This window comes from Oncorhynchus clarkii, chromosome 31 (assembly GCF_045791955.1).
Source record: "Oncorhynchus clarkii lewisi isolate Uvic-CL-2024 chromosome 31, UVic_Ocla_1.0, whole genome shotgun sequence".
In the NCBI taxonomy this organism is placed as follows: domain Eukaryota; kingdom Metazoa; phylum Chordata; class Actinopteri; order Salmoniformes; family Salmonidae; genus Oncorhynchus; species Oncorhynchus clarkii.
In genome coordinates this window covers 30,277,663-30,348,363 of record NC_092177.1, presented here as the reverse complement: position 1 = coordinate 30,348,363, position 70,701 = coordinate 30,277,663, and the positions used below count along the sequence as shown (strand labels likewise).

The window sequence follows — 70,701 nt, the reverse complement described above, 5'->3', positions numbered from 1 at the left end:
AAGTTTTCTTTTATACTTGCTTTTGGGTTTTCTTTTTTGACTTTACAGTGAGTTTTTTTGGTTGTAAGTTTTGAATTAACAGAGCCTTAAATGATTTCAGTCTTATGTTGGTTTCTGTGTGATCATTCTGTCTCGTACTTTCAACTCTTCAACACAAGTACTGCCATGTAGTACAAATCTGATACTAAGATTGAAGGACACTGACCTGATCATGTGGTCACAAGTTTGGAATGTTGATTCGAATGGTCTTACATTTCTGGTTAAGACTTCATTGCAGACTGAAACACACTATATATAGAATATTGTTTCCTACTTCACATCAAATGTAAATCCCTTTATGCAAAGTGCTGTCTGTCCTTCCATTGCACATCATGAGAACTGGCACTTTTTGAGCTGGCTCAATATTCAAATGACCCGACTTGAGTGGCCTTGAGGTTGGGCCATTCTGAATATGTGGTAGAACATATGCGTTTATGTCATGTAGAAAGAATAGTCTGTTCTATATAGTATATTTATCTCTGCAACGTTTTGTGTTGCATATAGTAAGGCCAAATACTGTTACACAATCAGCCACAAGAGGGCAGCATTCTCTACATTATTTGAAAGCTAATCTAGCTGTGGGGGCTTTTTTAAATGTATTTTTACATGTCAAACAACGTTTCCATCCAGTTTTTATACGACTAAAGTCATATTGTATTAAACCAAATCACAACAGCTGTGATGGAGACAGGAAGTGTCTGCGTAATTGTATAAATGCCGACAGATAATTTGTTCGTTCCACATGTTGGGATCTTTTTGTGTCGGTAAAATCAATTATGCGGGAAATACCAGTGGAAACGCCTTAATGCGCAAACATTGAGTTAATCATCTCGAAGTACATTTGGAGTCGCGATGATATGGCTTGTGGTCCTCCCACTACGACTCGGGAAACCATGTACTTTATTAGGTTACAGATTAAATACATTATGATTAACTTCACAGGGTGGTGAAAGTGCACGGTAATGAGTTTGATGCTGCCTTCCAATATATTGAGGGTCTTATTCTGGTGACATGATGGTCGATGCTTGACTACCGTTTGCCAGATACAATATGATCGTTTTTATCCATAATCTCATCATGTAGTAGACAAAACAACCCGCACAGCCTACTCGCACTGTATATGCTAGCTGTTGGCTAGAAAACACGTGCAAAGACCAGAGTAAGCTACGTTTGCTATTTAACACAACAGGTTTGTTTTGACAAAACTAACCGTGGAGTTGAAAATGCGATGGAATCACATTTATATTTTTATTCGGTACATAGAACTTAAGCGAAAAAGTAAATGTTGTGTGCACTATATCATCAACCAAACGTATTTGTTGCCGATAGAAATCACCGCATGTATGTTTTTTATTTGTTTAACCTTTGCCTAGTTAAAAGGTTAAATAAAACATAATAAATGCACTGACGTTTATCGGCAACAAATCCGTTTGGTGTAAACACCACTAGTGGGAAATGCGCATCATTTATTTATGTGGATGTTAGAATAGTCGCAAGAAAATCTGTCGCCAATTAAATGGAAACCTACCTACTGGAGACATTTTCAAAATGGTCATAGACAAACTACTCTTTCTTCATTAGATCAACACCGCCACACTTATTTTTATGAAAAAAAAAATGTCTAGACTGCAAGTTCATATCCAAACCTGTAGGTGGCAGAGTGATGTATTCTTTAGCGGAAATGCCAAGGCAATGAAAGAAACACGTGACGTGAAACGTACTGAAATTTGTAAACAAACACATGGGACATCTTTAGTACAAGTACTGCAAATTACATTTGATACATGAGCAACCATGAAGAGGGTATTTGTAACTGTAGGAACAACAAGCTTTGATGACCTAATCGAACGTGTTACTTCCCCTGAAGCTGTTCAAGTGAGTATGATATGTGATGGCTACAGAAACTAACGTTAGCTAGCTAGCCAACTGTCCTCAACAATTAGACAATAATAATTTGAGTAGACGTGTCCTACCCTCGCACTAATATATTTTTTAGAAAGTTATGCATCTCTCTCTTGAAGGAGTTGAAAGCCCGCGGCTATCAACATTTGGTCCTGCAGGTTGGACAAGGCACCATTCTCCCAGATTCAGACAGCTGTCACGAACTCACGTTGGAGGCCTTCCGATTCAAGGATTCCATTGCTGAAAATATCAAATGTGCCGACCTGGTTATCAGCCATGCTGGTGTGTATCTATATTTAAAGAAATGAAACAAACTAGGTAAACTACCATACCATTGTGCTGGTCTATGATGTTGATGAATTATAATGACTTGTCTTGTATTTTCAGGGGCAGGTAGTTGTCTGGAGACCCTTGGTGCAGACAAGCCACTGCTAGTGGTGGTCAATGACAAACTAATGGACAATCACCAGCTAGAGCTGGCCAGACAGCTACACCAAGACTCGCACCTACTGTACTGCACCCCCAGGTCAGTGTAAATCCTCATGTGCAACTTGATCATGAGGACTCACTTGGTCAATCTGACATATTGTACATGTACATTTCTGCTAATAAAGTCCTAGAGTTGTCAAACTGTGATTGAAATTCAGTGGGTCAACATACCCTTTTTTCTGAAATGATTTCACAGCACTCTTACTGAGACCCTGAAGACAATGGACCTTGCTGTTCTCTCATCCTTCTTACCTGGACAACCAAAGCATTTTGCCAATTTCCTGGACAGGGCCCTTGGTGTTCAATGATTCCAACAGAGGGCAGTCTCTGAGGTCAGCTCAGTGTTCTGTTATGGACTCTGGAGATGTTTTGCACTCTTCTTCTTCTTCTTCATGTGGCTTTCCAGCAGACTAGACGCTGTGTTGCATACTGCCTTTCACAGGTCAGAGTGGGGATTGCAAATTTTGGTCACAAAAACAAAAAAGGTGAATGAGATAATCTTAAATTGCACCACCATCTAACCCAGCACCTATACACTATCACCAAAAACCAACCACCCCATCCCACTACGTTGGCCCTAAACAATCCTACACCATGCTGTCGGTCTGGGAGGATTGAACCCCTTCTCTCAAAACTTCCTGTAGCTCTTCTGCACAAAAATGTCTCACCCCAAAATATTTCTCTGCTGCTGCAACGACCACATATATCTTCTGTGATTTCCGCTCCATCAGCGCAGTACAGTTGATCACCATGGCTATGATGTTTGCTCTCTGAAACTCCTCATCTTTGCGATGAACTGGAAGTGCGGTTGGCCAGAGGGTAGCCTGGGCCTCGCGTGCCTGGCTTCTAGTTTTTCCTATCAGTATGCAGAGCTAATACCAACTCAGGCAATTGCCTGGGGCCTTACATCATCATCATTTTGTTTAATAATGCACAATTAAGCAATTGTGACCATCTCTGTTTATGACAAACACTGTGGATTCTGTTTTCTTCCTGCAAATTTGGCTCTAGCTTTTGAGCAGTGGGCTCCCGAGTGGTGCAGCGGTCTAAGGCACTGAATCACAGTGCTAGAGGTGTCACAATAGACACTGGTTCAATCCCGGGCTGTATCACAACCGGCCGTGATCAGGAGTCCCATAGGGCGGCGCACAATTGGCCCAGCAGCGTCCGGGTTAGGGTTTGGCCGGTGTAGGCCGTCATTGTAAAAATAATTTGTTCTTAACTGACTTGCCTAGTTAAATAAAGGTCAAATGAAAATACAATAAAAAACCTATTATGACCCCATTCCTGAAGCGAATAAATACTTTGTTTCCCTCTATGACACTCACAAGCTCTTCAGGACACACATTTTTTTCTACATACCTGATGATTTTCCTTTATGTTTTCTCGAACTTTCCAATTTCTGATACAATTCTCACTTTTTGATGCAAATTAAAAATCTTTCCCATATTCAAGTCATTTAACATATTTTCTTATTAGCTTCATGAACATAAACTGCAACCAAGTTTCTATCTGTGCTGTAATGGCCATAAGCCTTTTACATTTTTAATTATATAAATATAAATGCGACATGCAACAATTTCAAATTTTACACTGAGTTACAGTTCACAGAAGGAAATCAGACAATGTAAATTCATTAGACCCTAATTTATGGATTTCACATGACTGGGCAGGGGCACAGCCATTGGTGGGCCTGGGAGGGCATAGGCCCACCCACTGGGGAGCCAGGCCTAGCCTAGCTGAATGAGTTATTCCCCACAAAGGGCTTTATTACAAACAGAAATAGTCCTCAACACCCCTCCCCCTTCAGATGATCCCACAGGTAAAGAAGCCAGATGTGGATGTCCTGGGCTGGCATGGTTACATGTGGTCTACGGTTGTGAGGCCAGTTGGATCTACTGCTGATGGTGAAGAAATTAACATTCAATTATCTGGCAAAAGCTCTTTTGGACATTCTTGCAGTCAGTCAGCATGCCAATTGCACGCTCCCTCAACTTGAGACATCTGTGGCATTGTGTTGTGTGACAAAACGGCACATTTTAAAGTGGCCTTTTATTGTCCCCAGCACAAGGTACACCTATGTGACAATCATGCTGTTTAATCAGCTTCTTGATTTGCCACACCTGTCAGGTGGATGAATTATCTTGGCAAAGGAGAAATGCTAACTAACAGGGATGTAAACACATTTGTACACACAATTTTTGAGAAATAAGCTTTTTGTGCATATGGAACATTTCTGGGATCTTTTTATTTCAGCTCATGAAACTGGACCAACAAGTTATATGTTGCGTTCATATTTTTGTTTAATATAACTACAGTCTGCTGAAACATGAAACGGTTCACCCTTGCCCAGAACGCTATAATGGCTGGCATAATTCAAGCCCCTAGGAAAAGCAAAACAGGCTGAGACAACAATAGACAGGGTAATCTATTTATTGATTGATATTAAATTAATAACATAAAATTCCACCCTTTTATAGCACTGCATTTATATTTTGTTCAGTATAGGTATTGTTTGATAAAGAAAATATCAAATATGTATTGACCCAGAATTTCCACATCGGTGGATCCCTAAACTAAAACCTCGGACTGCCCTGTGCCTGGGGCCTCCAAATCACTGTCTGTTAAAAGGTCTGATCTGGCCATGTTCTATTTTAACCAGTTGGAGACAGGCTGATTAGGTATTGGATGCTGGTGTAAGGGGTATATTTTAAACTCGAAATGAGAAGAAAAACATGGATGTACACTAAGTATACAAACCATTAAGAACACCTGCTCTTTCCATGACATAGACTGACCAGGTGAAAGCTTATTGGTGTCACTTGTTAAATCCACTTCAATCAGTGTAGATGAAGGAGAGGAGACAGGTTAAAGAAGGATGTTTAAGCCTTGAGACAATTGAGATGTGGTTTGTCTATGTATGTGTGCCATTCAGAGTGCGAATTGGCAAGACAAAATGTTCCTAATGTTTGGAATACTCAATGTACTGAGTGTAGATACAGTATATTATAAATCATATGCTGATTATTTGTTATGAACAGAACCAATTGTAAATATCATTTGATGCACTATATATACAAAAGTATGTGGATACACACTCAAATTAGTGGATTCGGTTATTTTAGCCACACACGTTGCTGGTAGGTGTATAAAATCGAGTACACAGCCATGCAATCTCCATAGACAGACATTGGCAGTAAAATGGCATAACTGAAGAGCTCAGTGACTTTCAATGTGGCACCGTCATAGGATGCCACCTTTCCAACAAGTCAGTTCGTCAAATTTCTGCCCTGCTAGAGCTGCCCCGGTCAACTGTGAAGTGGTCGGCCACACAAGCTCACAGAACGGGACCGCCTTTAGCACTCGTTTGCTACACTCACTACCAAGTTCCAAATTGCCTCTGGAACCAAAGTCAGCACAATAACTGTTCATTGGTAGCTTCATGAAATGGGTTTCCATGGCCGAGCAGCCGCACACAAGACTAAGATCACCATGCGCAATGCCAAGCGTCGGCTGGAGTGGTATAAAGCTCGCTGCCATTGGACTCTGGAGCAGTGGAAACGCGTTCTCTGGAGTGATGAGTCACGCTTCACCATCTGGCAGTTTGACGGACAAATCTGGGTTTGGCGGATGCCAGAAGAACGCTACCTGCCGCAAAGCATAGGACCAACTGTAAAGTTTGGTGGAGGAGGAATAATGGTCTGGGGCTGTTTTTAATGATTTGAGTTAGGCCCCTTAGTTCAAGTGAAGGGAAATCAACGCTACAGCATTCTAGACGATTCTGTGCTTTCAACTTTGTGGCAACAGTTTGGGAAGGCCCTTTTCTTATTCAGCATGTTAATGCCCCCATGCACAAAACGATGACCATAAAAAATGGTTTGTTGAGAAGAACTTGACTGGCCTGCACAGAGCCCTGACCTCAACTCAATCAAACACCTTTGGAATGAATTAGAACGCCGACTGCGCGTCAGGCCTAATTGCCCAACATCAGTGCCCAACCTCACTAATGCTCTTGTGGCTGAATGGAAGCAAGTCCCTGCAGCAATGTTCCAACGTCTAGTGGAAAGCCTTCCCAGAAGAGTGGAGGCTGTTATAGCAGCAAAGGGGGGACCAACTCCATATTAATGCCCATGATTTTGGAATGAGATGTTCAACAAGCAAGTGTCCATATACTTTTGGCCATGTAGTGTATATTAAATCTGTTTTATAAGACTTGGTTTATTGTTCATATTTGCTATTGTCTTGATACGGTTGTTATGTTGTCTGTAAGTGTGATTCAGCTTGTCCTTCACGCCTCATGACACTAGTCAGCACACTGTAATAAGGCTGGCATAGGCAGGAGTAGGATTGCTCTCTGGCATCAAAACTAACACCACATCCTGTTCAGACGGAGATTAAGACAGACAGCAAGCAGGCGCCAAAATGAAAGAAGCAAATTGTTGACAAGACCAACAAAAGAAAAAGAGAACAATCTCCTTTAACGTTGCAATTAATATTATGACTTCATAATCATGTATCCAATCTATGGAATGTTTATCAAAAATATTTTGCGACTTAGGCTTCTCATTGGGGTGGGGGGTCAGAGGGGGGGGGTGGAATGAAGGCCTGGGGAATGATGATGACCGTTTCCTGATTGAAATGCTGCTGTGCCAATGGTCCCCAAGGCCATTGCTCTTACAGGCAAGGTGGGGCTTGAGTCTATCCAAAGTTTAGTGCCACAGTTGTAGCTAAAGCAGGGAATGTGGATGGAGAGTGTTGATGTGAGAATCATGGATCTGGTTGGGGGTGCCGAAACGTGTGTGGGGGGGTTCACCAGAGGCTGGCGTTAAATATTTCACACTGCTCAACTCCAATGGTGTCTGCTTACACCTGCTACACTCAACGCTGGGTTAGAGCAAGGCCAAGAGCAAGCCTCCTGCAGTAGTGATGCTAGTACCACTCTCATTAGCACCAACATTAATGGGGCTTGCTGATGAGTGGGTGTGACCATCGCAAGACTATCAGCTGTAAATCACAAACAGCCATCTCTAATGGACACCAAGCATGTTATATTCAACCAGTCTTGGTTCTCTCTGCGACAGATAGATTTGTCTTAAATGTGTCTATGTGTGTTGCAGAGCTGGTGGATCTGTGTGATGACCACAGGGCTCTGAAGCTCTTTCTATCCCAGCAGCCTCAGGAGTGTGCCAGCTGACTACTTCCTCACATTTTGCACTGTTAATCATGAGTTCTATGAAAGTAGAACCATTAGAGTGGACAAGGCCTCTATGAAACTATTTCTAATGGTCAAAAAAGGAGTTTCTATCTATACATGGCTCTTCTTTGTTTTTAAGTATTTCTTTATCTTATCAGGAAACCCAAAGGATGGTGCCTATGTTTCCATCACCCCCTTAGTGGCCAACCCAGACCCTGCACTTCTGAGTAACTATAAACTCTGCTTGTTAATTATGTGTGTGCATTCGCATAAAGTAGTTCATGTGTATCTTCTGTAGGATGGATTTGTTTACCTTCTGTCTTAGTGTGTGTATGTTGAACCTGTTTGTTTGTGTTTTAGAGAGCCTGCAGACTCAGACTGACAGCCTGGAGAGGGCTCGTCTCAGACAGCTCCACCCACTCTCAGGAGGACCGCAGAGCCAAGGAGGTGCCCTCTCAGGCCCAACCCACACAGACTGTGCTCCATCAATTACTTGGGCATATAGAAGTTGAAAAAATATATATACAGTACCAGTCAAAAATTTGGACACACCTACTCATTCAAGGGTTTTTCTTTATTTTTTACCAATTTTCTACATTGTAGAATAATAGTGAAGACATCATAACTATGAAATAACACATGGAATCATGTAGTAACCAAAAAAGTGTTAAACAAATCAAAATATATTTTAGATTCTTCAAAGTAGCCACCCTTTGCCTTGGTGACAGCTTTGCACACCCTTGGCATTCTCTCAACCAGCTTCACCTGGAATGCTCTTCCAACGGTCTTGAAAGAGTTCCCACATATGCTGAGCACTTGTTGGCTTCTTTTCCTTCACTCTGCGGTCCAACTCATCCCAATCCATCTCAATTGGGTTGAGGTCGTGTGATTGTGGAGGCCAGGTCATCTGATGCAGCACTCCATCACTCTCCTTGGTCAAATAGCCCTTACACAGCCTGGAGGTGTGTTGGGTCATTGTCATAGCCTGGAGGTGTGTTGGGTCATTGTCCTATTGAAAAACAACTGATAGTCTCACTAAGCGCAAACCACATGGGATGGCTTATCATTGAAGAATGCTGTGGTAGCCATGCTGATTAAATGTGCCTTGAATTCTAAATAAATCACAGACGGTTTCACCAGAAAAACACCATCACACCTCCCCCATGCTTCACAGTGAGAACCACACATGCAGAGATCATCCGTTCACATACTCTGCGTCTCACAAAGACACAGCGGTTGGAACCAAAAATCTCAAATTTGGACTCATCAGACCAAAGGAGAGATTTCCACTTGTCTAATGTCCATAGCTTGTGTTTCTTGGCCCAAGCAAGTCTCTGGTGTCCTTTAGTAGTGATTTCTTTGCAGCAATTCGACCATGAAGTCCTGATTCACGCAGTCTCCTCTGAACAGTTGATGTTGAAATGTGTCTGTTACTTGAACTCTGTGAAGCATTTATTTGGGCTGCAATTTCTGAGGCTGGTAACTCTAATTAACTTATCCTCTGCAGCAGAGGTAACTCTGGGTCTTCCTTTGCTGTGGTGGTCCTCATGAGAGACAGTTTCATCATAGCGCTTGATGGTTTATGACTGCACTTGAAGAAACTTTCAATGTTCTTGAAATTTTCCTGATTGACTGACCTTCATGTCTTAAAGTAATGATGGACTGTCATTTCTCTTTGCTTTTTTGAGCTTTTCTTGCCATAATATGGACTTGGTCTTTTACCAAACAGGGCTATCTTCTGTATACCACCCCTACCTTGTCACAACACAACTGATTGTCTCAAACACATTAAGAAGGAAAGACATTCCACAAATGAACTTTTAACAAGGCACACCTGTTAATTGAAATGCATTCCAAAGGAATACCTCTGGAAGCTGGTTGAGAGAATGCCAAGAGTGTGCACAGATGACATCAAGGCAAAGGGTGGCTACTTTGAAGAATCTCAAATCTAAAATATATTTTGATTAGTTTAACACTTTTTTGGTTACTGCATGATTGTGTATGTGTTATTTCATCGTTGTGAGGTCTTCACTCTTATTCTACAATGTAGAAAATAGTCAAATTAAAGAAAAACCCTTGAATGAGTAGATGTGTCCAAACTTTTGACTGGTACTGTAAGTCTTAGAAGTGTTTTTTATTTATTTTTGTGCCCAACTTTTGTGCTGTGTCCCAAAGGCTAAGAGCCTGGGCCGTGCACTACATATTGACGCCCCTGACGACGAACGCTCCAATCGCCGGACTTGAGTCAGGAAGAGCAGGAACTTACAATCATTTATGTATAAATGAAGGTGGAAATATGATCTAGTGGACCCTGAGTCATCAAAGTCTAAGCTAGCCAATAGTCATCAGTGTTGAATAATACAGTCGTCGTGAACCCTTCGTGGAACTCTTAATCAAAACAACAATCCTGGGATTCTTGTGTGACCACAATCATACCAAACCAGAACCTGTTATACACTGGATTGTGTAGGGTACATTTTTGGGTTTGATCCTCTTTGTGTATCCCCATTCAGACCAAAGGTAAGTCCTGGGTCTGTATTGCATTGTGGAAAATGCAATGATCATTGTCAATGATTCACAGTGAACAAAGTTGTTGTACCAAATATGACCGGAGGGGAGAGATAAGATTCAACAGGTCCAGTGAAGTCGTTTTTGTTTGTTTACGCAAGTTTTGTGAGTGCCTATGATGGTGCTGCTAATGTGAATAATTATTCACATTTTCAGTGGAATAACTTGCTTGTCTTGACAGACTTGTCTGGATAAAACAATGTTTTTGATCTGTAATGGGTGCTATAAAAAGCCATATTATTCATATATACATATATTCTAGAAATCTTATGACTATAGATAGAAATATAAGTCTCTTATCCAATTGTTAAGCTCCCACTCCCATGTCCAATACGCTTTAAGTTCTGTTTTAAGATGGTCCCTTGAAATGAAGTGCCAGGTGATGTCTCTTTCTGTTTCTGTGATTGGTGGGTATGAATACCTGTTTGTTACCAAACTTTAATCAGTTGGCAAAATTGGATGAAAATAACTGAATTGGGATAAATATATTTAGAAATGGAGCTCTGACATCACTGTTTATTTTCCAAGAGTGAGAGTTTTGTTTTGTGTCTCTTAATCTGTCTTTTCATCTAGGTGTTATTGTAATAATTATGTCTTGCAATATGATCAACATACGTATTTAGCTTTTTGAGGCTTTTCCCAAGATTTTTTTTCTTGAAATTAATTTATCTTGACCAGTGAGTGAACTTTAAATTAAGGGTGGTATGTTCAGGCTAACTGACTGAGGGACTGACTGAGTGATGTGACAGTGTGCCAGTCTCTCTGCTAAAGGTTTATTAAGCCACCTCTGGTGGGTGGCTTGGCACTGTGAAACAGGAAGTCATGGGTGAAATGCCAGCAGGTGGTTCCTCCCAGTGTTTGTGGTTTACCATATCTTCTAAGTTATGTACAGGCCTGGATCAGATGGTTTCAATGGCTCCATAGTGTACGTGCCTGGTAACATTTGGCACATTGTTGTTGGTGGTGTGACTGCCTGGGGGGTTTTGAGGACGAGTAGCATTTCGGCAGAATATTGTGAAGTAACTTGTTCTCTTGCCGCTGGTAGATGGCTATGAGCCAGAGTTTGATTCGTAAAAGATTACTACCTTCCCTCCTTAAAATCACTGGATTCATTGGTTCATGTATGTCTGTGAAAAGCCCATTAACAGCAATGAACAAAGTCCTTGATTTTTCTTCACCACAGCAACCATTGTGTTGAAGTGCCACTTGAAGTGTATTTTTTACAACCATTTATTCCTAAACTGGAACAAACACCTCAAGAAAGGGAAGAAGGATGCATTTTAGAAGTGCTTGTATAGGGCCACTGTGTCAAGCCATACTGTGTAGGCCGTTACAGCTGTGTCTTGCAGATGCCCTAACTAACCACTTGCTAAAATAAGGAAGTGAGTCAGCTGTTGTTCAAGGTTATACTGAGAGTCTAGACGTCATATTGAAAGATGGAGAGTTGTGACATAGGAAACTCAGAAAGGATGCTCTTTGAGCAACTAATCATCAGTGGTGAAAGAAGTACCCAATTGTCATACTTGAGTAAAAGTAAAGATACCTCAAGTAAAAGTGAAAGTCACCCAGTAAATACTACTTGAGTAAAAGTCCAGTATTTGGTTTTAAATATACTTAAGTATCAAAAGTAAAAATATAAATCATTTCAAATTCCTTACGGATAGCCAGGGGCACACTCCAATACTCAGACATCATTCAGAGACAAAGCATTTGTGTTTAGTGAATTGCCAGATCAGAGTCAGTAGAGATGACCAGGGAGGTTCTCTTGATAAGTGTGTGAATTAGACCATTTCTGTCCTGCTAAGTATTCAAAATGTAACGAGTACTTTTGGGTGTCAGGGAAAATGTATAGAGTAAAAATTTTCTTTAGTAATGTAGTAAAGTAAAAGTAGCCCCAAAAAAATTATAGTAATGTACAGATACCCCAAAAAACTCTTTAAGTAGTACTTTAAAGTAGTTTTACTTCAGTACTTTACACCACTGCTAATCACTTAATATTTTCATTAGCCTACTTAGTAAATTAGAACATTTTGTATGAAAACATGATTTAGTGTGCCATTCTAACATCATCATGAGAGATGGATTAACTATTCCAATAAGTGTAATCACTCTTTGCTCTTTGCTGCAAAATTGCTTGCTTTGGTTGCTATCAGTCACTTTATACAACCCTTGTTTCAAATTGTACCTTGAGAGACATCCCGTGGAATGTTCTAACATGAAAAACGACACTTATGAAATGACCTCTCCAGTTCAATTGTGGAGACGTTGCTCTCTATTCTGATCATTTAGATTCGAGTTAGCTGGTTCAGACTGGCTTTGTGTGTCTGCCTAAATGGGTAGCACATTATATTTTTGTGGACATAAACATGTGTTAATCTAATATGTATTCAGGAGTTAGAATCTAGTGGCTAAGATTTTCTCCTCTCTAGAGTTAGCAGTTACAACGATTACATCGAGCACATTCTAAGGTTATTCAAACAGTTAAAAGTAAAGTCTAATGAAATATGTAATGGTATTTCAAAAGTTATTATGACATGTGCAAGGGGAAATGTTTCAGGCTGATGCAATTTCTGTGACCAGCAGTCTAGAGCTCTAAGCGGTGTGCTAACAAGGCTGACTTGTCATTGCTCTGAGCTTGTTTTGTGTGCCTGGATGTGTTTTTACCAGCTGCTGCATGAGAATGCTGGTACAGCAGTCCCCTCTCCCAGTGGAACTGGGGCAACTATGACTGTGAGCTGTCATCATTAATCGAGGTGAATCTTGGGTAACTATCCCCCTCACCATTCACTGGTAGTTGATTGAATTCCCTTCACAGATCTTTCAGCCAATGGCATTAACTCCTGATATTATAGACCCATATAAGGCCCAAGATCTGAATCAACTCCTTGTTCTATAAAAACAGCTAATGCTGATGAGATTGATATCTCTTCCCTAAATAAATATTCAGCTACTTCACCCTCACAGGGGAATGAGATAATTAATATAGGCCTTAGTTTAGCTAATGAACAAATTAATACAGTTAAACAAAGGTCCAGTGAAATGCGGTAGCCACATCTTTCCAGAACATAAACCAAACAAACTGACAGGGAGGACTCTCCACTTCTTTCAACAGAAAGTTGTTGACTTGTGTGACTTTAAGAACTAAGTGCACTAAAACAATATCACACAGGATGTGACTGTCTAGGTGGCAGCAGCTGTTTCAATTTTAGCAACAAATGTACATTAATAATAAGTAGGATTGTGTTGAGATACAATATGTACAGTGCATTCGGAAAGTATTCAGACCCTTTGACTTTTTCCAAATTTTGTTATGTTATAGCCTTATTCTAAAATTGATGAAATTGTATTTTTTCCTCAGCGATCTACACACTACCACATAATGACATGGTTTTTAGACATTTTTGCACATTTATAAAACTTTAAAACAGAAATAACTTATTTACATTAGTATTCAGACCCTTTGTTATGAGACTCGAAATTGAGCTCAGGTGCATCCTGTTTCCAATGATCATCTTTGACATGTTTCTACAACTTGATTGGAGTCCACCTGTGGTAAATTCAATTGATTGGACATGATTTGGAAAGGCACACATCTGTCTATATAATGTCCCACAGTTTATTTATTTTATCTAACCTTTATTTAACTAGGCAAGTCAGTTAAGAACAAATTCTTATTTACAATGATGGCCTACCAAAAGGCAAAAGGCCTTCTGCGGGGACGGGGGCCTGGGATTAAAAATTTAAAATAAATACAATATAAATATAGGACAAAGCACACATCACAACAAGAGAGACAACACAATCCTAAATAAAGAGAGACCTAAGACAACAACATAGCAAGGCAGCAACACATGACAACACAGCATGGTAACAACACAACATAACAACAACATGGTAGCAACACAAAACATGGGTACAAACATTGGGCACAGACAACAGCACAAAGGGCAAGGAGGTAGAGACAATACATCACACAAAGCAGCCACAACTGTCAGTAAGAGTGTCCATGATTGAGTCTTTGAATGAAGAGATTGCTGTCCAGTTTAAAACTGTCCAGTTTGAGTGTTTGTTGCAGCTCGTTCCAGTCACTAGCTGCAGCAAACTGAAAAAAGGAGCGGACCAGGGAGGAGTGTGCTTTGGGGACATTTAACAGAATGTGACTGGCAGAACGGGTGTTGTATGTGGAGGATGAGGGCTGCAGTAGATATCTCAGATAGGGGGGAGTGAGGCCTAAGAGGGTTTTATAAATATGCATCAACCAGTGGGTCTTGCAACGGGTATACAGAGATGACCAGTTTACAGAGGAGTATAGAGTGCAGTGATATGTCCAATAAGGAGCATTGGTGAAAAATCTGATGGCCGAATGGTAAATAACATCTAGCCCCTCGAGAGCACCCTTACCTGCCGATCTATAAATGATGTCTCTGTAATCTAGCATGGTTAGGATGGTCATCTGAATCAGGTTTAGTTTGGCAGCAGGGGTGAAAGAGGAGGGATTACGATAGAGGAAACCAAGTCTAGATTTAACTTTAGCCTGCAGCTTTGATATGTGCTGAGAGAATGACAGTGCACCGTCTAGCCATACTCCCAAGTACTTGTATGAGGTGACTACCTCAAGCTCTAAACCCTCAGAGGTAGTAATAACACATGTGGGAAGAGGGGCATTCTTCTTACCAAACCACATGACCTTTGTTTTGGAGGTGTTCAGAACAAGGTAAGGGGAGAGAAAGCTTGTTGGACACTAAGAAAGCTTTGTTAAAGAGCATTTAACACAAAGTCCGGGGAGCGGCCAGCTGAGTATAAGACTGTATCATCTGCATATAAATGGATGAGAGAGCTTCCTACTGCCTGAGCTATGTTGTTGGTGTAAATTGAGAAGAGCGTGGGGCCTAGGATTGAGCCTTGGGGTACTCCCTTGGTGACAGGCAATGGCTGAGACTGCAGATTTTCTGACTTTATACACTGCACTCTTTGAGAGAGGTAGATAGCTAACCATGCCAAAGACCCCTCAGAGACACCAATACTCTTTAGCCAGCCCACACAAATGGAATGGTCTACCGTATCAAAAGCTTTGGCCAAGTCAATAAAAATAGCAGCACAATATTGCTTAGACTCAAGGGCAATGGTGACATCATTGAGGACCTTTAAGGTTGCAGTGACACATCCATAACCTGAGTGGAAACCAGATTGCATACCCAAGATAATACTATAGAGTAACTAACTTTGGCCTTCCGGATAGCCTGAGTCCACTTATTTCTCATTTGCCTGAATGAGAGCCAGTCAGCTTGAGTATGTGTGTGCAGAGACTTTCACCAAATGCAATTCTTGATGTGGAGTAACTCCACAAGATCACGGTCGAACCAGGGGCTGAACCTGTTTATAATTCTAATTTTCTTTATGGGGGCGTGTTTGTTAACAATGCCACTGAAAATATCAAAAAAGAAGGTCCAAGCATCTTCGACAGAGGGGATCAAACTGATTTTATACAATTTTACAAAGGCCAGTTCATGATGGAAGGCTTGCTCATTAAAGTTTTTTAGAAAGCGTCTATGACAAATCAGGACAAGTCGTTTCACTGAGCAGCCATTACGAACACAGGCTGTAAAACAGTGATCACTAAGGTAATTACGGTAAACACCAGACTGATACCTATCAGGATTATTTATGTTCTGATTGTTGATTTATGATAAGGTTTATTGCTCTAATGCTTTGCTAAATAGTTCTAGTCCTCTCCTGTGTTTTTTCTTGCTTTTTAAAGTGTTACCCAGTTTCCAATGTTTTAAAAGCTACATGCTAATGTATTGTACTGTCAAGGGGTTAAGAGTACAGACTGGTTGAGGAGGATATTTGAAGGGGGGGGGGGGGGGGGTCAAGGCCTTTGAACTCAGCAGGCTTGTTGCAATGACAGACATGGAAAATATTTAGACCTCACATGTTCCCATGAAGTAAACAGACGCTTTTCACACTCACACTCCCTGTAGGTCTCTCACTTCACCTCTCTTCTCTACCTCAATCTTGTTGCTTAGGAGGCCAATAGTGTAAAAAGCTACTTTTGGCAATAAAACAAACTACTTTTAAAATCTTTAGATAGAATTACATTTACATAAATCTAAGTTGATTCGTAATATGCACAGGATACAGTGGGGTGTACACGGTACAAGGAGAAAATGCTTATTCCTCTCAACAGTGCAGTAACAATAAAACAATTTTAAAAAACTTTAGAATAACATATACAGAAATCTGAGTTTATTCGTCATATGCACAGGATACAGTGGGGAGTAAATGCTTAACAGTGCAGTGCAATGACAATACAAATAAAATAAAAACAACTCAATAACAGTCTTGTTTGTGTCTCAAAGACCCTTTTTCTTTAAAGGTCCAATGCAGCCATTTTTATCTCAAAATTAAATCATTTCTGGGAATCACCTTACTGTGATTGTTTTTTATTAAAATGGTCAAAAAGAAACAAAGCTAGCTTCTTAGCAAAGAGCAGTTTCTTAAGCAAGAATTTTGATAGGGCTGTCTGGGAGTGGTCTGAGTGGGGAGGGGAACACGGAAAACTACCTGTTATTGCCAGAGAGGTTTGGAACTCTATTTTTTTTATTTGTCTATTAACTAACAGGCCAAAACTGTACCCCCACCAAAACGGGCCAAAATGTCATGCAGTGTTTCCAAACAGCTCCTACACTAAAGGCTTCAATTTTCTCTTAAAGTAACACCCAAATCTAACTGCCTGTAGCTCAGGACCTGAAGCAAGGATATGCATATTCTTGATACCATTTAAAAGGAAACACTTTGAAGTTTGTGGAAATGTTAAATTAATGTAGGAGAATATTACCCATTAGATCTGGTAAAAGATAATACAAAGAAAAAACATGTTTGTTTTTTTGTACCATCATATTTGAAATGCAAGAGAAAGGCCATAATGTATTATTCCAGCCCAGGCGCAATTTAGATTTTGGCAACTAGATGGAAGGAGTGTATGTGGAACATTTAGACTGATCCAATGAACCATTGCATTTCTGTTCAAACTTTTGTATCAAGACTGCCCAAATGTGCCTAATTGGTTTATTAATAAATGTTCAAGTTCATAACTTTGCACTCTCCTCAAACAATAGCATGGTATTATTTCACTGTAATAGCTACTGTAAATTGGACAGTGTAGTTAGATTAACAAGAATTTAAGCGTTCTGCCAATATCAGATATGTCTATGTCCTGGGAAATGTACTTGTTTACTTACAACCTCATGCTAATCACATTAGCTTACATTAGCTCAACCGTCCAATCGAGGGGACCCACCAATCCTGTAGAAGTTAAAAGACCTTCGCTAGAACTGTTTGTCCATCTTGAGATGCCGTAGCCAGTATACGCTTCCTCAAAATAGTCAGAATTTATTTACTTTTATTTAACTAGGCAAGTAAGTTAAGAACAAATTCTTATTTACAATGATGGCCTAAGATAACTAAAGAAATCTGTCATCATTTTTATTATTTATTTTGCCGTGGAGATCTTAGCAACTAAGATGTTTGGTGCAGTATTTCTCAAGTGAAAAATGTACATGAAATCAAGTCCCTTAACGTTGAATGACAACAAACATTCAATTGAAGAATCCCTACTGTTGACCAATCACAGCCTCGATAAAAATTTTTGTGTGGATAAAAACCCTTGCCGGAGGCCAAAATGAACAAACATTTCACAAAATGTCATCATAATATATGCACAAACTGTTCCGAACTGTTTCGGATGGGAAGCATAGGGATGCATTAAAATTGTGTTATCATAATTTTCACAATTTCACAGTCATTCCAACCTCATATTGTGGAAATATCTATAAAACACAGGGAAATCAGGTTTTTGACTGCACTGGACAGTTGATAATCTCTTGCTTAGGAAGAGTATTTTATAAACGGCAAAAGCTACAGAAGTTAGGGAATTAGGAGGGAATGTGCATGTCTCTGACAAATGTCTTGTGGATCCCAGAATCCAGAAAGAACAAAAACATTCTAATTTAGCAGGACATAATTGAATGATGCCCAGATTACAGTTTTTGAACAAAAGCACTATTCAGTCAAGACCCGTGTGGGGGCTGAGTTAGTCCAAGCAGAAAGCAACAACTGGGCAGAAGGTCAATAAACATAATAATTATATCCGAAGGCAGTAGCCATTGGTGGATGTGACATTTGGGGAGAGAGCAATGATAATTGTTTATCTCCAGACAACAGTAGCAGGGAACCATGAATGGCTGTGATCTAACCTGGCATTTACAGACAGGGCCCACCCACTTTTTGGCCATGTTGAAGAGGCAGGGAAAAGGGGGTCTATTTTTCACAAATCTGTATTAGCTCTGTGGCTCTGATGACATATGCCAGAATCTTGGTCCACCCTCTCTCAAATGTGTTTACTTGAACAGGAAATATTTGAAATGGTTGACTTGTTTTTTTGTTTTTTTTTACACAACAACAATCATACTACGCCTCATATTCATTCATATGGATTGGGGACATTGCTGCAGTAGCAACTTAATCTAGTTTGACAAAGATTTGATTCTTTAAGGAATTTATATAATTTATTGTCCAACCAACATAGTATAATCCCAGTGGTGCACTGAGATATTGTTTTCTCCTGAGTGGTGCAGTGGTCAAAGGCACTGCATCTCAGTGCTAGAGGCGTCACTACAGACCTTGGTATGATTCCAGGCTGTGTCACAACCGGCTGTGATCAGGGGTCCCATAGGGCAGCGCACCATTGGCCCAGCAGCGTCCGGGTTAGGGTTTGGCCGGTGTAGGCTGTCATTGTAAGTAAGAATTTGTTCTTAACTGACTTGCCTAGTTAAATAAAGGGTAAATAAATAAACACATTTCTCCAGGTTGGAGAGCACATCAGACTCTGAAACAAACTTACTAAATACAGACAGGCAAGAGTACTCCTCGGCTAGAGTCTCCCCTGGGGCCCTGCTAACAGTGCTATGAAAGGGCAGGATTTAATGTAATCATTTAATATCAAGCAATAAATGGATTACCCTGTTTATTGTTGTCTCAGCCTGTTTTGCTTTTCCTAAGGGTTTGAATTATGCCAGCCATTATAGAGTTCTGGGCTCGGGTGAACCGTTTCATGTTTCAGTTTCTGTAGACTAGTTATACTGAACCAAAATATAAATGCAACATGTAAAGTGTTGGTCCCATGTTTCATGAGCTGAAATAAAAGATCCCAGAAATGTTCCATACGCACAAAAGCTTATTTCTCAAAAATGTTGTGCACAAATGTGTTTACATCCCTGTTAGTGAGCATTTCTCCTTTGCCAAGATAATTCATCCACCTGACAGGTGTGGCAAATCAAGAAGCTGATTGAACAGCATGATCGTAACATAGGTGCACCTTGTGCTGGGAAAATAAAAGGCCACTCTAAAATGTGCAATGGGCACGTTCCCTCAAAACATTTCCAGAGCTGAACATTTCCAGAGCTGAAATTGTCCCAGTTCCATGGCCTGCATTCTCACCAGGCATGTCACCCATTGAGATGTGTCACACTGCATGAGGAAAAGGATGGCCACACCAGATACTGACTGGTTTTCTGATCCACGCCTCTACCTTTTTTTTAAGGTATCTGTGACCAACAGATGCATATCGGTATTCCCAGTCAGGGGAAATCCATAGATTAGGGCTTAATGAATTTCAGTTGACTGATTTCCTTATATGAACTGTAAGTCAGGAAATCTTAGAACATGTGAAATAAGGTAAGGAGGATAAATTATGATATTCTTGGCGAACATTTGTATTGAGTCAGTGTGTATGAATCAACTTCTACAGAGAACATTATTACAGATTCCCAGCCAAGCAAAACCAGTTTGGTGTCAGATTCCACACAAGGTTAATATTGTTCCCTATTCCTTAATCCAAATCAAACAAGCTAACATATTACCACCAATGAACCTATTGGCATTGAAAAAACATAATATTGTGTTTTTCTAGATCATGTTGTCTTGTTACTATACTGTATATCAACTACTTTTCTGTTGTTATTGTCTGCGTTTGTGATGTTAGGGGTCACATTTTGAACTGTATGGATTAATTAGTTAGGGACAGGTCGAAAATGCACTGTGGGGAGGGGGTCCCAACTCAAGGTGTCATAAAATAAATTGCACCCTCCTCACAATATTACAAATATTTCCACATGACCCTCCCCTTGTACTGTCAAATAAATTGCACACCCTCCCCCCTCATAGAGCCAACAAAAAATCATGTTTAGGAACACAAATAACTGTAACGACCTTGTGTTTATAAACGTGGATATCGACTTTGCCACTTCAGCATCATGATTTGTACAGTCAGTGTATGTTATTTCCATTCAGTACAAAGATTTGTATAAGTGACCGGGGGTGCACAATAAAGTCTGGGATTTACAGCTCGCAGATACAGTATAGCCTCCAAGATGAGACTATTATGGGCAAAAGTGATAGATTATTTGTATTTGTCAAACGGCAGCCAACCATCGACCATCATGTCATCAGAATAAGACCTTCGATGTGTATTGAAAGGAGCATCAAGGTCATCACCGTGCACTTTCACCACTCTGTGAAGTTCATTATTATTTATTTCATATATCACCTAATAAACTTAATGCTTTCCCATGATGTCGTGACTTTTTTTGGTACGGTTTTTGTACTTTACTCACATTAAAAGGTTGGATGGAAACCTGGTTAATGTGAAGCCATTTTGAGGATGCTGAAATTATATTTTGAACGAATGTCCACATGACTACAGGATGTGGTGATTGACAGAGTCGAAAGCCTTGGCCAGACCAATCAATACGGCTGCACAGTAATGTTTCTTATCGATGGCGGTTAAGATATCGTTTAGGACCTTGAGCGTGGCTGAGGTGCAGACCAGCTCTGAAACCAGATTGCATAGCAGAGAGGGTATGGTGAGATTCGAAATGGTCTGTAATCTGTTTGTTGACTTGTCTTTCGAAGACAGAAAGGCAGGGTAGGATAGATATAGGTCTGTAGCAGTTCAAGAGTGTCCGCCCCTTTGAAGAGGGGGATGACCGCAGCAGGGAGGTGCAGTGCTGTTGACCGGGGTAGGGGTAGCCAGGTTGAAAGCATGGCCAGCCGTAGAAAAATGCTTATTGAAATTCTCAATTATGGTGGATTTATCAGTGGTGACAGTGTTTCCTATCTTCAGTGCAGTGGGCAGCTGGGAGGAGGTGTTTTTATTCTCCATGGTGTCCCAGAACTCTTTTGAGTTAGTGTTGCAGGAAGCAAATTTCTGCTTGATAAAGCTAGCCTTGGCTTTTCTAACTGCCTGTGTATAATGGTTTCTAGCTTCCCAGAAAAGCTGCATATCACGGGGGCTGTTCGATGCTAATGCAGAACGCCATAGGATGTTTTTGTGTTGGTTAAGGGCAGTCAGGTCTGGGGAGAACCAAGGGCTATATCTGTTCCTGGTTCTACATTTCTTGAATGGGGCATGCTTATTTAAGATGGTTAGGAAGGCATTTAAAAAAAATAACCAGGCATCCTCTACTGACGGGATGAGATCAATATCCTTCCAGGATACCCCGGCCAGGTCGTTTAGAAAGGCCTGCTCGCTGAAGTGTTTCAGGGAGCGTTTGACAGTTGTTGCGTTAGGAATAGCCGCGTAGATTTGAGAGGAGGCAGCACACACGTTAAACTTTTCTGAATAACTAGGCCTGCCTGGAGCGTATGTGGCCACATTATTATAGGACGATCTGGGAGAAGGATGATCTACAAAAGACATCTCAGTATCGGAAGTTAAAACAATACACAGACGTGTCTACTACAGTGCCTTTCTAGACTGTATAAACTGTCGAGAGTAGATCCACAACTGATCCAAATTGAATTAAACATTCAAATCACAGGGAATTTGCGCCGTTATTCAAAGGACAGTTTCACTGCAGCCTAGAGTAGAATTTTGTACTCGCTTGAAAATAATAATGCAATTATTCATTGCATTGTGGTGTTGTAGGCTAGTCTAGGTAATTGTATTTTCACTAAACAATATCAATAGGGGAGTTTGTTGAGCAGCGTGTCTCATGTCTTCACTGTTCTTTCATGCACAATGATGCACCTGGCCTCTCCGCTCCCTATCAGCTATTCCTATGTGTTCTTGTGGATTCATATTTAAAAATGATGCAGCTTTGAATTATTTTATGTGTGGTATGATTGTTAGTTAGAATATTGCAGACCTGGACAAACGATCCACCTACCACTATTGTCACTATGAATGGTGGATAGTGGACAGTTAGACTGGTAGACTATATCGACCTGTGATATAGTAAAAGTTAGCTCTCAGAAAAGCATAGTGCAACTGGCTGGTAAAACATGCCTGGACATGTCTTACCAAAGTAAAATATATGAATAAGTATAGAGAGAAGAAAAGTGTTTTAGCTCAAATTTCTTTGAGCCCATTCAATTTTAACATAGTAATAGTCTAAGAAGACAAGTTAACATGTAACAGAAAGTAGTGGAGAAATTGATAATGCCTGTCATTGTACTTTTCTTACGGAATTTCAGGTTAATTGAACTTTTGTATGATATCTGATGCATGCAAATGTTCCTTTTTTATGACAATCTTCTGTTCCCTCTATTTTGTGCCCCATATCCACTGAGTGGAGGCTGCTGAGGCGAGGACGGCTCATATTAATGGCTGTAATAGAGCAAATGGAATGGCATGAAACACATATAAACCATGTGTTTCATACCATTCCATTAATTCCGGTCCAGCCATTACTAGGAGCCCGTCCTTCCCAATTAAGGTGCCACCAACCTCCTGTGATACTACTAGGAATCGTGTATCTGGAGTGAAATATAGGGAATGTTATCTAGTGGAGGCTGCTGAGGCGAGGACGGCTGATAATAATGGCTGTAATAGAGCAAATGGAATGGCATGAAACACATATAAACCATATGTTTGATACCATTCCATGAACTCCAGTTCAGTCATTACCACGAGCCCATCCTTTCCAAATAAGGTGCCACCAACCTCCTGAGATACTAGTGCATATAGGGAATGTGTATCTGGAGTGACATATAAGGAATGTTATCTAGTTCCTCAACACTATCACCTGCACACATACACAATCTATTGTTCTCTATTGCATGCTTTTTCTCTCTCATATACCAACCTATAAACACACCTGCTGATGCCCTGCTGGGTATGCATATATGGATTGTGTAATAAAGAAAAATCCACTGCAAATTGACCTAAAAGTTTAATAGATCAACAATAACAAAATCCACCATATCATAGCAGTGACTGACTTTCATATCAACCTTTCAGTCAAAGCATTGAAGCCTAAAATGCCATCTCTGTAAGTTGATTGGCCTTTAGAATTTGCACAGCCTCTTCTTTACTCCGCCCCTATATTCTTTGATTGGGCACACTGTTACTGGAGCAGTTGGCAATGTACTGCAAGTTTTTTTTTTTTTTACCACTAGCTAAATGCCCAGACATGTAGCTTGATTTTTGTAGCGGATCCGCATTGTTAACTGGGTAGGTGAACATCAAGAGAGATAGAGCCGTATCCATGCACTAACTTGTTGGAAAATGATCATCTGTACGAAAAAAATGGATTACCCCCTCGGAACCCAATGTCAGCGCGTCCAGAACCAGGTATTTTTCTTGCTACTAAAAAGCCAGTCAACATTCAAATGTACGATTAGCTAGCTGGCTAGTAATGAAGTTAAGTCGACTGTGTCGTTCATTCATTTGCCCAGAAGAAAACTCGAGGCAGATATTGTCTCCTTTCACGAAACTAATGTACAACTAACGTTAACTACAGTAGTACGTTAGATGGCTGCAGTCAGAACCACTTCATATGATGTTGGTTTTAGGCTCGAGCTAAACTTTGACTTTATCTAGCTGGCTAGCGGTAATTATTTAAATTTCCTAGATAACTGTCTTGCTAACCCAGAAAACTGAATTGATAACTAACGATAGATGACAGTTGACCAGGGGCAGGTGAGCAGCTAACTATCTAGTGGCTCGTAGTTTAGCTAGTCTGCCAATTAACATGAGCGAGGTATTAAGTTTGCTCTAGTTTACTACTAACGTTACCTAGTGACTTATTGTTTCTCGTCTCTGAAATAACATAGCTACGGTAGTTAACTAGTTTAACTAACGTTAGCCAATGTGCCAACGGCAACAATGGCCATACATTGTCAGTCTGGCTAGGTAACTAGCTACTTGAGGGAAATATACAATTTTAAGAATGTTATCAGTCAATGAATGGGAAGTTGCTGTTGCAAAATGGTTTAGTCAAAAAGCTTGCTAATCAGTTAAGCGAAATATCAAAATTATGTGGACAGGACATACCCATTAAACTAAATTTAATGGGATTGAGTGGTTAACTAGAATGTAGCTAGCCAAAATGGATTGGCAACTAACATCTGTTAATATGCTAACTATAATACCCTTCATCCTGATGTCTTTGCATTATAATCGTATTTTTCCAGGCCAGGTTTGATATGCAGTGCTATCAGCCGCCTTCTCTTTTTGTGGAAGAACGTGATAATGACATTATCTCTAGAGATTTGCTCGTGCAGAAAAGTGTCTGCTAATACAATGTCATTCTATAATTATGGCGTCAGTCTCTTATGACGGTTTACAAAGAATCTCGCTAGCTAACGAACAAAGGTTGTCGTTGACAATCAGAATTCGAGGAGCTGATTTTTCTGTTGTTTCAATCGGACTAATGCATTGTCCTCTGCCGTAATGTAACACGTTTGGTAAATATATTTGTTTGGTGTGTCTTTTTTTTCACTAAGATGTTGACTTCTTTGTGCTCTGTGATGCTGGGTGCACTGCCAATCAAATTTGTTTTTCTCTTTTCCATGCTGTTTTTCCCATGTTCAGCCGAAAGGGGGCAGTGCGGATAGGATAACTTGTTTACTGCAATTCAACATTCAGAAGTTGCTAGAACAATAGAGGAATGTGATCAGTGACATGAATTCCTTAATATTTGATATGAAGATAAACTTGACCAATACCTATGCTTTGTCTACAAGTGCACTTGCAAGTAGGGGTTTAGAGACCTATGTTCAATGCAATTCATGTACATGTCAGGTGCATCTTTTATGTCCTGCAGCAAACCTGTCTTAAATTTGAAAAATTATGATAAATACCTTAAGAGATTTGCACAAGGCGTTTGCAGATTTGACTAGACAGGAGCAATATGCTGATCATGTTTATGTGAGGTGTATATATCTCATTTGAATAAATAAGATGTTTACAGTTTGGACATTTGTTGCCGCACTGGTGGCATATTGTTGCACCATGTATTTGGGTGTTCTCTCTTTGCGCAGATTCAAAAACATCACATCATAAATAAGCTTGCTGCAAAGTGCGCACACTGGCCCAAAGTAGGGTCCCCTTCTAGACTATTGCTCCCCTTATCTCCTCTCAATTAAAGTGCCACAGATAAATGTCAGGTGGCGAAAACGGTCTTATCTACTGCCATGCATATGCATTGGCCATTCTTAGGCATGGTTTTAGTTTGAAAAAGAAGCAAGTCGGAGAGGGTTGAAAGGGGGGGATTATGAATGTGTACCTAACCAGGTTACAACAGATAAAGTAAGTAAAGTAACCTGATATTCTCAAATACCTTGTGTGCATTAGGACTTGTGTTTCTAGTCTTTATTTTCAGCTCTATGTAGGCTGGAAAGAGTACAGGTTTGTTTGTGTTTGTTATCCTGTCTTTTTATGTAGGCACCATATAATCTGGCTTTACCTGTCTGTCGCCTTTTTCGGAAGTTTTGTTTTGTTATACAAGTTTGCCTGTGTCTCCATATGAATTCTGGCATGTTTGTGTTGGTGGTCTATGGCTGCTGTCCTGCCCAGCTCCCCCCTCCTCTCCCCCTACGGGCTGCAGCTGGCTGTTTTGCACTCCTCCCTGGGTTCAGGTTGCAGAGCCAAAAACAGGTCTCGCCGTTTGTGTTTCTGGTGAAGAGGGACGAGTCTGTTAAAGGCAGGCAGCTGGGACACTAGCAGAGCAGCACATGACAAGGACGGACCCCTTCAGCCTCACTCAGAATGCAGATTGAATATCCACTCTCTCCTCCTCCATCTGCAGCTGACCCCCTCCCCTACAGCCCCCTGCACTACCTCATCCGCTCCCTCACTCCCTCCCTCTGTCACATTTACCCTTGGAACTACTACTGACATAATTTTTCTACTCGTCTTTGTTCTCATCTCTGCATACCTCTCATTTCCTCTTTCGTACTCAACAATTTATAGGCCATTGTTGTCTGTTTCCTTAACCCCTTTTCCCATCTTTGTTTGTTTCTTCTACATCTTTCCCTCCCACCCCCTCACCACTGACACTTTCTTTTGCATCTTGTTTATACCCTGTGATGTTCTCTGATCAGTAAACAAATGTATGGATGTATGTAGAACTGACGTAAATTGTAATTTCCTGTCTGGGACTGATGCCGTTTCAATTTGACTAGGCAACTTTTTATATTGGAACATGTCCAAACATGTTGGAGATTGATATCCCTATTAGAGCATACCAAAATGTTCAATGAATCTACCCAGCCGTTATAGAAAATGTAGGCCAAATGTATGCCGGTGTGATAGTTTGAAGTGTCTGGGATTTTTCTGGTCTGGTTTGATTCATTAGTGACCCATTTTTTAAAATAATGCCGACAACAATGAACAGAAAGACTAGTTCCATGTCTTCAGAATCAGACCACTCATCGTGCCTTTTAAATGGTGACTGACCTGTTGAGCGTGCCTAACGTATTTGTCTTGACTGCGGCTCTGGGAGCCTGTTTTTCTGGGTCAGCCGCGAGGTGGGGTGTCGTCAGGCTTGGTTATCAGGCCCTGCTGAAATGGGATATATTTACAGGGGGAGTGGGTCATGGAGTCTCAAGCTCAGTGCGTCTTGGTTGGGAATGGGGTTCTATCTGGGACACTGACTGGTCTGGAGCGTTGTCATTCCAGCTTTAACGCAACGATTAGACATACAATATTAATAAAACACATTAATATGGTGTCATGGCCACAGCACCATGGCAGGCTTTATAAAGCCTGGGGAGAGCCCTGCCACGATTCCCCACCCACTGAAATTCAACTCGGAAGTGTTTTATTCGCTTGTATGGAACTTGATTCTCAGAAAGTTCCTCGAAATCTCCTTGGAGGCTTGGTTGGACAGAGTTCTTAGTGGGAGTTTCTTGAGGCTTGTTTATTGATGCCTGTTGAAGCCAGAGAAACCCCCATCAAGGAGTGTGGGGCCACAAATCAGTTGTGTGCGCGTGTGCAGACGCATGTCTGTAGGGTTGTGAGTAACAAACACCTGTGCCAGAGATATTGGTATTAGACAGGCAAGGCCACAGTCAGAGTTGAGTTCCCATTTTACTTGAAAGTGTGTCGGGTCCAAGTCAGCGTGTCAGAGCTTTCAGTCCTGTTTGCTATGCTCTCTGTCACTGAACCTCCTCATCTTCTCGCTCTCCAAACGCCTCCACACATCCATACCGTGCATGCTCTATATAGGCCTACCATCAGATTGACAGGCAATAGCTGTTGCGTTGTGAACGAGGACTCATACTTGAAGGACATAGACATGGAATGCAACATTTTAATCATTGAGGCAATGAATTCCATGGACTGTCAGCAGAGTGATTAAACCCCCTATGCCTGTCCTGTTCCCCCTCTTGACATCCACCAGCATGTTGTATTCAGTTTATATTGGAAGGCTTTGTACCTAATGCTGGAGGAAGAGCAGCGCCACCTGCTGGTTAAGGCGCAAAGTGTTTTTTTTATATGAAACTGCGAAGCCAGGGAGATATGTTAACATGATGGTCAAATGCCAAGGAGTTATTCCATAAGGCAGTGGAACTAAATAACGACTACTGATATAGCTTTGGTATGACGGGGGTCATAACTCTCCACAGTGGTGGGTTACTGAAAACACTAGGCTCTGCCAGCAGAGGTTGCTGAGCCACTTGGCCCCTAGGTAAGCTGGCCTGGCTTCTCACATTTCACACACTGGGGAACAGACTCAAGACCTGTTCTCAGCCTCTCTCTCTTGCTCACTCGCTCCTCCCCCCCCAGTGCTAACAACTTTTCCTAGAAGCCGTTGTGTGAGAGAGGTAATAGATGTCTTTAGCCTTTACAAAACCAGGCCCTATCAGTCCATATTTCTCTTGGCCGATGTCTCTCCTCCCCAGCCAGTCTCTCGCTCTTTATTCCTCCTTCATTGCTGTGGTTCTTCCCTCATTGAGGCCTCATCCAGTTCCAGTCTGGTAATTTCCCCATCCACCCGAGTTCCTCTGCTCTTCTCTACTCGGGTTATCATCTCCTCTCATTTTAAAATGGAGGGTTTTGAGCACTTTTGGCATTATTCAGGGTACCACTTTTAATTCACTGTCGTCTCTTTGCATCCTCCTATGACTATTGATCTGTTTGTCTTTTGGTATATCCTCCCTGGTACTGTGAATGTGTGGGATGCCGGGCTCTTTTTTCCTTTACCGGCAGGTCTTTCTCTGCCTGAAAAGTGTGCAGAGCGGCCTTGTTTGTGTATTGTGAGGAATGTCTAGTGGAACAAAATCTCTGCTGCTGTTACAAGAAGGCTCCTGTTGATGGATTGATTCAAAGTTCATAACCCACAGCTCAGTCCTGACGTGCCTGAGATGCACAGACTGAGTGTAGGTTGACACCACAGGGACCTTCAAAACAGAGGCTGTCAGCCTGCTTGTGAAAAATCCTGCAATTTTTTTATTTTCCATCTTGTTATCAACATTGATTTTCACCTGGCAAGGAGGAAGATACATAGACCTTGTTGGCACTTGCTGTGTGCGTTCAGTCGGTGACATATTGTCTCTGCCACCTGTCTCACCGTCCTCTTCCTCTGGTCCTGTCCAGGTGATGAAGGTGAACGCCGAGAAGGAGCGGGCGTCGCTGCGGTGCATGAAGGCTCTGGTCAGCAGGGGGTGTGTGGACGCCGTGTCCCAGCAGATGGCCTCTCACCCCCAGTACCTGGAGAGCTTCCTCCGTACCCAGCACTACATCCTCCACATGGACGGCCCCCTGCCCCTGCAGTACCGCCACTACATCGCCATCATGGTGAGGCCACTGGAACCACGCATGATGCACAGCAATGCATCTTGTATCTGCACCAATCATGCACACCCACACATAGTTGCATACACTTGCACAGACATGTAAACACCTCATTCCACCCACACTCAAGGACACCAAAGCACTTTCATATACATAAACAGTCACCCGTACTCGGCTTGGCCCACCCCCGCACAATGACAGAAACACGGTCAACATGCTGGAGACAAGCCTGTTACTGTTCTAGATGTACTTGTATTTAAGTCCTCTCCCCATCTCTCCCAGGCTGCAGCACGGCATCACTGTGGCTATCTGGTGTCTCTGCACTCTGCCCATTTCCTCAGGGTGGGGGGCGACCCGCTGTGGCTACAGGGGCTGGAGGCCGTCCCTCCTCGCCTACAACACCTTGACCAACTCAATAAGGTTCTTGCCCACCAACCCTGGCTCACCGCCCACTCACACATACAGGTACCACAGGAACCAGCTCTTATAAAGAATATGTAACATTCCTACAGATCAGATATTTGGATGTCAGCTTTGTGCTTTTAGTGTTATATCCCTGATCAGTACACTTACATTCTAGTCATTTAGCAGACACTCTTATCCAGAGCAACTTACATCAGTAATTTAGGGTTAAGTGCCTTGCTCAAGGGCACATCAGCAGATTTTCATCTAGTCTGCTTTGGGATTCGAACCAGCAACCTTACGGTTACTGGACCAACACTGTCTACTCTCCACCATGAGGCCTACTCTCTGCTGTGTCCTTCCCCCACCAGGCGTTGCTGAAGACAGGAGAGCAGTGCTGGTCTCTGGCTGAGCTGGTTCAGGCTGTAGTGCTCCTGGCCCACTGCCACTCCCTCTGTAGCTTTGTTTTTGGCTCGGGCACTGACACCGACCCCGTCCCCCTTCCCAGAGCCCCCAACGGCACCCCCCCGGGCTACTGCCTCTGTGACGCTGCCAACGGCAACGTTAGCGTGCCGCAGCCTCTCACCTCACCCTCAGAACACACAACACGACGACGGGTAAGTGTTGTGTGCCGTATCAGACTGAATATGACGTCCGAGCTATTCCACAACAGATCGTTGCCTGAAACCACAGTCGCATGTCTCTTCACTCTATTGTCTCTCTCCTTCTCTTGGCAGTCTCTGGACTCCAGTTGTGAGATGGTGTGTTTGAAAGAGAGGATCCAGAAATCCCAGGAGGAGAAAGAGAGGAGGGGGGAGCATCTTTTACACACCCAGACACTGCAGCACACAGGTACACTGTTCCCCCTCACTTTCACACCCGATGCTGTGAGAGCTAAACTCATGGGTGAACATTGAATGATGGATCCCTCCTCAACTATGTTTATTGACCCTCTCACTGTCACCTCCCAGATGTGGAAGATGAGGAGGAGATGACCTACTCTGCAGACCCCTCTCGTTTCATAACAGACCCTGAGTTTGGCTACCAGGAGTTTGCCCGTAGAGAGGAAGACCACTTCCAAGTGTTCCGGGTGCAGGTAAGTACACAGCTGATATTATATACGGCTTATATTCTATGTTGGAATATGTGACACCCTTCTGGGAGGCGACAGGTGTCCATGTCAGTAAAGTAGCGAATCAGCCCTCAAAGATTGAGTACAATATACTGTCTCATATGTCTATGGGTCTATAGTTAGCTGAGGTGTAACAGGAACCATGTGAGTATTTTAGGTTTGTTTGACTGTGTGTGTTTTCTGTCTGGAAAGGACTACTCCTGGGAGGACCACGGCTTCTCCCTGGTCAACCGGCTGTACTCGGACATCGGGCACCTGCTGGACGACCGTTTCCGCAGCGTCACGGCCCTCCCCTCGTCCCACGGGCCTGACCTGAAGAGAGCCACCTGGAACTACATCCATTGCATGTTGGGGATTAGGTGAGATCACGCTACCAGTCTGCACACACACACCGGCACAAGCGCACGTCAGACATACACACACGGCCTTCACAGAGAGTTATTGTAAAGTGAGATGCTATCATAATCATATGCATTGCAGGCAGGTTGGTCCTAGGATTCAATGTTTGTGATTCGCTGCAAAGGACCCGCTTGATTCTCATTCACGTTTGTGTTTGTGTGTGCGCGCAGGTACGACGATTATGACTATGGGGAGGTAAACCAGTTGTTGGAGAAGGAGCTGAAGCTTTATATCAAGTCTGTGGCCTGCTACCCTGATGCCACCAAGACCCCGCTGTGTCCCCTGCCCTGGGCACCACTCAAACCTTCTGAGAGGGTACGCACCCCAACTCATACCAATACACCCTGCGTCCATATACAGCTGAACTATATACTGGAAGTAAATCTACCGCATCAAATGCAAAGCGGTAGTTTGTGTTCTCTGTTTCACCCTCCACCACATTCCATCTTTTCCAGCTCTCTAATGATATGATCCTCTTTTTTTTTCTCTCTCTTAGATCCATGTGAACTTGCTTATAATGGAGGCTCGGTTACAGGCTGAGCTTCTGTATGCTCTGAGAGCCATCACCCAGTATATGATAGCTTAGGTCAGTTGGTGAGAGGGAGAGGCACAAAGTTACAATCGCCAACGGTACAGAAAGACCCAGTAAGGAGGCCTCAGGGTTGGGAACCTCTTTACAGCAGGCAGGGATATGGGGAAGAGACTGGCAATTATGAGGGAGAAAGAGCAGCATGCAATGCAGCCATATCCTGCAAATGTGCGACTCTGTCCTATTTCGCAGTTAAAAACTAGGGAAATATATATAATGCAATCATTTAAGCTCTATTTGCGTGATATGCACACTGCAGTGGAAAGCTCTTTGCCAAAGTCGACACAATCCCTCTCTTCCCCTCTCTCTGCCTTCTCATTTTCCATTCTGCGAGGTTGGTCTGTCCACTTCAGTTGATGTATTTTCCTCTTATCAAACATATCTGCTCTTGATGGTTAATGTGCAATTATATTACTATCATAATAGATATTCATTATTTTCATTTTTAGTAATGTATTGTTTAGCTATGTCTCGATTCTGATGACTGTGATGATGAAAGCAGATGGTTGGTTCTGCAGTGTAGCAAGGAGATGTGTACCCATGGCCAACACAATACCCTCTTTCTTGGTTTGGGATTATTTTTGTCTTTTCAACATTGCATTTGTTCAAAACCAATTGTTTATCCTTTTTTTATTGGATTGAGTGAATGTTTTGGTGAGATATTGCCATAGTTTGTCTTGTTACAGTCCTTGTTGGTGTAGGTAGGTGGTAAAGGTGATGGACAATTGTTCATCGTAGCTCCCTTAACGTTTCACATTTTTACTGAAGGTTCAAGAACAAAACCCAAACACTGCAAGATGATATCAAACAACTATAGTTCCTTTTTTTAAAAGCACTTTTTAGATATATAGATATATATTGTAGGTAGCGCAGAGATGGAGATCCATGTTGGTCTGTCTTTTCTTTCCACTGTATGGTGTCTAATAGAAATTATAAACTGGGCGGTTCGAGCCCTAAAATGCTGATTGGCTGACAGCCGTGGTATATCAGGCCATCTACCACAGGTATGACAAAACATTTATTTTCACTGCTCTAATCACATTGGTAACCAGCTTATAATAGCAATAACAACAGCCCTTAGCCATGGTATATTGGCCATATACCACATCCCCTTGGGCCTCATTGCTTAATGATCCTGAGGCTGCTTCTTGGGTCCCTCTGTGTTCCGATCAGCTGATCTCCACTCCTAGTCACCCTGTAACCCTAGTCGTCTTGTGTATGTGGAGTAGTGCTGGGACTCACGTGGTCCTGACAGTCCATGGACCCAGATCTGAAGGAGATCAGAACTCACTTCAGTATCTTCGATAAATCTGCAATCACTACGGTTATTTAAAAAATATATTTTAACTTTAAGAAACGCAAAGAGTTGGCCAAAGTAATGTTTTGTAGAGTGAAAAATAAGCTCAGCCATATGAATGTCATTTTTTTATATTGATGTGCTCTGGCATAGATCAAATGAAGGAATCTCCATTTCAAAGAACCATCCCTAAAACTGCATTGATGCATTTAAGTGGTTGTTGAAGGTCTGTAGAACTCTGAACTGGAATATTGCAACATAAAAGTCCCTGCAAGTGACCTGCATTGAGTTAAAATTGATGTTAAGCATACTCTATCTACTATGCTACAGAAGATGTAGACTAAGGATAAAATGTCATCAATGGTCTGTGTACGATCTTATGCATGTGAAAAGTAGGTCTGTCTTTTTCAATTATTTATTTGGCAAGCTTTATGATCTAAAAGAAAAATGCTGATTCATGGTACAATTTGCAGAACAGCGTGGGTAGGTACTGCAAACTAGATTTTTTAAATGCAATTATATCATTTTTTTGTTTTACACTTTTTTTTGTCAACTTTGCATTACAGTACTATAATTGTTGAGTTCTTGATGTTGCTTCTGGGTTCGCTGCTATATCCTGCCTGTTGCGCTGCATCCTGAATATTTTAGAGGCAGCAGGGTGGAAGACCCTTTTTCAATAGGCTCGACCGTTTTGAAACGACAGGAGAGAAGAAGAAAAAAGTGCATATCAACAGAAGTGCTTTTTAGTGCAGGTGCCTTTAGGCCAAACTGGACTGGTGCTTGAGTGGGCAGACATGACTACTCTGGGCTAAGTGAGGGCCTTGCTAGAGCAGACTGCCCCGATGGCTCCTCAGGAACAGTGTTCTGTGGCCCATATAGAACGGCCAGTGCCATAACCACTGGACACAAGTATGCACAGTGGCTCGTCTGCTACCCACCTTTTTGCGGGAAAATGCATTGAAATGAGTTGACGTAGATGTACTGTAGCGCAAAAGAGCACTACAGTCCTCATTGGCTGCTCGTCAACACCTCTATGACATCGTTATGGCTCCAAATGCAGGAGCGAAAGAGTCTGTTCCTGTCTGAAGCTTCCGACCACCAGGCCAAGGAACCAAAACGATAAGAGCCACTGACACAGAGATGGATGTTACAGTTGTTCAATATTTACCACGTAAATGAATGGACAATAAAATAAACAAAAAAAAGTGAAACATAAGTTAAAAACACAAAAAAAACTGTTTTTGGAAATGTGAAGACTTATTTTTTCTATAAAGATGTTCTATCAAGCGAGTGTGTTTCCACTTCTTTTCTTTTTACTGGGGTTACCTAATTGTGCTTTCACATTTGCCATATGCTGCACTCCTCTCATATTCAAATCTAAATCAACAGTGTGTACAACTGAAGGACTCGACTACAGTAGTACCTCAAGGAAACCAGTTTAGTCATACCATTCACAGTACTATTGTAATAAGATACATTCAGAAATGTAAATAGCACATATTTCCCGAAAAATATAATACAAAGCTGGTGTCACAGTTAAAAGGATGGTTGTCTTAGATCATTGAGGAGGAGTAAGGATGAGGCTAGCCTGGATCCATAACAGAATCTGAGACAGACGGCATCGTGATTTGAGCATGCCTGAAATCAACTCAACACGCATCTCCAATCAATGGCCGAGTTCCCTTCTGATCCCTCACCCCTGTGATCATCTTACTGAGAAATCCACATTTAACCTATCATGCTGTTGTGCAATAAGGAACAACCACACAGTTGTGCTCATATTGCTAACAGTTGATATGTCTGTCACTAACATCGGCAAAGTCAGTATGACATCTGCACATTGATCTGATACTAGTACTCCCTGTATATAGCTTCATTCTTGTTACCATTTGTATTTTTTTAACGGCTTTGTTGATTTGATTGCTTTTGAGGGACTAACTGATGCCGGTTATAAGTGACAGGATGAAAGACGAATGAACTTGGTTCAGCTCTTTTCTTATTCTATTCTCCATTCCACTCACACCAGTGTCCTCACATGCTCCTATTTTCTGATTCTCGGAAACAAAGGCCAACAGGTTGCCACAGAGGCCTGAATTAATTCATATGGTAATTTCCTACATATATTTGAAAGGCCTCCATCCCTTGTGACAACATGATTAAACCATGGCAGTTTATTGGATAACGTCAGAACATGTTAATGCGTTAGTAGTTCCTCAGAAATGTGGGGATGGAGGTGCACCGGAGAAACCTTTTCTATACACTTAGACCCTCTAGTGGAAGATATTAAGCATTGTGCATTAATGTTAAAGGCCCAGTGCAGTCAAAAACGCGATTGCCTTTGTTTTATAAATCAAATTCAAGTTTATTGGTTGCGTACACAGTTTAGCAGATGTTATAGGGGGTGCAGTGAAATGCTTGCATTACTAGCGCCTAACAGTGCAGTAAAATGCTAATCTGGGTGTAGACCAATAAGAGCATTCCAATAACAGTTTTCAGTTTTCCCCTCCCCACTCAAACCACTCCCAGACAGTCCAAGCAACATTCTTTCTTGAGAAATTGCTCTTTGCTAAGAAGCTATTTTTGTTTCTTTGTAACCATTTTCAAACAGTCACAGGAACCTTAATTGTCACCCAGAAAATATTTGATATTGAGATAAAAATGGTTGTATTGGACCTTTAAAACATGAAAAACATCCCACTGTTATATTTATTGATATCATGAAGTTCATGAACAATATAAATGTGAATACTGGTGAACCAATAAAATAATAAAGAACGATTCGGCTAATATGGTTAAACAGATTACGTTTATTTCCACTTTCCAGAACTGTTTCCAATGCCGTCTTTGGCTGACTTTACAATATGTAAAGTAAGATTGAGAGAGAAATAAGACAAAAACTATCAAAATAAAGTAATTAACACATATTGGCTAGGCACAACTCATCAACCCCTCTGATAACCCCCACCCCTTCTAAAAACCAAACAAAAAGATTTACTGTCCACATACTAAAATACTGTATTATCAAAGTGGGGCCATTTAAAAAAAGGAGATTACTAACTAGCTACTTTTATCATGAGAAAATTAGTATTAAAGAAATTGAAGAAAAATATTAAGAAAGGAAATGTTACTGGGACTAGGGAATAAAAAGTCAAAAGACCACAATTGTAGTTGACAGTGGGGGAAAATTCCAGCAGATTATTCAAGGTCAAGGACCCAGCAAATACAGCCTATGGGAAGGATGTCCCCTATACACTGTGCTTTTAAACACGGCCATCACACTTTCAGTCAACACTTAAAACAGTTACACCACTGTCCAACAATGACACATTCCCTTTCATTCAGTCACTCCTATCAAACACTCACACCCACCCTACAATGCATAAGGAGAGGACATCTCTCAAAGACCCAGCCAATAATGTTAATAGTATGACCATAGAAATAGAATGGGCTTGGAACCTCTAACCCTGGCAATTTGACATTGGTACACTCGCAACGGCTGCCTGGTATTGTGACGCAATATTTTCCATGGTAATGTAGAATGTTCATTCAAATGATTTTCACTGATGTGGCTCATGCAATGGAATGTATTTTTTCTAATGTCAGTTAAATTGAATCAACAAATTACAGCATATATTGATTTACTTCCTGCATGGCTCCTATGTGTACACTCACAATGGCTGCCAGTCCACCCATTATGCCATCATTGACTTGAGTATCACTGCGGAATCCATCACAGCAACCAAAATTATTTGCTGTTTATCAATGGGACTATCATACATGCTTATTAAAATACCTCAAACTACACGGTATTCACTTTCAAGGTTTGTTTCTTTAAAGGCCCAGTGCAGTAAATAACTTGATTTCCTGTGTTTTTAAAATGTATTTAACCTTTATTTAACTAGGCAAGTCAGTTAAGAACAAATTCTTATTTTCAATTACGGCCTAGGAACAGTGGGTTAACTGCCTGTTCAGGGGCAGAACGACAGATTTGTACCTTGTCAGCTCGGGTGGTTTGAACTTGCAACCTTCCGGTTACTAGTCCAATGTTTTATAAATATTTCTACACTATGAGGTTGTGATATACGCTTTCAGTGTAAAAGCTGTTTGAAAAGATTTGAATGACTGCCTCTTGGTGGGATGGGGTTTTGGCCTGCCTGGTGACATTAGTGTACACCAATAAGAAAGAGAGTTCCAAACTCAAACTCTGCCAATAACAGCTAGTTTTCCTTTCCCCACCACTCACAGCAAAATTCTTGTTTGAGAAATTGCTCTTTGCTAAGAAGCTATTTTTGTTTATTTTTTTGTAATTTTTTTACTGTTTTAATTGGAGAAAAAAAATAATCACAGTAGGGTACTTAATTGTAAATGGCTGCATTGGACCTTTAACTAATCAATTACTTTATACTCACTCAAGATCTGTGTGATGCATACAAATGATTCAAGGCCCTAAAGTGATCTAAATATGCACCCATTACATTATGGCCCTCTTAATGTATGTCATAAATGACAACTAGCACTGATCAATAGGAAAATCTTTGTGAGAAAAGGGTGCTTTATAAAAATTCAAAGCTAATGTATTCACATGGTTACAGTGACATTATTAACAATCATGTAAAACTCCATCTGGGATGCATTTCAGATGAAAAACTGGTCAACACAAAAAAAAACAACAAAAACCTTTTATCTGACATTAACAAAGAGTTAAATACAAACTTCCGCCTAACACACAACACATCTTCAAAGGGAAAGAAAAACACGTGGAAAATGACATGGTGCATCTTGCTGTTGAGTAACATGTTCTAGTGTTCAATATTGGCAGTTTAACAACCTCGAACGAGACTATTATTATGATATACGACCAAAGATATCTTGTGTACTTTCGTCTTACAGTAAAATTAGAATTTCTATTTCAAAGTGTTAAATTGAAAGTGGCTTGAATCCAAGACACTTGTGTCAAGGATGCCATACTCAAGAAAACAGCAGAACATGAGGGGCTGTTGGTTTCCAGTCTTCTATTTTAACAAAGAAATTCACCTTAAATGTTGTTATTCTGATGATTATCCGATTACCCCCTTAACGAAGATGTTTCCATTGTTATTCTTTTTGAATGACCCTGAGAGATCACTGCTGAAAGCAAAATGTCCTCCATTGTGTAAATTCCATGTGAGGTTTTTATTTGGATTTAAATTTCACAATAGTCAAGTCAAATGAACTAAATAAGTGGCAAGTCAATTTGAAAAATCAAGTTATACTGGTCCACGGATGCACTTTGCCTCACCTCACCTGCCTTGTCATTTGTTAAAATGACAGGTCTTTGAACAGGCTCCACTTGCAAAGCTTATCTGCACTGAAATACATTGTCCCAAGCACCCCCTTATCTGCTATGCAATTCTTAGTGTTCCTTTGGTTATGTATAAAAACTACATGCATCTCATCTTTTACAAAAATAAAAGAATATATAGAAAATGACTGTTAAAAATTATCTTTGAAATAGTTTTTCCAATTATTTTTTTTTCCTTCTGATTAGTAATATATTAATATCTGTTAATATTTCACTTATAACCTCCATCTAAATTGTATATTAAACTAGTCAAATATATGTTGTTTTTTTAAACTTCCCACATTGTATTAATTTAATTTAAAAAACGGTTAGTAATGTATAACAAAGTGTAATTAGTGAGAAATGATTCCCACATGAAGCCCCGGTTTCCCTTACTTAAAGCGATATAACATTTCAGGAAAACATTAAATATCAAAACCCTTCAAAAGGAGATCTTAATTTCCTTCAAGACTTATTTTTAGTTCTCCTGATTGATCTGCATAGCATGTCATGTCTATGTGCATAGCACGTATACAATCTTCCTCCTCTGATGAAATGATTCAACCTAACTTGGATTTCGGCTCTTCTTTTGCCATTTGAGTATACTTGCCACCTGACAGGAATACTCCCAAGTGCCTTGAAACACAACATGTAAAACCTTCAAGTGGCCCATACAGCAGTGGAGGAATACTGCTTTTAATGATATAACACTTGGCCTACCAAATCAATTGTTGGCAAATAAAATTACCTTTGAATGCCCCCTGTAAAAAGTTTACAATTCACATTTCTTCATATTGTTGGTGAAATTGCACATCAGGAGAGAAAAAAAATACTCCCCCAAAGTTATTTCCACCCTGCTCTTTAGCACACACTGAGCAGAGTCACAAATGCCAAACTGTGAATGCATATCACAAATGTGGCCGGGACGATAGCAGTATCGCAATATTTTTTCTATGGCAAAAATAAAAACACGAAGCAGACCAACTTGTTGGTCCTTTAAAAACCTGCTGTATGTAAAATATTGTGTGCTTTAGCTTGGAAAATAAATACATGTGACCCTGGATGACAACATAATGATAGTTTTGATAAAGAAGTTCAATCTGCTTTGTGTTTTATTTCCTTGCCACGATACTAAGGAGTATTGCGATACTGGTGTCGTCCCGGCCCTAATCACATACCCCGCACTGTTCAATTACTACTGAAATAACTCCTGGTTACCTTGTAGCTCCAGTCTCTTCAATGAAAAAGAAACCAAAAGCACATGTTTCGTACCATCAAGCGACCAAACGCTCAACTAAGTTTGGTCAACCTGCAGAGTCCAATGTCAAATCGTGCATCCTTAACTCAGTCTCATCCAATGACCTTTAACATCTTCACACTTTGCCCGCGTCATACAGGTTGGCTGACGTCACGAAAATGACGCACAATGGGGCCAGAAGCTGAGCTTTGTTATGATTCTGAATGGTCAGATGGCTAGTAACAATGACAAGAAGTTGTCATGTGGGGAATCGTAGGTGGCTCATTTCAGCTAGTTTTATCTTGTTCTTGATACCGTGTCCTGTTTTAATGTGTTTTGACTGATTTCACGTCAATGCTAATATGGCTAAAATGAGCTAGCTAATCAACAACTTTAACGATCTATGAGACAAATGTGCAAATGTATTTATGTTTTCAATAAACATTTGGAGATTAAATATAGTTTACATGTTGTCAACAATCTAAGCCAACCATGCAGTAGTGCAGCCAGAAATGAATTGGTTCCCCACTAATTTACGGCAATTCTATTGATTTTGTCATGAGGCAGAGAGAAAAATTAGCATTTTTAAAACTTATATACATGTATTGACTGTGATAAAGGCACTGAATTATGAGCGGTCTTGTTTGCTAAATGAACAAAGTAGGCAGTGGTATGGTGCATTTATATAGTGCACATAGTCATAGAAGCAGTGACATATGCCTCAATGCGGTCATATTCATGGCTTATTGGGAGTGTGGCTTTCAGTTAGTTATTTTTGGCCACCCATCCCATGAGAGTGAATGTCATTCCAGTTCATCTGAATGTTATTCCAGTGCACTTCTTGTAGGGATGTTAACGGTTAATAGGTTAGCCGCCGAAAATACATTTGACCAGTCATGCTTATCGGTCTATAGGTTAATTTGCATAATTTTGTGAGATTAAATTGGTGTGTGTATTCTTGTTAGTCCTCGTGCATCTTAGTTATCACAAGCACAGCATACAGAGTCTAGTTTGAGGAGCAGAATAGCCTACCACCTGTCAGACAGCGCGAGAGTAGCTCCTCAAAAAGCTGGTACTGGAGTGAAATATAATTTTATAAGCCCAGTCATTGCATGTTAACTATTTTGATGGCCACGGCTAAAAATATCAATTTTTTGTTCTCAAATTCAACTCATAATTCAAGTGCACCTCCCATTCGCCATTTGAATGCATATGCTATAGTGAACGGTAGGCAGGCTATCAGCGTGTCACCCACCACTTTACAATGTGAGCTTGAGGCAGCATAATTGTTTGAAACCTGATCGTTTTACTTTACTTTAAATAATGAGGCATGTCTTACCTTGCTTCAAAGCAGCCTTTTTTTATAAAGATTTCCTCATGCCATTAACCATCATTTTCTACTGCTCTATTGGTTTTCATATCTTTCTTTCGTTGTCCAGAACCTAAAGACACAATCGTAGTCATACTAGCAAACCATCTTAGTTGTTGCTATTATATTCCCCATCATTCTAAGTTTCATATCTGTCACATATGGAACCGTTTGCATTGGGTGTGCTGTTTAGAATGGTGTTTTCCCGCGAATTGTATTTTGGCAAATGTTTGGAATGGAGGTTTTATTAACTGCTTCATTACAGGAGTTGAACGTTCAATAATAGACATTATAGACTGTAAGACGATAGGCTTGCTGTTGTTGCATGTTTCCATTAAGTTCACAATGAAACATGTCCGTTCCTTGTATGCATGCATAGTAGGATATTTTCTGTTGGTCATGTCATTTTACTGTTTGGGAAAAATGTAACCATTTGTTGACCGGTTAATGAGGGTTAGTTAGTCGGCAACAAAACTGACCGAAAATCGCTTGCTATGAATTCTATCTAATGGTGTTTGCATGTTTAGGTAAAAAGACGATTACTATCATTTATTTTTTCGCTCAATCTGATTGGATGGGCCTGGGCCCACGCAGCTGCAGCCCTTTCTGTTTTGCCCGTTGGTTTTGTTGCCACACAACCAACCCGTCCATAGTCCAGCTGCAACTTCTCAATATTTTCATTGGGGAAGGTACAGAGGAGTGTTTTTGTGTTTGAACCACATTCCCTCCATATATACAGATGCAGCAGCTTCATTTTATGTCTAAGTTGGTGGTGGTCGGTAATCGTTTACCACCTACAATTTATACGAAAACTGGCCATGTTTTCCTGTGTGCCCCGTCCATTTTACCTTCAATATCAAAGACATCAATGAGGTGTACCATATCAATCCTTAAACTACTTTGGTATAGTAATAATATTCATTGTTATATTAACTCCAAGTAGTTTAGAGTTGTTTGTTGTGTTTTGTCTTTTTACTCTAAATAAATTCTGTCATACTTCTCTCAAAAACACTCCAAGAAAATACATACGGCAAACTCCCCAAAAGTTGCAAGTGTTACTAGGGTGTCTGTGTCTCATGTATGGTGGATCTCCTGACCATCCACTTGTATTGGCACGTGACATGGATGTCTGAGGTCTTGTTTCGTCCTTAAATCCAAAGAAAACTCAAAAGTACAAACGCAAAGGTAAAAAAAATTGCTTCGGATCTTCAGCCAATAGGGAGACGAGGAATGGGAATGCACCAGGTGTGATCTTTGTTGTGAGTGTCGTTGAGTTTTTGTGTGATTGGGATCCTTACCCGCAACAAAGAGTCAAAGACAAATGTTGACTTCGTGATGTTCTTGATTAATCTCCTGCACAAACCAAAAGATACAGGTAGTGAGTGAAGGTGAGAGGGAAACAAGGGTATAGTTAGAACCTGAAAGTATAATTTCAACATACCTGGCTAACACTGCAAGGGTTGCTGGGAAGTTAGCTGGGTACCCAGTTGTGGGCGGAGCTCTGCGTGGTCGCAGGGCCGGAGTAGCTTTGGCCTCCCTGGATTATGGGGTCAAAGTTGAAATCGATGCCCTCTCCATCCATGAGGTCGCTGTTGATGATGTAGTCAACGTCACAGTCCAAGTTCTCTGTGAACATCTCGATATCCAAGTCGGTGGGCAAGCGGTCTTGACTGGGCAGGAAGCAGCTCGGTGTTCCGAACTGGCCCATCCCTGGCAGACCTCCTCCTGCATTGGCGGAGAGCCCCCCCCCGTGGTGAAGCCCCATACCTGGCAGCTGTGCATGCTGGGCTTTGAGGCCGGAGAACTGTGGAGAGTCCTGGGCCATGCCTGACAGGCTCATGCCCAGCTGAGAGTGCTGCTGCTGGAGCTGGGACTGGAGTTGAGATTGCATCCCCATGGGTGCCACAGTGTTGGGCTCAAGCCCCTTCCCCAGCAACAGTTGGTTGGGCTTGGCCCGCCCTCCCCCCATGCCCATCATCCCCACTCCACCCGGACTGGGCATCAGCGGATCCACCTGGGTCATCATGACATCACTGGGAGGCGGGGAGTCCGAAGTGAGCAATGCCTCCAAGCTGGAGCCTACATGGGTGCCATAGTGACCAGTCCCATGGGAGCCGGGGGTAGGCATAGGGTTGAAGAGGGAGTTGCCATAGTTTGAGGGTTTGGAGTTGTTATTGTTGCCAGATTGTGTGCCTGAGGACTGTCCCCCAATCTGGTTGGTGGCCTGGGAGAGGTTGGGTGGCTGCAGCTGACGGAATGTGGGGAACCCGGACCCCCGGGGAAGCAAGGTGGAAGCGGAGGGCAGAGGGGTGGGGGGCACCATGGGGGCCGTGCTGGGACTAGCCCTTCCTTGCTGCTCTGTAATCAGCGTCAGGCCATCGATCAGGTCCAGCTCCTCCATGAGTGTCTCGGTGAGGGTTGGCGGCAGGTTGCCCGTGGAGTAGCCCAGTAGACCTTCCTCAGGCAGGTCATCCTCATCCTCCTGGCCGGGACCAATGGGGGACAGCCGGCCACTCAGGGTGCTGGCGTTGGAGCTGGTGCGTGGACGGAAGCTGGTCCACATGTCAGGGTCGTCTAGGCTACCGCGGGATGAGGGGCTGCCGCTGTTCACCCCCCATTTGGGGAACTGCTGGGAGGAGTTGGGACTGTCTGCGACGCCATCACCGTCTCCCCCGGTGGTCCCGCCCAAGCCTGCTGCTGCCTTCTTGGTCTGCTTGGCCCGCATCCGGCTCTTTAGCAGTTTGCTGCTGTTGTCCATGGAGGCAGCACGACGCCGGGGGGCTTTCCCAGTCTTGCCCCCCTCTGGGTTGAGCATCCACCAGGAACTTTTGCCTGTGGACTCATTGTGAACTCTCAGGAACTTGTTGTGGAGTGATAAATTGTGGCGAATTGAATTCTGAGGTATCGGGAAGGGAAAAGAAAAAGGGTTTTGTTTAACATTGGCGCCTTGTAACTTAGGAAATTATTCAACTTAATTTGATCAAAAAAATAATAATATATATATATATATATTTGTCACATACACATGGTTAGCAGATGTTAATGCGAGTGTAGCGAAATGCTTGTACTTCTAGTTCCGACAATGCAGTAATATCCAACGAGTAATCTAACCTAACAATTTCACAACAACTACCTTATACACACAAGTGTAAAGAAATGAATAAGTATATTTACATAAAAAAAATATATGAATGAGTGATGGTATAAAACGGCATAGGCAAGATGCAGTGGATGGTATAGAGTGCAGTATATACATTTGAGATGAGTAATGTAGGGTATGTAAACATTATATGAAGTGGCATTGTTTAAAGTGGCTAGTGATACATCTATTAAATCAATTTATCCATTATGATGACCATAGATTTCAAGCAATTACTTATATTATTCACTAACTAATGCAGTGTAATAATGTATCATGTGATCACATCAAACGGGTCTATATAACATAGTTATAACAATGTGTATAACAATAATGAAGTGCATTAAGGTAAACATCATTTTATTTTTACCTTCCACCCTGCTGAGCTGTTGCTATCTCCTTTATCTTTGAAGTAAGGCACGGTTTTCACCATCCAGTCATATATCTGTGCCAAGGTTAAGCGCTTCTCTGGAGCGTTCTCAATAGCCTGGCTAATCAGGTCCGCGTAGGAATGGTTCCCCCATGCATTGCGCCGGGATGATCCCTTTCGGGGCGTGGCTCCACCCACTCCGGCTACAACTCCTCCCTCTGAGACCACAACTTTCTCAGGCTCACATACGATTTGCTGTTGCTCTTGCTTATCCTCGTCGGCGGGTGGGGTTCCCGCAGCGGATTCAGGTCCGTCTGCCCCGTCCGGTTTAACAGCTGAGATGTCGGGTCTGGGGAGCGGCCATGTGCACGACCTAGGTCTGCTTTGCGGCTCAAAATCTGGGTCAATCTTGGGTACCTTTGAATCCTCCATTGTAAGATATTTTCCACAAAAGATTTGCTTCACTTCTGAACTATTCTAAATGTTGACTACTAAGAAATAATACTTAAAATATAAAACGTCAAAATAAATAAGTCAGACTGAAAAATCTCTACTAAATAAAAATAAAACAAATATATAATCTGGGGAGGTTTGTCAACACGTGTTTGTAACAGGCACACCAAAATCTAGACCTATTAAATCAAATGTCATTGGTCACAAACACATATTTAGCAGGTGTTATTGCCGGTGTAGCGAAATGCTTGTTATTATTATTATTATCTGATGAGTCTATGTTCAAACTAGATTGTCTAATAAAATTATTGTATAACCAAAAGTTCAATATAAACTTAAACTATCATACAAAAAAAAAATCAATTTTCCATCCTCTATTAAGGGGACTCGTAGAAGAAAGACACAATCTGGATACACCAATATAGCGTCTGTTAATCCTGAGATTGGAGATTAGGGGACCCAAATAATCTCCTTAATAGTAACTATTATAAACCTTCCTATTTACATAGAGCAAAGAAAGGCTGTGATGAGGGTTCCTTTGTTTGTATAAAAGAACAAAGGGAACTCAGGGAGGAACGCACACCAAAACATCTGGATTGCAATCAGAATACAATGCAATTTATGGCCCACATAACGTGTTATGGTAAAACGTTGCTGTGGGGTATATATATATATATCAAATTAAAAAACTTCTCAGTTTTGTTTTGGTAGTTTTTTGGAGACAATGTAAATCTATGCGAAGTTTGTAAAAAGGTGAGCTAATTAAAGGGAAAGTAGCTATAAAATTATAACTATCACAACACCACTATAAATTGAAATGTTTATTTATTGTGTCTTCCTTTAAAAAAAAAAAATTGCCCTTTGAGTTAAAATAAAATTAAAATAGAGTCGCCCTCAAGAACATATATTTGAAAAGAACTCACAAATTAGGATTACACAGTGGGTCACTGTCACAAAAGAGCGTTCGTTACAAATGGTCAACTAGCTAAATTTAACGATGCCTCGGTCTGCCCTTGTAAACAACGTGCCGTCTCGCTCCTTCGCACGTAGAAATAACCTCGCGCTCCAATAAAATACTAGAGCCGATAAAAAGTTACAATATTTATATCACAATTATAATTGTGATATATATATATATATATATGTGTGTGTGTGTAAACAACAACTAATTGATAACAAAATGCACAATACATCTAGCCGTCACTCATACCTGTGAAACAATGTCACTTTGTGGATTCATGGAGCTATAGCAATAAGATGATCAATATTTCAAGTAAAAACTATGCTATATTTGATTATCTAACCAATGCCACGTTTACTGCTGAAAATAAGTCAAAACAGTAATGTTATGCTGGATGTCGTTTCTTTCCACTACAGCATTATTACTTGGCTAGTTTAGTAATTTAAGTCGACCGACAAAAATAAATGTTGAGAGCAAAACCTTTACTGAACAGTTTGATCATGATGGTCTGTAACAAGAATTTGAGGAAAACAATCGATCAGAAAGTCCGTGGTTTTCTGATTCAGGTTTGCACTCTCCTCCACATTGTGGGCAAGCGCGTGTCGCCATCTGCCATGTTTCTCTACACCGAGGAGCGGCAGCACACGATGCTCACGCGGGCACAAACCTTCAGAATGTGCCTAACTTGAGTCAGTCCTCGTCCCCTGGATACGTTAAAGCACGGTTCGGAATACACTGTTTCTTGAAGTTTACTCTCTTACACATCGGCTGCACTCTCAACACACCAAACGTAGTTGTGGAAATAGCGTAATAGCCACCTAGCTAGCTGGCTAACTCCAGTTATTTCGGAGTTTAAAATCCTTTCAAAAGTCGGAAAAATGCCTTCAGTACCTTCCTTTGGAATTTGCCCCTTTCAGTAGATAGTTTTGCTCGACTTGTGTCCATTATGGATGTCAAAATATTCAGTCATCGTATCTATTTTTTTGTTTTGTTTTGACTTGAGGCGAAGACTCCCTTCTGACGTCTGTTTACCACTGCCAGACAACGTGTACTGCGCTTGCGTATTGTGGATTGCTGGGAAATGCAGTCAGTCATGTGACGATTCAAAGCACAAGAATAAACAACGAACGACTGGCGAGCTAAAAGAGGTACTTCGGCGCTGAAAATCATGATTATGCATCACTTCATAAAGTGTAAGCACCACCTAAACCAAAACTGGAAAGTTACCCGTGAATTATCGTAAATCAGATTTCAGTTGACCAAGTAGTAGCGCAGACTTCTAGGTTAGGCTACAGATCTATTCAGCTCCAATCTCGTGTTGAAGCACATGCATCCCTCTTTCATTTGACATGCAAACTTTCAGCAATAGTCCCGGCGTGTCGGTGTACAGTGCATGGTCTTTAAAAAGTCGGTTGTCGACAGGTTACTTTAAGGTTGCCATTGTTGTACAGTTACATTCAAAAACAATTATTTGTGTGCCTAGGAGGATCTGTGAAGAAGATTAATTTCAGTATGATAACATTTTTTAAGAATATCAGTGCCAACATAACATAGAAAAGCATAGAAATACAATATTCGTTAATTTAACGACATTTTGAAGATCAGCCTAAATCTCATGGTGTGTTTGTTTATTTTAACAATAATCTGAGTGTGCACAAGAACTACAATTCCCAGTGTATTTTACAGTAGAACTTTGTTTGGTGAGTGGTTGGCCGAATAACCCTTTGGCGAATGCAGCGCGTGATGTAAACAGAATAAAGGGCTATACAGTAGAGATAGATCTATCTACAGCAAACATATACATCTGGTCTGATTTACTTTAAATCTTTATTCTGGAAACGTATACTTTTTTTGCAATAGTATAAGCCGTTCTGTAGATTTGTAAAACTTTCAAATCCCATTTTGTCAGCATGATTATTGTTTCACACTGGTTTAATTTTGGCACAATTGTTTCATTCTCTGCTATTGGTCAAAATAAACCACGATAAATGAGTTTGCTCTGCTTCGATTGGCTGCGGAACAAGAACCTTCACCACCAGTTTGCCTTTCCACTAGCTTCTATAGCCACAAAGTCCAATTCCAAAGCCACACAGTCAGATTCCACAGCCAAAACTAGGTGAAAATTCTGTCAATGTACTCTTCAGCAAGGCACTTAACCCGAATTCCCCCTGCAAATCGCTCTTGACAAGAGCGTCTGATAAGTGACTAAAATGTTAGGTTTAAAATCAAATTTTAAGATCAATTGTATAAATAGGCGGGGTTTATGACTGTCTTTCCACTACATAACCCAGCTACAAAGTCAGATTCCAAAGAGACCGTCTAAATTGGCTACAAACAAATTAGCATTTTGGTCTTAATTTAAGGTTAGGCATAATGTTAACAGTGTGCTTGAAAATCAGATTTTAAGAAGATCAATTTTAGAAATGGGCGGAGTTTATCCATAATTATGACTTTGTGGTTGTGTTAACTAGTGACGATCCCAGTTTATCGACTCGAGATTAGCAGCAGAAACTGAAAATGTCGGATCCCACGGTTGCAGACACTCGCCGATTAAACTCTAAACCGCAGGATCTTACAGATGCGTATGGCCCCCCAAGCAATTTTCTTGAAATCGACGTTTATGACCCACAAACTATTGGAGTCGGCCGGAACCGATTTACCACTTATGAAGTGAGAATGCAGGTGAGGAGCGCCAGTAATGAAATCGAGGCCGGTGATTTTGGCGGGGCCTAGTGTAGGTGACGCTAGTATGGTGTGGGAACATGGGTTGGGACGTGTTTTTGGAGAGACTCGACTTTTTGCTTTTCAAATGCTTAGCCTTTCACTTTGTCATGTTAAATAATAATTTCATCCAAATTCCTCATGCAGTCGTTACTAATATGGCTACCACAAACATTACATAGCCAGCATGTGAAAGGTTGTCAGGTTAGGTAGTGTTTCTGCAGGTAGCCTTTGCTAGTCAGTATGTTAGGCTATAGCTAGCTCGTTTATTCAATTATGTAGGATGTGCAGGCTTTTTCTCCAACCCAGAAGAAAACCCTGCACACCCTTGGAATCCCCAGGCTCGATATTAAAGAATATTGGGACAGTTAGTACTGTGGTTATCAATCACATGTATTTATAAAGCACTTCTTACATCAGCTGATGTCACAACGTGAAACCCAGCCTAAAACCCCAAACAGCAAGCAATGCAGGTTTCGAAGCAGTGGCTAGGAAAAACTCCCTAGAAAGGCCAGCACCTAGGAAGAAACCAGGCTATGAGGGGTGCTATGAGATGAGCAGACCGCCACTGGGGTGTTAAACCTTCATTGTATAGAAAGAAAGGTGTTTGAACATGAGCTAGTCTCTCAAATCCTAGGGCATGCTTCAACATTGGTACATTGTGGGAGACAACCTGTCTGTCTAGCAGGGTTGTCAAACTCATTCCATGGAGGGCCTAGTGTCTGGGTTTTAAACTTCATTTAAGACCTATACAACCAGGCGATGGGAGTTCCTTCCTAATTAGTGACCTTAAGTCATCAAGTACAAGGGAGAAGTGAAAACCCACAGACACTAGGCCAGCATTTCCTCAAACTGTTCACCTTTTAGTTTTTTGCCCTAACACTGCACAGCTGATTCAAATGATAAACATGTCATGATTATTTGAATCAGCTGTGTAGTGCTAGGGCAAAAACAAAAACATGCGCAGAGTTTAGGAAACCCTGCACTAGGCCCTCCATGGAATGAGTTTGATACCTGTGGTCTAGAGACTATATGGGCTGAGGGATAGACATAAGTTGGCCAGTGTATACCCATACTACTACAGACCTCACCTAATTACCTGGCTGTCACACTGCATGGGGAGGCAAGTAGCCTAGTGGTTAGAGTGTTGGACTAGTAACCAAAAGGTTACACAAATCCCTGAGCCGACAGGGTAAAAATGACTTGCCTAGTTAAATAAAGGTCAAATTAAAAAAATATGTTTTAATGCAACAATCTCATGGACACTCCTCTGGGTTTCCCTACTCCCAAAAGATGGGGTTGTATTATGAACCATCCGCTATCACTAAATACACCACGCCAGTTTCATAATTGAACAGTGGTGTTCACAGAGTGAGACAAGATGCTGATGAAGTTATTCATTTATGAAGGGTGTAAGTACTGAAGTTTCACCATGTCACTGGACATGCTGTACTGGAAATGCCCCCAATCTGTATTTCTGTCATTTTAATGTAGTGATTAATATAATTGTTATCACGTGCAGACAAACCTTCCCATCTTCAAACTTAAGGACTCTGTTGTGCGAAGAAGGTACAGTGATTTTGAGTGGCTGAAGAATGAGCTGGAGAGAGACAGTAAGGTAGGCTCTCACACTGCATAACTAATTACCTGTATGTCTCACCAGTATAATGGCAATTTATTTTGTTGGAATTCCTGTGTTTGTTTCTGTGTTTGTAACTAATTTACTGATAAGGGGTGCCCTTTCTACAGATTGTGGTGCCCCCTCTCCCTGGCAAAGCTTTGAAGAGACAGCTGCCCTTCCGAGGAGATGAGGGCATCTTTGAGGACTCCTTCATTGAGGAGCGGAGGGTAGGCTTGGAACAGTTTATCAACAGGTGTGTAATGTTTCTGCCAATGGTATTTCTCTCTCTCTCTCTGTATGGCTGTCTCCATTTCAATGCATTGTCAAATTAACTCTCAGCCATCTGCCTTTTGACTCCACTAATAAGCAATTATGATTGCTAATTATCTGAAACCTACTTCTTTCTCCACTATCACCAGACTCGCAGGTCATCCCCTGGCCCAGAATGAGCGCTGTCTTCACATGTTCCTTCAGGATGAGTCCATTGACCGGAACTACATTCCTGGAAAAGTACGCCAGTAGGATGGGCAGGGTTGAGTTGCCATCTAGGGAAGAGAATTGCCAGGGACCTCACGATATAATATCACGATTCTTAGGTGCTGATATTTATTGCGATTTAATGTTCCAAACATAGTGCTTATTATACACTGAGTATATAAAACATTAAGAACACCTGCTCTTTCCATTACATAAACTGACCAGGTGAATCCAGGTGAAAGCTATGACCCCTTATTGATGTCACTTATTAAATCCACTTCAATCAGTGTAGATGAAGGGGAGGAGATGGGTAAAGAATGATTTTTAAGCCTAGAGACAATTGAGTTATGGATTGTGTATGTGTGCCATTCAGAGGGTGAATGGGCAAGACAAAATATTTCAGTGCCTTTTTGAATGGGGTGTAGTGTTAGGTGCCAGGCGCAACACTGTTGGATATTTCCGTGCTCAACAGTTTCCCGTGTGTATCAAGAATGGTCCACCACCCAAAGGACTTCCAGCCATCTTGACTGTGGAAAGCATTGGAGTCAACATGGGCCAGCATCCCTGTGGAACGCTTTCGACACCTTGTAGAGTCCATTCTCCGACGAATTTAGGCTGTTCTGAAAGCAGGTGGGGGGGGGGGGGGGTGGAAAACTCAATATTAGGAAGGTGTTCCTAATTTTGGATATACTCTATACAGAGAGACAAGATGCAGCATGAGAGAACGAGTTTTGATCAGTCAGGGAAATAAAAGTGCTGACAAAAAAGGAGAACAAGCTAAAGGAGGAAAGATACCTGCGTTTTGGCACAGATACAGCCAACGTGCGCTAGCCGACAGGGTGGCTGTGTTGGAGAGGGGTGTGGCAGTAGGTGGGGTGTGCTGGCTGTTCCTTAGCGGTTTCCATCTATCTCTCCCAGCAAGGGAATAGCGTTTTATTTGTACACTAAATTATATATAACACACACGCACACAATATGACCTCCGCTATCAAGTCTTGACTTACCTAGTACCCTAATTTTGTGCTTACAAGAAGCATAATCGGGTGAAATTATATAAGATAACTTTGTATAACTTAAATGCATATTTATTGTGTAAATGTGTCTAACAGATTTCCATCCAACAATTTTACGTGAGTGAAGTACATGTCGGATGAAAATATCAGGGCTGATGGAAACGGCAAATTTGTCTGGAAAATGTCAAAATATCTACAAAACAAATGACACTAGACGAGGTGGGCTCTTTTTATATTGGTAAAATTAACGATGTGAGAAATGGCGGTGGAAACGCCTTTGTAATAACCATCTTGAGTCACCCGATGCAATGTTGTGTGGTCCTCCCACTACGGCTCGGGGAAAGCTTGCAGTTCATTAGGCTACAGATGAAATAAGTTATGATGCACTTCACCTGGAGCTGAAAGTGCACGGTGATGAGCTTGATGCTCCTTTCAGATAAATACAGAGTCTTATTCTGGTGACGTGATGATCAATGCTTGGCTGCTGTTTGACAAATACAAATCTCAGTCTTATCCATAATAATATAAGTAGCCTACCCGCGCTGTATCTGCAAGGTGTTGGTTAGAGCACACGTGCCAAGACCAGAGTCGGCACATTTGCTGTAAAATGCAACTTTTTATTTTACAAAACCACCAGTAGAGTTGAAAAAGCGATGGAAACCCATTCAACTTCTATTTTTTTTTTTTTTACATGGGAATTTAACAGTAAGTCATCTTTATGTGCACTCCTTCATCACGCACAGCTTTTTATCCGCAACAGGTCAATATAATAAACGCATCTCTGGTGGGATGTGTATTGTTTTTATGCAGATTTTAGAATATTCGCATGAGAATCTGTCGCCAATTGGATGGAAACCTGGCTGGTGATGACTGTTTCTCATCATTTTAAATGTGAAAATTAAGAAGCTATAGCTTAGCAAGGGGACAAAAGGATTATGTTCTGTAATGTCAGATTACATTTTACAGTGGTTTAAGGAACCTGAACATACAGAGAACCGTATCAGAGGTTTTTGTGTCTTACAATGTCTCCCCCCCCCCCCCCCCCCCCCTTTTCTTTTTTTTTAGGTGTGAATAAAGTAAGTTTGGTTATGCTTTTTATTCATATTAATACAATTGTGATCATTTTCCAACCGCTTTTGTGTGTGTCAATTCAGATTTGGTTTAGCGGGTTACCAATACATTAATGCATTTATGCTCATATCTCTTCGTTTCCCTCTTTTTCAATCAACCACTTATTCCTTTTTAAATTTTCCTTGAGTAAGTGTAACTGTTGCCATGATATGGTTGCATGCATGCATGGGGTAATATTTACAGTTCATCTTTAGTAAAATACATTACTTCCCCTTTTGGCTTAAAGGGAAATGTCACTGTTTTTCAACTTTATATATCTACAGCACCGCAACATATTTGAAAATGATACTTTTTTTGTTTAGTTAAAAAAAACAGTAAGTGTTTCTGATGACATCATCGGTATGCGTCATGTGATATTAATCAATTTATGAGTAGGAATATGAAGTTGAACATTTTTGGAATGTCCCTTTAAACCAGTCATGCAGGCTTTCATGGCGGCAGTAACTGAGACCTAGAGAGCAGTATCTAACATACATTATATGAATGTATGGCTAGACCTTGCTATTGTTTTTTTAATGACAGATTACATGCAGTTAAGATTTGAATTACCAGTTTACATCAAAATGCTCTCATCTCCAGCACCCTAAAATCTGTCGGATGCTGTATGCTGACACTGGTAACACAATGGAACATACCCTTGAGATCATATAAAAACATTTTTTTTTAAAGGAAGATTCCATTAACCTAGCCATTGTATCAGAGCCTAGAACTAACCTATACACTCTTACCCTTTTTTTGATAGTAGTAACTATGTTATAGACATTGTAGAACAGTAAAGGTCTATATGCCTTTTGTTTAGACTTTAAAGTCTTGGTCTACATAAGTGTAGTGAGACTGGCAACACTAATCCTCAGATGCTAATAAGTCCATGAATACCTGTGATTTGTTTTCCTTTCTATAGCAGCCCCAGAGATGAAAATGATGTCTACTCAGCCCATCTTCTCAACCCTACACCCCCTGGCTGTTTGGCTTTATCACTAGAGCCTACGCTGTCTCTTCCATAGGTGGCCCATCCTCCAAGACAACTGCATCTGCTGGAACTCTCTGTAAATACTGTGTACATATATACATATCTTATTTGTAGTTGGCCTGGGGAAGCTCTGGGGGTATTCACATGCAGAGCATTTAACTTGTAGCAGAAGCCTGAGGGTGGGGAAGGTGAATTTATAAAACGATTGAGTTAGTAAGTTACCTTTATGAAACAACATGGTTTTTCGGGAGTTAAACTTGAGGCTTATTAAGTAAGTAGGCGTTGGTAATAATTATAACACTTAATTTTTGGAATGAGAAAATATTGTTTTAGTAACACAAGTTGGCTTCCTAACTCATGAATTCTGCTTGGTGAAATATAATTGTGTACATTTCTCATGTGAAAATGACAGTCTGCCAAAAATAATTTCCCCATAGCAACCAGTTTCTCAGTTAGAGATCGATCTCCGAAGGGAAACCTGGCCAACCTGACTCACCAACACAAAGCATTCTATTACTTTCATTAAGATTATTTTTACATTACTTGACAACTTATTTACGAATTTGATAGAGGAATGATTCCATAGTGTAATAGAAAAAATTGCCAAGTATCAGGATCAAGTCTTGAGGACAAATATTCATTCGTACCACCTCAATGGTCATAAAAGACATTGCACTTGATGTAATAGTAGGGATCTTAACCCCAATGTGTTGGGAAAACTCCCAACCTAGATTCTCGCCACCGTGGTCACAATCATTTCCAACCTTTCTCCTCTACTGCAACACTATTGTAGGTTGTTGTAAATGAGAATATTTGATATCAACTTACCTGGTAAAATAAAGCTCAATCTTATAACAAGAATGTCCAGCAGGATACTTATTTTGCTTACACTCGCAGATACAGGGTTGTCTTAGAAGGAAATATTATTCGGTATTTAGGTGCTTCTGTTTAATGTGTGGGTTGAGGCTCATGCAGCCGGAAATGTCTGTAATCAAGCACCAAAGACAGTTTCTGCTTCATTGTGATATGTTTCCTGAAACATCCTCGGCCTCACTTCAACTAAACTGATGGCTAGTTGCCAACCATTTCATTGGTGTTTTATGTTCATGTGTTTTTGACCATTCAAATACATAAAGGCTGTTTTTTTCTGATTTAAATTTGTTGACCACAATGTACTGTTAGTTTATTAAACCACTGAAAATCTATCAAAGGTGGTTGTCTCCTCATTTAAAAAATATTATGTTATTATGGCCCAATAATCTCTCACCAATTTAGTGGAAATTGCTTTCCTCAGTTATCTTTCAAACCAGTGGTCAAGAAGAGGACAAGGCAAGAAAGCGACCAGACCAGATGGAAATAGCCATACCTGGTGTAATAGTGACTTTAAAAAAGGAACTGAATGTACTACTACACTGTAGTAGATAAATAGACGTCCGTTCTATTAAAATATAATTAGTTCCATGTCGACATTTTTACCTTTGTACCTTTAAAAGGTATTGACGTTGCTTACGTTCCAATGACGTCTGACAAATGACATTAATCTGTCTATTTCCCCGGATGACAACCAATGAGAGTTGAGTAGAGGCGGGATGTTTACACTGTTAGCCAAACAAAATACATTGGTTGTGCCACTTAGAGTAGTAATATTCTAGTCACACCTTTTACAGACTGTAAAAACAGATGTTCCATCTGATCGCAGAATTTATTTCTGTGCCCATCAATTCCTCAGGTATGTAGCTATAAGTTATTTACCAAAGGCATCGAATGTAAATTGAATTAGCTAGCTATGTGAACCAAATGCGACTGCTCACCGATAGGAATCAATGAACTCAAAGTCATTCAAGATAGGGAGATGTATAGTGAATAGCAGTAGCTGGAACGAATGTGGCAGTTGTTGGTTGGTCTGCTGGACATTTTCGCGATGCCCAGCATGGCTACCACAATCCACGCACTACTACGTTTTGTGCCAGGCTACAAGACTCGCGTGCTCTGACTCGCATCGTCAGCAATAGCTAGCTGAACCCAAACGTAAATCAGACTGTCGTTGTTTTATGTAGTTAGCTAGATTAATATTTGAGTGTCGACCATTATCTATTTGACCTTTCTAGCCATCTGTACCCCTGGAATCAGGTGGGTGGCTGTTTACTTTGTTCCTTGTAAAAACACTGACCTCTGCATTACTCTGTGCAAGTCTGTAGTCCGTTCACTCTTGAATGTATTAATCTTGCCTAGCTAGGTAATAATGTCCCTCCAACTACAATATATTTCAACCAAATATAGCCTTGGATATCCTATTGCTGCTTAATCTGCAAACGCAGTACTGACCGTTTCTATTGTGGAATGCTTGGCTCTATGTTAATGGTTTGCATAACTATGTTCATATTTACCTGCTGAGGCATGTCTTTTCCCCGTGTCAAAAATTTCTGTAGGGTATTTATTTTTTTTTTTTTTCAGCCAAGAAACCTAACCACCACACCTACCTTCTGTTGGGATTCCAAGTAATGTTTGCGTGTTTTAGTAAGAACTGTGACTGGAAAGACTAGTGTGAAAGAGCCCTGCTGAGAGATTCCCAGGCTGAGTAAGTTTCATCTGCTTGAGACCTGTGAGTGCTCCCGGGCTGAGAGGATGGTGTGGTGTTGGTAGGGTGATGAGGTAAACAGTTCTCTTGGAAGTGATCAAATGAATGGTTTAAGCCTACTATAAGAGTTAACCATGTATAGAATGGGCACTCCGGAAGATCTTTCAGCCTTTTGGTGAATTGCATTATTGTGGAGACATGGGCACGTAATAAAAAGAAAGCTGGCTGCTGTGGCTGCTGATGCTCTGTTGTCATCATGGCCCATAATTAGATTGCCCTTTTGGAGGAAAGGATCTGATGAATAGCAAATGCAGTGTGCACCAACTGGTGTCATTTCAGATGAAGTGAAGCGAGGTAACCATGGAAACACCCGTCCTGGATTCCAGGACCTGCAAATTGAACATTATGCCCTGCCTCATTCCTTAGCAAACATAGGAAAGGATTCCATTGTCATATGATGCTTGGTCTTCTGAAAGTGGCCTGTTTAAATTTAATCATGAACTGTAGAACTTATTTTTCTTTATTTACTAAAACTCTTTGTGAGCATGGAACAACTTGTTGTAGTCATGGCAAGACAACAATGTAGTGTTGTTGAACTCGGAAATGTCCTGGCACCTAGGCCAGATTTTCTGTCATAAATTCGGTTTACAATGGTTGTTCTATCTTTTACAATTGTATTGAGAATAAACCTGCTTATACATGACCAGAACGACTCATTATTTCAGCTCCCACAACCTATTTCTAAGACTTCGGTTAGTGTAGCCCACACACTACGCCATACTCTTTCTAGGCTACACAAACAGTGCTCTCTCTATTCAATCCACATCGTTTAAATTCAGTTTTACAGCGTGATTGAGATTTAAAAGCAATGTTCCCGCTTTAGCAGAGACCTCATTCACGGTAAACGCTGCATATGTCGGCTCAAAGGGAAATTATCTTTACATTTCTATCGCAGAATCTGTAACGCTTTACAGCTTGAAAAGAGCTAATAGTCATGGCAAATTTATTTCCGAGAAGGTTAGGTTTACGTAACGTTGCCGATTATCCTCTTAATGAAGGAGAAAGGCCAACTCTATGCTTGATTTAGGCCTAGTTGTGATCGCAGAGTCTGGCTGGCTCAACTTCTCCTGGCTAGTATGTCAGCCTACTGATTCTAGTAGATTGAATTGAAACAAGCAGACCTTGCAATCCCATTGACTGTATCCCTATTGTCAGCCTAAAGTCAGCCATATGTTACTGTTCAAATGGTTAGCAAATGGTAAGTGCCGTGTGTGTAGTAACTGGTGACTGAGTTATGCATATTCGTTGCATTCATAGTCTATAGTCTGTACACTACAGATTGAGAACAACGACCTGAGATATGAATGTGTGTATGCTATGCAGTCACCTGTGTAGTCTGTGTTCCCTGTAGGCGTTATCTTCCGTCAGCCAATAAGGTGTATTTCCCAGACTCAACCTTATTAAACTTGCATGGCCTCTCCGGTGTGTGTGTGCGCCTAGGATCAACCTGAAGCCATCGACAGACAGGAGAGCTTTATTATGTCCAACCATGGCGCCCTAACAGTGGGCTTAGACAGCTAGACTACTCCTTCCTGTTTAACGGTAGCTGTTTTGGGCACCGTTGGATGTGGCGATTCTATTTTTCTTATGCTTCTTTAAAATTTAAATCGGTCTGGTGTGTCAAGTCAGAGGCCCTTCATCAGGTTTTTCCATTCCCCTGTGTCTCTCTCCCATGCTTTCTTTGCCAACGTTGCTGCCATTCCTCCTATTTCCCCCCCTTTCTCCCTCTTCTCTTTTCTTATTTATTTTCTTTGTTCTCCTATTTTAGTTTTTCTTCTGGCTGCAAATGAATGGGGTTCTTAAATCTCTCCCTTAGCTAGTGTTTCAGATTCACTATGGTCTCTGCCAAGGTCAGGGTACTGGTCAGCACTACTGCATGGCTTTCTTCCCGTGAGGGACCACCAGCCAGAGGTCGGGACAGAGCTGTCACTGTCTATGCCTAAATGGCTGCCTGCCATTATTCACTATTCAGCCAGCCTGCCTTTAGAAGCAAGTTATCCTAGTATCAGGTGGAGATCTGTAGAGAGAATGGGGTTTTACACAGGACGCATATGGGCAATTCCACGTTAACAGAATGACGCTGAACCTCCTAATTTTCACTTTAAAAGTATGCCAAACAAAAACAATTGATTGCAAAGTTAAACAAACCATACAACTCTAAGCACAATGACTACTTTTAACAGTTCCCACTGAACATTTTTCAAAAACACATTTAATTAAAGAACGGTGCAGATGTAAAATTGGGAAACAGATTTTTTGAAAAATCTCCTACTTTTTTATGTGACCACGTTTTTCCGAAAGCTCAGTTAAATATCTGCCTCGAATTAAGATTCAAAGATGTCAGAAAGAATGGTGTGTCAGCTACAACATGACACCTTGAGTTTGAAAAAAATCTCTCTTGGTTATTGAACTACTAAGTGAAGTAGATTAACACCCGGTAACAGAATGACATCATGGGTCCCTGTTCTGTACAGAAATGCATAATTATTAATGTCATTCTCTTCATGGTGATGTATCCTGAACAGGTACACAAAGGTAGAAAAATGTAATATCCTCCTTTGCATGTTTGGATATTATTCTACACACTGGCTTTTATTCTAATGAGCTCTGTTCCCAGGTACAGATCTGTACCAATCAGGTTTGTTTTTGGATCAAAAGGGGCCTTAGATGGTTGTCGTGGTAGTGGAGAGTGCCAATAAGCTTGGTTGGCCGTTGTCGTGGCAAAATCTGACATTTTAGAATTTTTAGGCCAATTCCTTTTCTTCTTTTTTTTTGCTGTCTTAAATCGAATTTCCTGCGATTCTACATATTCTGCCATGGAGCTGAGATTTATTTTGTTGTTGCCGTTTGAAAGCTAGTTTCCTGCAATTCTATGCACTTTGCCATGGATAATGTTCTTCTTTTTTGGTCAAACATAACAAAATGCTACATTTCTCCCTGACTGTCTATCTTTTATTTTGATTGGATCTGAAATAGTAATGCCCCTGTGTGGAAAAAGTAATTGCTGCCTTACACTCAATAACTGGTTGTGCCACCTTTAGCAACAATGACTTCAACCAAACGCTTCCTGTAGTTGTTGATCAGTCTCTCATATCGCTGTGGAGGAATGTTGGCCCACTCTTACATGCAGAACTGCTTTAACTCAGCGACGTGTATGGGTTTTCAAGCATGAACTGCTCGTTTTCAAGCAACAAATGTGAAGTTTTGGAATGGCCTAGTCAAAGTCCAGACCTAATTACAATTTGAGAAGTTGTAACAGGACTTGGAATGAGCAGTTCATGCTTGAAAACCCACAAATGTAGCTGAGTTAAAGCAGTTTTTCATCCAAGAGTGGGCCGTGATAAACTCTTCAGTGTCTGGGCTTGTCCTTCAAAATCACTCCTGTTGTGTGTGTGTGTGTGTGTGTGTGTGTGTGAGAGAGAGAGAGCTGTCTTCTTGGGTATGATGATACAAGCTTGGCACACCTGTATTTGGGGAGTTTCTCCCATTCTTCTCTGCAGATCATCTCAAGCTCTGTCAGGATGGATGGGGAGTGTTGCCACACAGCTATTTTCAGGTCTCTCCAGAGATGTTTGATCGGGTTCAAGTCCTGGCTCTGGCTGGGCCACTCAAGGACATTCAGAGACTTCTCCCGAAGCCATTCCAGCGTTGTCTTGGCTGTGTGCTTAGGGTCGTTGTGCTGTTGGAAGGTGAACCTTCGCCCCAGTCTGAGGTCCTGAGCGCTCTGGAGCAGGTTTTCATCAAGGGTCTCTCTGTACTTTATTCCGTTCATTTTTCCCTCGGTCCTGACTAGCCTCCCAGTCCCTGCCGCTGAAAAACATCCCCACAGCATGCTGCTGCCACCACCATGCTTCACCATAGGGATGGTGCCATGTTTCCTCCAGACGTGACACTTGGCATTCAGGCCAAAGAGTTAAATCTTGGTTTTGTCAGACCAGAGAATCTTGTTTCTCATGGTCTGAGAGTCCCTTTAGGTGCCTTTTTGGCAAACTCCCAAGTGGCTGTCATGTGCTTTTTGCTGAGGAGTGGCTTCCGTCTGGCCACTCTACCATAAAGGCCTTATTGGTGGAGTGCTGCAAAGATGGTTGACCTTCTGGAAGGTTCTCCCATCTCCACAGAGGAACTCTGGAGCTCTGTCAGAGTGACCATCGGGTTCTTGTTCACCTTCCTGACTGAGGCCCTTGTCCCCAGATTGCACAGTTTGGCCGGACGGCCAGCTCTAGGAAGAGTCTTGGTGGTTCCAAACTTCTTCCATTTAATAATGATGGAGGCCACTGTGTTCTTGTGGACCTTCAATGCTGCAGAAATGTTTTGGTACCCTTTCCCAGATATGTGCTTCGACACAATCATGTCTGAGATCTAAGAACCATTCCTTCAACCTCATGGCTTTGTTTTTTTCTCTGACATGCACTGTCAACTGTGGGACCTTTTTATATAGACAGGTGTGTGCCTTTCCAAATCATGACCAATAAATTGAATTTACCACAGTTGGATTCCAATCAAGTGATTGAAACATCTCAAGGATGATCAATGGAAACAGGATGCACCTGAGCTCAATTTCAAGTCAGGTAGCCTAGTGGTTAGAGCTTTGGACATGTAACCGAAAGGTTGCAAGATCGAATCCCTGAGCTGACAAGGTAAGAATATGTCGTTCTGCCCCTGAACAAGGTAGTTAAACTACTGTTCCTAGGCCGTCATTGAAAATAAGAATTTGTTCTTAACTGACTTACCTAGTTAAATAAAGGTTTTTAAAAAAGGGTCTGAATATTTACATAAATATGATATTTAAGTTTTTTATTTTGAATACATTTGTAAAACATTCTAATAACCTGTTTTTGCTTGTCATTATGGGGGATTTTGTGTGTGTGGATTGATGAGGGGAAATAAGGCTGTAATGTAAAGAAGAATTGGAAAAAGTCAAGGGGTCTGAATACTTTCTGAATGCAGCGTATTTGATTTATTTCTCCTCCTCCCCAGCCGGCTGTAAGAAGATCCTTCATCTCCTCTTGACTTGGTGACCTGCTGTCCTACCATGGCTGAGAAGCTAGCTTCCTTTGGTAAGATGCTGCTCAGGCGGCGAGCGCTGGACTGTAACCAGGAAGAGAGCCACTTCGCCCGCTGCCTGAGCACACTGGACCTGATAGCCCTGGGGGTGGGCTCCACTCTGGGGGCCGGCGTCTATTTGCTGGCTGGAGAGGTGGCCAGGGAGAAGGCCGGCCCAGCCATCGTACTCTGCTTCCTCATCGCAGCGCTCTCCTCCGTCCTTGCTGGTCTGTGTTATGCTGAGTTTGGTGCCCGTGTGCCAAAGACTGGTTCAGCCTACATGTACAGCTATGTGACAGTGGGGGAGATCTGGGCCTTCATCACTGGTTGGAACCTCATCCTCTCCTATGTCATAGGTGAGTCAGAAGTGGGAGTTAGAGAAAATTAGGGATTTTTGAGATTAAGAAGGGATGCAATTCAAAATGGGGGGAGGGAACGTTTGATTTGTTTGTATCTTATAAAGTTGCAAGAAACACATTTGAGGTTGAAACAGGATATGAGAGGTGCAATGATAAATCTCTTGACATTTTTCCTCATAACTCTAAGCAGGGATATTACTGCAATACCCAAGACAGTCAATTGAGATGATCAGCAATTCTGAGAAGCTGAATAATTAAGATTCTGTTGAGGACTTGAGCTGAAGCGGTTTTACAGGCAGATTGGTCCTCTAGAAGGATTGCCTCTTGACAGAAGGGCCCTTGAAAGTGTGACTCCAACTTCTGTCATTATAAATCTCTTCCTCTCGCTCCCTTCCTCTTCTCTCCCTCTTTCAGGCACAGCCAGTGTTTCTCGGGCCTGGAGCTCCACCTTTGACAACCTGGTTGAACAGAAAATCTCAGACTTCTTCAGAGCCTCCATGTCCATCAAGGTCCCTGGGAAGATTCTGGCTGAATACCCAGACCTCTTCGCCCTCATCCTGATCTTGCTGCTCACTGGTGAGGCTCTCATTTAACATAACTCGGAACACATTTGAAAGCATTATACACACCATCAGCAAAAATACATGTACAATAATAGGGCTCTTCATTCCTGCCTTAGGGCATGCGAAGAGTTCCCATTCAGTGTAGCATTATGATTGCCTGTGCTTGGTCGCTGCCCACGTCTGTGGCCCTGACACTTTGCCAACACCCACACAGGCCTGCTGGCGTTTGGCGTGAGTGAGTCGGCCCTGGTGAACAAGATCTTCACGGGGGTCAACCTGGTGGTGCTGGGCTTCGTCATCATCTCAGGACTGGTGAAGGGAGACCGTACTAACTGGAACCTCACTGTCGAGTACTTTGTCAACACGTCCAACATCACTGATACAGAGTGAGTCACCAATCAACCGGCAGACAGACAGACAAGAGCTCATGAGGAGTGGTTTATTAGGCAGGAATGGTGTTTTAAAATCAGCCCAAGGGAGTAGTTGAATATATGAGCCTGTTTACAAAAATATATTAACTCCTTTAGAGACATCAACCATTAGGGATACCAGTTCTCTTCCTGAAGACTGAATATGAAATTATTATCTTTCTCTTTGCCGTTTTTCTTTATTTTCCAGGCTACTTCAATAACTTTATTAAACAATAATTATAACCAGTCCCCTGCTCTTTCTTTGTCCAGGATCATTAAAGAGAAGTTTGGCAATGGGGGTTTTGCTCCATTCGGCTTCAGTGGAGTCCTTTCTGGTGCAGCAACTTGCTTCTATGCCTTTGTGGGTTTCGACTGCATCGCAACCACAAGTAGGCAATTTCCTCTCGTCTCTTGACACCAATGATTTACACACAACATTAAGAACACCGTAATATTGAGTGGCACGGCACCCCCTGCTTTTGCCTTCAGAACAGCCTCAATTCGTCAGGGCATGGACTCTGTTAGGTGTTGAAAGCGTTCCACAGGGATGCTGGCCCATGTTGACTCCAATGCTTTCCACAGTTGTGTCAAGTTGGCTGGATGTGCTTTGGGTGGTGGACCATTCTTGATACACACAGGAAACTGTTGTGTGAACCCCAGCAGCGATGCAGTTCTTGACACACAAACTGGTGCGCCTGGCACCGACCATCATACCCCGTTCAAAGGCACTTAAATCTTTTTTCTTGCCAATTCACCCTTTGAATGTCAATCAATGTCTCAAGGCTTAAAAATGATTTGTTAACCTACCTGTTTCCTCTCCTTCATATACACAGACTGAAGTGGATTTAACAAGTGACATCAATAAGGGTTCATAGCTTTCACCTGGTCATGGAAAGAGCAGGTGTTCTTAATGTTTTGGGACCGTGTGGCTCAGCTGGTAGAGTATGGTGCTTGCAATGCCAGGGTTGTGGGTTTGATTCCCACGGGGTATGAAAATGTATTCTCTGGATAAGAGCGTCCCCTTAATGGCTAAAAAGTCCATGTAAAATGTACCTGTGGTTGACGACTGTCAAATCTAAACCGTCTCATTATTTTTCCACAGGTGAAGAGGCCAAGAACCCCATGCGTTCCATCCCCATCGGTATCGTGGCTTCTCTGCTCATCTGTTTCTTTGCCTACTTCGGGGTGTCTGCAGCCCTCACTCTCATGATGCCCTACTACCTGCTGAACAAAGAGAGCCCGCTGCCAGAGGCCTTCAAGTATGTGCACTGGGACCCTGCCCGCTACATCGTGGCTGTGGGCTCCCTCTGTGCACTCTCCACCAGGTGACTGACAGACAGTTTCCCATAGAGACTTCCTCATGGCCTTGTGTGCACTTCTATGAAAGGTTGAAAGGCACCCAGATGGCAGGCTATTTTTGGTTAGATATTTATTTCTGGGTTTGAACAGATGTTTTTTTTCATATACTACTGTGCTTTCAATTCATTTTTTGTTTGTAATTATTTGCAGACAAAGGAACGGACACAAATTATGATGTGGAATATATGTGTTTGTTTCATGTGTTAACTTATATTTCGGGGTCATTCAGTGTTTGTGGACTGTCCAGCGACATGGCTGGCCTCTGTGTGATGGCGACTACTGTGTCTGAGTCTTTCTCTCTTTTCCCTGTCCAGTTTACTGGGCTCAATGTTCCCCATGCCCCGTGTAATCTATGCCATGGCTGAGGACGGCCTGCTCTTCCGTTTCCTCTCAAAGATGAACATCAAAACCAAGACCCCCCTGTTAGCCACCATCGTGTCGGGTATTGTAGCAGGTAAGCTTAGCTCTTGCTTTACTAAGTATCTCCTTTGTGCACCAACATTTCGTTTTCTGTCAACTGTTTAGCTGCTACTCTATGCTGCTTAGAATTTAAATGTATTCTTTCTTTCGGCAGCCCTGATGGCATTCCTGTTTGATCTGGCAGCCCTGGTGGACCTGATGTCGATTGGAACTCTCCTGGCATACACACTAGTGGCTGTGTGCGTGCTTATCCTCAGGTTAGCACAGAGGATTTTAGCTAACACACTTCTTTTTTTTTTTTTTTTTAAAGAGTCAGGCACAAACACATTTGATTCCTCAAATATCCAACTCTTTGCTGTAAATGAAAATGTTCTCAGTCAACGTAACTAGTAAAGTAAGGGTTGACTGAATTCTACCTACAGTTGAAGTCGGAAGTTTACATCCACTTAGGTTGGAATCATTAAAACTTATTTTTCAACCACTCCACAAATTTCTTGTTAACAAACTATAGTTTTGGCAAGTCGGTTAGGACATCTACTTTGTGCATGACACAAGTAATTTTTCCAACAATTGTTTACAGACAGATTATTTCACTTATAATTCCCTGTATCACAATTCCAGTGGGTCAGAAGTTTACATACACTAAATTGACTGTGCCTTTAAACAGCTTGGAAAATTCCAGAAAATTATGTCATGGCTTTAGAAGCTTTTGATAGGCAAATTGACATAATTTGAGTCAATAGGAGGTGTACCTGTGGATTTATTTCAAGGCCTACCTTCAAACTCAGTGCCTCTTTGCTTGACATCATGGAAAAATCAAAACAAATCAGCCAAGACCTCAGGGGAAAAAAAGTAGACCTCCACAACTCTGGTTCATCCTTGGGAGCAATTTCCAAACACCTGAAGGTACCACGTTCATCTGTACAAACAATAGTATGCAAGTATAAACACCATGGGACCACGCAGCCATCATACCGCTCAGGAAGGAGACGCGTTCTGTCTCCTAGAGATTAACGTACTGTGGTGCGAAATGTGCAAATCAATCCCAGAACAACAGCAAAGGACCGTGTGAAGATGCTGGAGGAAACAGGTACAAAAGTATCTATATCCACACTAAAACGAGTCCTATATCGACATAACCTGAAAGGCCTCTCAGCAAGGAAGAAGCCACCTCTCCAACACCACCATAAAAAAGGCAGACTACGGTTTGCAACATAGGAGCAAAGATTTTACTTTTTGGAGAAATGTCCTCTGGTCTGATGAAACAAAAATAGAACTGTTTGGCAATAATGACCATCGTTATGTTTGGAGGAAAAAGGGGGAGGCTTGCAAGCTGAAGAATACCCTCCAAACCGTGAAGCACGGGGTGGCAGCATCATGCTGTGGGGGTGCTTTGCTGCAGGAGGGACTGGTGCATTTCACAAAATAGATGGCATCATGAGGCAGGAAAATTATGTGGATATATTGAAGCAACATCTCAAAACATCAGTCTGGAAGTTAAAGCTTGGTCGCAAATGGGTCTTCCAAATGGACAATGACCCCAAGCATACTTCCAAAGTTGTGGCAAAATGGCTTAAGGACGACAAAGTCAAGGTATTGGAGTGGCCATCACAAAGCCCTGACCTCAATCCCATAGAAAATGTGTGGGCAGTTCCACCAGCTCTGTCAGGAGGAATGGGCCAAAATTTGCCCAACTTATTGAGGGAAACTTGTGGAAGGCTACTTGAAACATTTCACACAAGTTAAATAATTTAAAGCCAATGCTACCAAATACTAATTGAGTGTATGTAAACTTCTGACCTACTGGGAATGTGATGAAAGAAATAAACGCTGAAATAAATCATTCTCTCTACTATTATTCTGACATTTCACATTCTTAAAATAAAGTGGTGATCCTAACTGACCTAAAACAGGGAATTTTTACAAGGATTAAATGTCTGGAATTGTGAAGAACCTAAGTTTAAATATATTTGGCAAAGGTCTATGTAAACTTCCGACTTCAACTGTATGTGTATTTGTTCTCAGGTACCAACCGGGCACCCTGGGTGTCAGTGGTGCCAGTGAGAAGATGGTGGAGCTGGTGGGTCTGCAGAGGGCAGCCATGGCAGAGGGGGACAGTGGGGATGAGTTTGGCCAGGAGAGTGAGGGGGAGACCAGGCCCCTCAGGGAGCGGTTCATTCTCAAGATGCTGCTGGTGCCCAGCTGTGACGTCCCAACCAAGACCTCCGGTCTCATCGTCTACATCACTACCGCTGTCATCTGTGAGTCTCCCCCTTTTGACAGGGTGAAGTGTTAATGGTGTTTAAAGCTATATTTAAGTGAGCTGTTTTTGAGAGGGTTGGCATACTGAAAGCAGCTGTCTGATATGCAAATGAGAGAATACATTGAAATTATTTAATAAGATTCCACTATACATGCTAAGTTAACAATCTCTCTTCTCTCTTTAGCTGTGGTGTTCACCCTGCTGTGCATAGTGCTGTCTGTGTGTGGGGTAGAGGTGGTGAGTGGCCACCCAGTGTGGGTCACCATATGTGCGATACTGGCCTTCCTCTCCTTCCTGTGTGTGGTCATCATATGGAGACAGCCCCCGAGCAGACAGTCACTCACCTTTAAGGTATGATGGGAGTTTTCAGTCACATGACTAATTTCACGTACTTTTTCTTGAGAAACCAGTTCCCGTTTACTGAAGTTTTCCTCATTCTCCTAGTAACCACTTGGTCTGTCTGTACTTGGATCATCAGCTCTTCGCATAAAAGTGAATTAGAAAATATTTTGTAGTTGTTAGACTTGAATATGTCCAGTGTGTGGTTTAATGTACAAAATAAACATTTTGATTCCCTTCAGGTACCCCTACTCCCAGTGTTGCCATTGGTCAGTATCTTTGTCAACATTTACCTCATGATGCAGCTGGATGGGCCAACGTGGTGTCGCTTTGCAGTGTGGATGACTATTGGTTAGTGAGATTGCCACCCCTATTATTTATTTGCCTCTTGCGCCTATCTGTGTTGTTACACAACTTTGTGTTACGCAAGTACAGTGCGTCAGTGAGGTTTACCTTTGGCATGCTGTAGTTTATCACTGTTTAAATCCGTTTTTCTTCCTTCCTTCCTTCCTTCTTCCCTCTCTATCCTAGGTTTTATCATCTACTTTGGTTACGGGATTAAGAACAGCTCAGAGGCCACACCCAACCGCGGTAAATTTGAGCCAGTCCTCCGATCAAAGAGCCCCAACTTCCTGGCAGAGGATGACAATGAGGTGGAAGGAATGATGCCTTAGAGGAGAATAGTGGTAGAGTAGATGGTATTTGCCCCAACGACATATGACGCAAGCCTTGAACAGGAGCACATTCTTATCTGTTTGTTTTTTAACTGTCTGGGAATTGTGCCACAACAGACTCTTAACTTTCTGTCTTATTCTTCTTCTAAAATGGATTAAATTCATGTTTTCCCTCATCAATCTACACACAATAATGAAAAAGGCAAAAACATTTTTTTATAAATGTTTTGCAAATTTATTAAAAATAAAAAAAACTATACTTTATTTACCCTTTGCTATGAGACTCGGAATTGAGCTCAGGTGCATCCTGTTTCCATTGATCATCGTTGAGATGTTTCTACAACTTGATTGGAGTCTACCTGTGGTAAATTCAATTGATTGGACATGATTTGGAAAAGCACACACCTGTCTATATAAGGTCCCACAGTTGACAGTGTGGAAGAAGTTTGGAACCACTTAGGCTCTTCCTAGATCTGGCCGACCTGCCAAACTGAGCAATCGGGGGAGAAGGGCCTTGATCAGGGAGGTGACCAAGAACCCGATGGTCACTCTGACAGAGCTCCAGAGTTCCTCTGTGGAGATGGGAGAACCTTCCAGAAGGACTACCATCTCTGCAGCACTCCACCAATCAGGCCTTTATGGTAGAATGGCCAGATGGAAGCCACTCTTCAGTAAAAGGCACATGAAGTTTGCCTAAAGGCACCTAAAGGACTCTCAGACCATGAGAAACAAGATTCTCTGGTCTGATGAATCCAAGATTTAACTCTTTGGCCTGAATGCCAAGCGTCACGTCTGGAGGAAACCTGGCACCATCCCTACGGTGGAGCATGGTGGTGGCAGCATCATGCTGTGAAGATGTTTTTCAGCAGCAGGGACTGGGAGACTAGTCAGGATCGAGGGAAAGATGAAGGGAGATCCTTGACAAAAACCTGCTCCAGAGCGCTCAGGACTTCAGACTGGGGCGAAGGTTCACCTTCCAAGAGAACAACGACCCTAAGCACACAGTCGAGACAACGCTGGAGTCGCTTCGGGACAAGTCTCTGAATGTCCTTGAGTGGCTAAGCCAGATTCCGGACTTGAACCTGATCAAACATCTCTGGAGAGATCAGAAAATAGCTGTGCAGCGACACTCTCCATCCAACCTGACACAACTTGAGAGGATCTGCAGAGAAGAATGGGAGAAACTCTCCAAATACAGGTGTGCTAAGCTTGTAGCGTCATACCCAAGAAGACGCAAAGCTGTAATCGCTGACAAAGGTGCTTCAACAAAGTACTGAGTAAAGGGCCTGAATCCTTATGTAAAAGTGATAATTATTTTACATTTTAGGAAAAAAAAGAGAAAAAAATTAAACCTGTTTTTGCTTTGTCATTATGGGGTATTGAGGGGATAACAACAAAAAAAATCCATTTTAGAATAAGGATGTAACAATGTGGAGAAGGTCAAGGGGTCCGAATACTTTCTGCATATCTAAATGTTGAAAGGGTTCTTTGTATCAATGATGATGTCATTTAGGTGGTACAAATGGTAAGGAAACAGAGTTTCTCCACTTTAACATGTTATTCTAGTGCCTGGTTGTTTCTGCCTCAATTCAGCCATTTTCCCCCAAATGACATCTGATCTCTAGTGTCTTTGCCCTGTGAGTCAGTAAGCACATCAACAGTGTACGTGGTGTTGCGTGTCCTTCTGTCCATGTAGGTCAATCACTGGTTTTATTTGTGTTCTTTGAGGACAGGCAATACCAAGCAGAGTGTCAAACAACCCCGGAACTCACTGTCTGCACTATCGAGAGATGATTGACAATTCAATTAAATTGTCAGAATTGACAGTCCTTACCCAAAGGTTCAAATTTTGAATATTCTTTTAAACAATCATTTATATAATTTTGTTTAAATATTTATACAGAAACATGCATGTATATTTTTGTTGGATACATATATATATATTTATGTATGTTAAAATGTTTTTTATTTTTAAGAGCTGCCCAAATAATTATTCGGTTTAAAATTATGCTCTCAAAGGCTAAAAGGTAGAGATTGTGTTATGAGAGAAATAACTTATTTTTGTACCATGATGATATACAAACTCTACCAAATAGAGAGAGATGTCTGTAGGAAGGTACACTGAGGGGGGGAATTGTATATTCAGCCCAAAACTGACACTGGTGAAAGGCAGAGAAGGGATTCCAATACATATATAATTTCTAGAGTTGCATTAAAAGGCTTTCAGGTTACATTTCTGTTCGAAGGTCTTAAGCTTGTGGTTCATGTTACCCACCTGACTGGTTCCATGTATAATTGTGTCATTGAAAGAGGGGCCTGGGTTTTAATCGCTAACTCTGAGTGTCTAACTGAATGTAGTAATAACTTGAACTGAAAAGCCCACCAGCCTCAGTCAAGTTTTGTTTATAGAAACTTTGTGTGGTGTTGTTTACATCAACTTTTTGCTGTCTAACTATGTGCCTCAGTCTACATTTCAGTTGCTCACTTCAAGGGTATGAAACTGTCATTTGTATTCTATGCCTGTTTGATGTGGAAATTGTCTCCACAGATTATCAATTACAATTGATATCCGCTATTATTGGTATCAAATGAAGATTTTAAGGTCAAGACAGTCCAGTCTTATTGAAAAATGGGCTAGAAAACAAACTACAAATAGCTGTGAGTGAAAGTGGGGATATTTTCAGACTGTCATTGTTTAAAAAAAAAACAACTTTGAAAGGAGAGGTTATGATTTCATTAACAATGAATATCGTTTGTTC

General features: G+C 41.5%; 6 protein-coding genes across 9 annotated transcripts in view; 5 read left to right on the top strand and 1 right to left on the bottom strand.

Annotated features, from left to right (window-relative positions):
- LOC139390621 (RAP2C, member of RAS oncogene family) overlaps positions 1–105 on the top strand; it is a 4,276-nt gene extending 4,171 nt beyond the window's left edge. Inside the window, exon 3 of the mRNA XM_071137868.1 lies at positions 1–105. This exon is cut by the window's left edge and continues 1,582 nt beyond it. The gene's annotated coding sequence lies outside the window, so the exon portion shown is untranslated.
- A 1,610-nt stretch (positions 106–1,715) lies between these two features.
- On the top strand, positions 1,716–3,885 carry LOC139390620 (UDP-N-acetylglucosamine transferase subunit ALG13). The gene is made up of 4 exons (XM_071137867.1): positions 1,716–1,914; positions 2,061–2,223; positions 2,329–2,467; positions 2,627–3,885. Exons 1-4 carry the CDS (start codon positions 1,834–1,836, stop codon positions 2,736–2,738), a joined length of 495 nt encoding a protein of 164 aa, XP_070993968.1. The 5' UTR covers positions 1,716–1,833; the 3' UTR covers positions 2,739–3,885.
- Positions 3,886–23,564: 19,679 nt separating this feature from the next.
- Positions 23,565–34,382, top strand: LOC139390640 (sestrin-3-like). The gene is made up of 9 exons (XM_071137900.1): positions 23,565–23,825; positions 29,076–29,276; positions 29,556–29,738; positions 30,047–30,292; positions 30,413–30,527; positions 30,647–30,771; positions 31,000–31,166; positions 31,377–31,521; positions 31,703–34,382. Exons 1-9 carry the CDS (start codon positions 23,760–23,762, stop codon positions 31,790–31,792), a joined length of 1,338 nt encoding a protein of 445 aa, XP_070994001.1. The 5' UTR covers positions 23,565–23,759; the 3' UTR covers positions 31,793–34,382.
- Positions 34,383–37,378: 2,996 nt separating this feature from the next.
- On the bottom strand, positions 37,379–47,009 carry LOC139390473 (forkhead box protein O4-like). The gene is made up of 3 exons (XM_071137603.1): positions 44,528–47,009; positions 42,460–43,914; positions 37,379–42,371 (listed from the first exon to the last, which is right to left on the bottom strand). The coding sequence occupies exons 1-2, from the start codon at positions 44,957–44,959 to the stop codon at positions 42,490–42,492; spliced, it is 1,857 nt and encodes a 618-aa protein (XP_070993704.1). The 5' UTR covers positions 44,960–47,009; the 3' UTR covers positions 37,379–42,371; positions 42,460–42,489.
- Positions 47,010–48,221: 1,212 nt separating this feature from the next.
- Positions 48,222–55,603, top strand: LOC139390734 (sorting nexin-12-like). Of its 3 annotated transcripts, none has more exons than XM_071138068.1 (5): positions 48,222–48,623; positions 50,185–50,280; positions 50,412–50,536; positions 50,703–50,793; positions 53,806–55,079. In XM_071138068.1, the coding sequence occupies exons 1-5, from the start codon at positions 48,459–48,461 to the stop codon at positions 53,818–53,820; spliced, it is 492 nt and encodes a 163-aa protein (XP_070994169.1). In that variant the 5' UTR covers positions 48,222–48,458; the 3' UTR covers positions 53,821–55,079. The 3 variants fall into 3 exon arrangements, with proteins under 3 accessions (XP_070994169.1, XP_070994168.1, XP_070994170.1); XM_071138067.1 differs by having other exon boundaries at positions 48,243–48,623; positions 50,703–50,801; positions 53,806–55,603; XM_071138069.1 differs by lacking the exon at positions 53,806–55,079 and adding an exon at positions 52,839–53,520 and having other exon boundaries at positions 48,243–48,623.
- On the top strand, positions 55,457–69,345 carry LOC139390733 (cationic amino acid transporter 3-like). Of its 2 annotated transcripts, XM_071138064.1 has the most exons (12): positions 55,457–55,603; positions 61,490–61,911; positions 62,329–62,490; positions 62,692–62,863; positions 63,158–63,276; positions 63,990–64,212; positions 64,561–64,700; positions 64,821–64,923; positions 66,692–66,927; positions 67,114–67,280; positions 67,511–67,619; positions 67,800–69,345. In XM_071138064.1, exons 2-12 carry the CDS (start codon positions 61,545–61,547, stop codon positions 67,940–67,942), a joined length of 1,941 nt encoding a protein of 646 aa, XP_070994165.1. In that variant the 5' UTR covers positions 55,457–55,603; positions 61,490–61,544; the 3' UTR covers positions 67,943–69,345. The 2 variants fall into 2 exon arrangements, with proteins under 2 accessions (XP_070994165.1, XP_070994167.1); XM_071138066.1 differs by lacking the exon at positions 55,457–55,603 and having other exon boundaries at positions 61,418–61,911.
- Positions 69,346–70,701: the final 1,356 nt, after the last annotated feature.

Bases quoted from the DNA above. Each gene is read 5' to 3' on its own strand.
- LOC139390620 (XM_071137867.1), top strand. From the start codon at position 1,834: ATGAAGAGGGTATTTGTAACTGTAGGAACAACAAGCTTTGATGACCTA. The intron at 1,915-2,060 runs GTGAGTATGATA...TCTCTCTTGAAG, and splicing joins CTTCCCCTGAAGCTGTTCAA to GAGTTGAAAGCCCGCGGCTA. The intron at 2,468-2,626 runs GTCAGTGTAAAT...ATGATTTCACAG, and splicing joins CTACTGTACTGCACCCCCAG to CACTCTTACTGAGACCCTGA.
- LOC139390640 (XM_071137900.1), top strand. From the start codon at position 23,760: ATGATCATCTGTACGAAAAAAATGGATTACCCCCTCGGAACCCAATGT. The intron at 30,293-30,412 runs GTAAGTGTTGTG...TTCTCTTGGCAG, and splicing joins AACACACAACACGACGACGG to TCTCTGGACTCCAGTTGTGA. The intron at 31,522-31,702 runs GTACGCACCCCA...TCTCTCTCTTAG, and splicing joins CACTCAAACCTTCTGAGAGG to ATCCATGTGAACTTGCTTAT.
- LOC139390473 (XM_071137603.1), bottom strand. From the start codon at position 44,959: ATGGAGGATTCAAAGGTACCCAAGATTGACCCAGATTTTGAGCCGCAA. The intron at 43,915-44,527 runs GTAAAAATAAAA...CCGATACCTCAG, and splicing joins ACAGCTCAGCAGGGTGGAAG to AATTCAATTCGCCACAATTT.
- LOC139390734 (XM_071138067.1), top strand. From the start codon at position 48,459: ATGTCGGATCCCACGGTTGCAGACACTCGCCGATTAAACTCTAAACCG. The intron at 50,537-50,702 runs GTGTGTAATGTT...CACTATCACCAG, and splicing joins TTGGAACAGTTTATCAACAG to ACTCGCAGGTCATCCCCTGG. The intron at 50,802-53,805 runs GTAGGATGGGCA...TCCTTTCTATAG, and splicing joins ATTCCTGGAAAAGTACGCCA to CAGCCCCAGAGATGAAAATG.
- LOC139390733 (XM_071138064.1), top strand. From the start codon at position 61,545: ATGGCTGAGAAGCTAGCTTCCTTTGGTAAGATGCTGCTCAGGCGGCGA. The intron at 66,928-67,113 runs GTGAGTCTCCCC...TTCTCTCTTTAG, and splicing joins CATCACTACCGCTGTCATCT to CTGTGGTGTTCACCCTGCTG. The intron at 67,281-67,510 runs GTATGATGGGAG...GATTCCCTTCAG, and splicing joins GACAGTCACTCACCTTTAAG to GTACCCCTACTCCCAGTGTT.